The 72,089-nt window shown below is 37.0% G+C and overlaps 1 long non-coding RNA gene across 1 annotated transcript; it reads left to right on the top strand.

Moving 5' to 3' along the window:
* Positions 1-27,625: 27,625 nt before the first annotated feature.
* LOC143662608 (uncharacterized) lies at positions 27,626-65,420 on the top strand. Its single transcript, XR_013165465.1, has 3 exons — positions 27,626-27,778; positions 40,295-40,384; positions 65,190-65,420. It is a non-coding gene; the product is annotated as an uncharacterized LOC143662608 (long non-coding RNA).
* Positions 65,421-72,089: the final 6,669 nt, after the last annotated feature.

Here is a 72,089-nt window from a genome sequence, read left to right as displayed (position 1 = left end):
ACCTTGTAGGCACTAAGGCTTCAGACTAGAGATGAAGACGACTTCCTATTGAGACAAATGGCCTTTAAATTTCTTCTGCAGAAATGTCTTTATTGGTCCTGTAATCTGTGAATGGGGCTGTGAGTGGGCATGCAAATTACTGCAGATGTTGGTTAGTGAAGAAAAGGAAGACAGATCCTGAAACTCACTGGCAGTACCTAACAGTATAAATGACAAGGCAGAGACCATAGAATAGTTTAATTGGTGTCACATCCTTTCATTTTTATCAAACAATAGATGGAGAAACTATGAGAAATTTAGTATTTGTTTGTCTTTTTTAATCTAAAGATGGAATTTCTACCAAGAATACATCAGTACAAAGGTTCTCTAATTCTACAGAGTGTCTCTGGGTAAAGCCACTGTGATTCTGAAAGGAACTGAATGATTATCACAGATCTGAACTTCAGAAGCTATATTTTCTGAAAACAAAAGCTGTAAGAAGAAGAAAAAAGTAAACCTAGCAGAGTATCTCTAAACGGCTTCTCAGCAGGTTTTAGCCTGCTTACCTAGCCAAGCATTCCTTGGAACAGGCCCCCTATTGGTTTTATTTAACAAGAGATGTACTTCATTCACATTGGCATACCTTTAGTGATTGTTTGTTTATGGGGAATTCAATAGAACCAGCAGGACAAACTGCACACCTTTCTGATTCAATATCTCTAGATAAAGGGTTAACAGTGAAGATACAACCTCAGTAAAAATCCATAGTGTCACTATCCAAATTGATACATGTACATAGATTCCATTTATTAAATTTCTTCATTGAAAGGAAAAATTTTATTGACATTATTGAAGATTTTCTTTGTATTTTTAATTTTATAATAAAAGCATGCAATTTACAGGAAAGATTTGTTTTTTCAGCTGGGCCAATATTTAACTTAGAATTAACAATCTTTTTTATCCAATTAAAAGGAGTAGTTACTTTTTAAATCTAGTTTCCCTAAAGTTATCCTTTAATATGTTCCATTTCTTTTCCAGATTCATTCTCCTTCCTTGTAAATACTCCATGACTACATGTGTTCACAGCTCCCATGGAACTATATACTGTAATCTTATCCTTCCAAGAGATAAGCTTCCAAGAGAATGCCTTACGCCCTGGGAGCAAAGATTTGCCAGTTATATAACCAAATTCTCCCTCATTTTCAGGAGGAACTACTTAAACCGTAATTCTCATAAAGGCAATATTTCTCTGCCTTAGCTGCATGCTCCGTCTGAGAACCACTTAAGATGCTTTAAAAAATACACTTGCTCTGGCATTACAACTGAGAAATTCTGATTAGTAGGTTTGAGGTAGTACATGTAGAGTGGCCTCAAAAAAAGACAAAACAAAACCAAAAACCTCTCCTTCTGTAATTGATAATCTAGCAGGCAGAAAATCAGTTAGGATATAGCCAAGAGTAGGAGGCTAGAAAGGAAAAGTATAGCTGTTTTTGTTTGCAGATGATATCACTGTCTGTGTAGAAAATCCCATAAAATTAACCCCCAAAATAAATAAATAACACCTCCTGGAACTAATTGGTGATTATATTAAGGTTTCAGGACAAGGTGATATACAAAATTGCTTTCCTATATACCAGCAATGAATAAATGAAATTTGAAATACTATTTACATGAACACAAAAAAGAAGAAAGAAATATTTAGGTATAAATTTGACAAAATATCTAGAGGATCTATAGGCCTAAAACTACAAAACTCTATATAAAGAAAATCTAAATAGACATGTTCCATGTTCCTGGATGGGAAGACTCAATACTGTTAAGAGTTCAATTCTTCTCAACTTGATCTCTACAGGCAATGCAACTTCAATCAAAATCAAAGTTTATATGTAACTTTGATACTTCCATATCAAAGTTTATGCGGAAAGGTAAAAGACCCAGAATATTGAACACAATATTGAAGAAGAACAAAGTTGGAGAACTGACACTACCTAGCATTGATTTACCATAGCTTTCTACTATAATCAAGACAGCATGGTCTAGATACAAAAATATGCACACACATCAATGAAATAGAAGAGAGAGACCAGAAATAGACTCACAAAAATATTAACTGATCTTTGACATAGGAGCAAAGGCAAATCAATGAAGAAAGGATAGACTTCTCAACAAATGGTGCTGAAACAATTGAACATCCATATGCAAAAAAGAAAAAAAAATCTAGATTAATATCGACACTTTTATACCCCCTGCAGAAGTTAATTGAAAATGGAAAATAGACTTAAGTGTAAAATATGACACTATAAAATTTCTGGAATATAGTATAGGAGAAAATCTAGGTGACCCTGAGTTTGGCAATAAATTTTAAGATGGAACACCAAACATGATCCGTTAGAAAGAATTGATCATTTGGACTTTACTAAAATTAAAATCTTCTGGTCTGTTAAAAATGCTAAGAGAATGAAAAGATATGCCACATATGGGGAAAAATATTTGCAAACACATATCTGATAAAGGACTTGTATCCAAAACATACAAAGAACTGTTAAAACTCTATAAGAAAACAAAAACCCAATTAAAAACGCTCAGAAGATCTGAACAGATACCTCACGAAAGAAGAAAGGTAGATGGCAAATAAGCTTATGAAAAAGTGCTCAACATAATTTGTCATTGGTGAATTTCAAGCTAAAATAAAAATGAGATACCACTACTCCTCTATTAGAATGGCTAAAATTGAAAACAAAATGTTACTGTTCTAGTTTGCTAGCTGCTGGAATGCAACCCACCAGAGACGGATTAGCTTTTAATAAAAGGGATTTATTTTGTTGGTTCTTCAGAGGAAAGGCAGCTAACTTTCCACTGAGGTTCTTTCTTATGTGGAAGGCACAGGATGGTCTCTGCTGGTCTTCTCTCCAGGCCCCTGGGTTCCAACAACTTTCCCCGGGGTGACTTCTTTCTGCATCTCCAAAGGCCTGGGCTGAGCTGCAAGTGCTGAGATGAGGAATGAATGACGAGCTGCTTCGGCTGTGCTATCTTGCGCTCTCTCATTTAAGCACCAGCCAATTAAGTCAAACATCACTCATTGCAGCAGACACGCCTCCTAGCTGACTGCAGATGTAATTGGCAACAGATGAGGTTCATGTATCATTGGCTTATGTCTGCAGCAACAAGACTAGGTATGCTCACCTGGCCAAGTTGACAACTGATTCTAACTAACACAGTTACAAAACGAAACTCTGTCAAAGATGGAAAGCAACAGGTGCTCTCATTCATTGCTGATGAAAATGCAAAAAAGAAAAGCCCTATTGTAAGACAGTTTGGCAGGTCCTTACAAAGCTAAACATAGTCTCCCCATGGAATCCAGCAACTGCACACCTAGGTTTTTACACAATTGAATTGGAAATTTAAGTCTATGTAAAAATACGCACACAAATGTTTACAAGATATTTATTCATAACTGCCCCAAACTGGAAACAATCAAGATATCCTTCAGTAGATGAATTGCTGAACTGTGGTATATCCATATAATGGAAGCTTATTCAGTGATAAAAAGAAATGAGCTATTAAGTTATAAAAAGACATGGAGAAAACTTATATGCATGTTGCTAAGTTAAGGAAACAAGTCTGAAATGGCTGCATACAGTTTGATTCCAACTATATGACATTCCAGAGAAGGCAAAACTATAGAGATAATAAAAATGTCAGTGGGTGCCAAGTTGTTAGAAGAATACATGAAACCCAATAGATTCTTAGGATGTTAAAACTGTTCTGTATATTACATGTATTAGTGGATACAGGATGATATACATTTGTCAAAAACCCAAAGGAAATGTACAACACAGAGTGAGACTTAATGTTGACATTTGACTGTTATGTACCTATGTTGTGGTTTGCTTCATGTTTACCCTTCTTATGGATCTCTGACATTATTTATATTTGGTAATTTTATGGTTTATACCCATTTGGAAAATTTTCTGTCATTAATTCTTCAAATATTTTTGTACTACATTCTACCTCCTTTTTACTGGGTTTCCAATTATACATTTGCTAGGCCACTTATTTTAGTATTCTATGGCTGCACAACAAATGACTATGAATTTGCTTAGAACAAAACCCATTTATTATTTCACAGTTCTTTAGGTCAGAAGTCAGGACAAACTCATCTGAGTTCTCTGTTAAGACTCTCTCAAGGCTAAATCAAATGCCACTAGGTTGAGTTGTTATCTGGAGACCTGGGGTAAGAATCTATTTCTAAACTCATTCAAGCTGTTGGCACAATTAGGTTCTGTAGGACAAAGGTCCCCATTGTCAGCCAGTTGCTGCACTTAACTTCTAGAAGCTGTTCCCTAGTATTTGCCTATCTTCCATTTTAGTCACAATTTCCCCCATGTCAAACCCTCCTCACACTTCAGATCTTTCTCATTTACTCTTTCACAATTTGCTAGAGAAAACTCTGCTTTACGAGGGTTAATAGGATTAAATTAGGCCCACCCAGATAATTTCTCTAATTTACAGTGACTATAATAGACCTTAATGACATCTAAAAAATCCTTTTGCCATGTAACATAATCATGGGAGTAGTATCAGGATGTGGAGATCATGGGAGGCTGTTTCAGAATTCTGCCTACCACACCTCTTGAAAATGTCCCACAGTTCCTAAGTCTCTGTGGTTTCTCTCAAATGTTTTCCCACTTTGTTCTTTATATTGAATGGTTTCTATGGAACAATTTTCAGGTTCACTGACTCTTCTCCCATCAGCTGTTAAATCTACCAGTGAATTTTTATTTGGCTCTTTAATATATTTCTGTTTCACTGTTAAAAATTTCAGTATTTCGCCCATAATAAACATGTTTTCTCTTATATTCTTGAGCATCATCCAAATCTTTGTTTGCTCATTCAAAAATCAGTGTTATCTTAGTTTTGGTTTCTACGTAATGTCTTTTTTTGTTTTTTTTTTTTGCATACGGGTCACTTTGTACTCTTTCTTTATAATGCAATAAGGTTGGGTTGTTCCCTGGAATGTTGTAACTACTACTCTGCTACTCTGATTCTGTTGTTTTCCCTGAAGAACAAAATGTTCTTTTGGGGGGCGGGCCGCGGTGGCTCAGTGGGCAAGAGTGCTTGCCTGCCATGCCGGAGGACCCCGGTTCGATTCCCGGCCCCAGCCCATGTAACAAAAAACGGACAAACAAACAAAATATAATAAAAAATAAGAAAATGTTTCCCTTTCTTCCATCCTTCCTTCCTTCTCTGTCTTTCTTTCCTTCCTCTCTCTAAAAAAAAAAAAAAAAAAAAAAATGTTCTTTTGGGTATTTAAGTAGAAAGTTAACTTACATGCAATTAAACTGTAAATTTTGTTTCACCTACAGGAGTGACAGCTGAAATCAAAATTGACTTCTTATAATTTTAACTAGAGTTCTTTGAGTCTCTCTTGTGTGCATATTGTGCAGGTGTCTGATAGATAATTGAGCAGTTCACATGCAGAATGATCTCTCTCTTGGATTACTCTCTTTCACTTCTTGCTGTTTCTAGCCCCAAACTCTGTCCTCTGGATTGTAAAGCCAGTAGAACTTCAGGTTTTTTGAGTTTTAGCCACCCTACATGTTATAGCATGGAGCCTGCTCCCAGGTTTAAAGCTTTGAAAACAGAAAACAGTGCAAAACTCCCTTTTTCCAATTGTCTACAAGCCTTCAGTATCTGCTGCTTTTTGCCACTCTCCAATATTTTCCAATACTTGTTTTTCATATTTTGTTCAGAATTTATGGTTGTTATTTAGGGGAGCATTGGATCAATAGCTGTTATGTGGAGTTTATTGCATGCTCTGATACTATAATCACAATGTAGCATTCTCTAGTAAGGTCAAGCCATTTGCAGCAGAGAATTATACACTATTTGCAAAACAGCTCTCACTATGATACTGCACATTGGTAGATGCTGACCTTAGCAAATTAGGGGACCATGTAGTCAAACTTTCCATCAAGAGCTAGTTTCTATCAGACCCATTGTATTATTCAGGGTTCTCCTTGGAAACAGAACCAAGGAGATGTTAGTTATGTAAATACTATGAGATTTATTACAGGAATTGGTTCAGGTGACTGTGGGGTTGAGCAAGAGTGAATTCTGTAGGGCAGGCTGCAAGCTGGGAATTCTGATGAAGGTTTTCAATGAATTTCCTGGGAGAAGCTGGGGGAAGTAGAAATAGAAATTCTCCCTTCTGATTGCAGAAATCATCACTTCTCCCTTTAAGGCCTTCAATTGATTGGCAAGAAATTATTTCATTGCTGAAGGTAATCTCAGTTGATTGTAGATGTAATCAGCCATAGATGCAATCAACTTACTGATTTTTTAAATTCACGAAATATCCTTACAGTAATAATTAGGCCAGGGCTTCCTTGACCAAAAACTGGGCACATGAATCTAATCATCATATCCATCAAATCATTGTGGTTGCTGGTCTGTCTGACAGACCCAGCAACAATGCATTGCATGATAGAAGTGGTATATGCAATAATGAACATGAGCAGAACCAGAAGCTCAATTAAGGTGCATAAACAGGTAGCCCCCTGTCATCTTCCATGGTTGCCCTGATATCTCCCCACTCAAATTACAACTATAGCCACATGGGGATTCTTCTGTGATCATCTCATGAAGAAGGAAAAAATAAGTTTGATTCAGAAATGGACCACTTTTATATGTATATGCATGCTGAAATTGACTGTTTCTCCACTCACTGGTGGTCCTGAAAAATCAGTGCTGAAGGGAAAATTCTCCCAATCAGTAGATCTCTAGGCATTTCACCTGATCATCCTCTTTTTTTTTTATTAATTAAAAAAAAATTAACTAACACAACATTTAGAAATCATTCCATTCTACATATACAATCAGTAATTCTTAATATCATCACATAGATGTATGATCGTCATTTCTTAGTACATTTGTATCGATTTAGAAAAAGAAATAGCAAGACAACAGAAAAAGAAATAAAATGATAATAGAGAGAAAAAATAAAAAAAAATAAAAAAATATAAAACAAACAAACAAAAAAACAACAAAAAAAACTATAGCTCAGATGCAGCTTCATTCAGTGTTTTAACATAATTACATTACAATTAGGTAGTATTGTGCTGTCCATTTTTGAGTTTTTGTATCCAGTCCTGTTGCACAGTCTGTATCCCTTCAGTTCCAATTACCCATTATCTTACCCTATTTCTAACTCCTGATGGTCTCTGTTACCAATGACATATTCCAAGTTTATTCTCTAATGTCGGTTCATGTCAGTGGGACCATACAGTATTTGTCCTTTAGTTTTTGGCTAGTCTCACTCAGCATAATGCTCTCTAGGTCCATCCATGTTATTACATGCTTCATAAGTTTATTCTGTCGTAAAGCTGCATAATATTCCATCGTTTGTATATACCACAGTTTGTTTAGCCACTCGTCTGTTGATGGACATTTTGACTGTTTCCATCTCTTTGCAATTGTAAATAATGCTGCTATAAACATTGGTGTGCAAATGTCCATTTGTGTCTTTGCCCTTAAGTCCTTTGAGTAGATACCTAGCAATGGTATTGCTGGATCATATGGCAATTCTATATTCAGCTTTTTGAGGTACCACCAAACTGCCTTCCACAGTGGTTGCACCATTTGACATTCCCACCAACAGTGGATAAGTGTGCCTCTTTTTCCGCATCCTCTCCAGCACTTGTCATTTTCTGTTTTGTTGATAATGGCCATTCTGGTGGATGTGAGGTGATATCTCATTGTGGTTTTGATTTGCATTTCTCTGATGGCCAGGGACATTGAGCATCTCTCCATGTGCCTTTTGGCTATTTGTATTTCCTCTTCTGAGAGGTGTCTGTTCAAGTCTTTTTCCCATTTTGTAATTGGGTTGGCTGTCTTTTTGTTGTTGAGTTGAACAATCTCTTTATAAATTCTGGATACTAGACCTTTATCTGATATGTCGTTTCCAAATATTGTCTCCCATTGTGTAGACTGTCTTTCTACTTTCTTGATGAAGTTCTTTGATGCACAAAAGTGTTTAATTTTGAGGAGCTCCCATTTATTTATTTCTTTCTTCAGTGCTCTTGCTTTAGGTTTAAGGTCCATAAAACCGCCTCCAATTGTAAGATTCATAAGATATCTCCCTACATTTTCCTCTAACTGTTTTATGGTCTTAGACCTAATGTTTAGATCTTTGATCCATTTTGAGTTAACTTTTGTATAGCGTGTGAGATACGGGTCCTCTTTCATTCTTTTGCATATGGATATCCAGTTCTCTAGGCACCATTTATTGAAGAGACTGTTCTGTCCCAGGTGAGTTGGCTTGACTGCCTTATCAAAGATCAAATGTCCATAGATGAGAGGGTCTATATCTGAGCACTCTATTCAATTCCATTGGTCGATATATCTATCTTTATGCCAATACCATGCTGTTTTGACCCCTGTGGCTTCATAATATGCCTTAAAGTCAGGGAGCATGAGACCTCCAGCTTTGTTTTTTTTCCTCAAGATACTTTTAGCAATTCGGGGCACCCTGCCCTTCCAGATAAATTTGCTTATTGGTTTTTCTATTTCCGAAAAATAAGTTGTTCGGATTTTGATTGGTATTGCATTGAATCTGTAAATCAATTTAGGTAGGATTGACATCTTAACTATATTAGTCTTCCAATCCATGAACATGGTATGCCCTTCCATCTATTTAGGTCTTCTGTGATTTCTTTTAACAGTTTTTTGTAGTTTTCTTTGTATAGGTCTTTTGTCTCTTTAGTTAAATTTATTCCTAAGTATTTTATTCTTTTAGTTGCAATTGTAAATGGAATTCGTTTCTTGATTTCCCCCTCAGCTTGTTCATTGCTAGTGTATAGAAACACTACAGATTTTTGTATGTTGATCTTGTAACCTGCTACTTTGCTGTACTCATTTATTAGCTCTACTAGTATTGTTGTGGATTTCTCCGGGTTTTCGATGTATAGTATCATATCGTCTGCAAACAGTGATAGTTTTACTTCTTCCTTTCCAATTTTGATGCCTTGTATTTCTTTTTCTTGTCTAATTGCTCTGGCTAGAAACTCCAACATGATGTTGAATAATAGTGGTGATAATGGATATCCTTGTCTTGTTCCTGATCTTAGGGGGAAAGTTTTCAATTTTTCCCCATTGAGGATGATATTAGCTGTGGGTTTTTCATATATTCCCTCTATCATTTTAAGGACGTTCCCTTGTATTCCTATGCTTTGAAGTGTTTTCAACAGGAAAGGATGTTGAATCTTTTTCAAATGCCTTCTCTGCATCAATTGAGATGATCATGTGTTTTTTCTGCTTTGATTTGTTGATATGGTGTATTACGTTAATTGATATTCTTATGTTGAACCATCCTTGCATACCTGGGATGAATCCTACTTGGTCATGATGTATAATTCTTTTAGTGTGTTGCTGGATTCGATTTGCTAGAATTTTGTTGAGGATTTTTGCATCTATATTCATTAGAGAGATTGGTCTGTAGTTTTCTTTTTTTGTAATACCTTTGCCTGGTTTTGGTATGAGGGTGATGTTGGCTTCATAGAATGAATTAGGTAGCTTTCCCTCCACTTCAATTTTTTGAAGAATTTGAGCAGAGTTGGTACTAATTCTTTCTGGAATGTTTGGTAGAATTCACATGTGAAGCCGTCTGGTCCTGGACTTTTCTTTTTGGGAAGCTTTTGAATGACTGATTCAATTTCTTTACTTGTGATTGGTTTGTTGAGGTCATCTATTTCTTCTTGAGTCAAAGTTGGTTGTTCATGCCTTTCTAGGAACTTGTCCATTTCATCTACATTGTTGTATTTATTAGCGTAAGGTTGTTCATAATATCCTGTTATTACCTCCTTTATTTCTGTGAGGTCAGTGATTATGTCTCCTCTTCCATTTCTGATCTTATTTATTTGCATCCTCTCTCTTCTTCTTTTTGTCAATCTTGCTAAGGGCCCATCAATCTTGTTGATTTTCTCATAGAACCAACTTCTGGTCTTATTGATTTTCTCTATTGTTTTCATGTTGATCATCCTCTTAGTTTCAAAAGAAATGTGGTTCAAAATAAGAATATATGTGACTCATGGGCAGTGGTCAATGACTTGACTGTTAGGAGAAATATTGGAAGATTGGGAATTTAAAAAAAAAAAGGTTTGCTGGAAGAGAAGTGTGAATGGACCTATGAAAGTGGGAATAAGCATGAAAATCTTTGTATCCCATGTAAATGGCCATTAGAAAGCATTTACTACAATGGAAGCATTGACAGACTGACTTAGTCAATTGACATCAATCAGCATTTGTCATCAGCCAACATATCATTGTCACAATGTACTCAGGGATGAAATGATAATGTTGGCTGAGATAAAGTTATTCTATGAGCCCCAGAGGCAAGGAATCCCTCTAACAAAGGCAGATTTTACTTCTGCTTCACTAAGTGTCCAATTAGACAGCAACAGACACCAAAGCTGTTACAACACCATCTCTTGAGGATACCAACCAGTCACTTGATGGTAAGGTGATTCCAGTGGAACATGGAACCCTGGAAAGGGTAGTAAATCACCTGGACTAGAGTTAACAAACATTCTGTGCACAGTTTGCCTTTACCTCCCAGAGTCTCAGCCAAAATCATTATGTGAGGGCTTAAAGAGGGTTTTTTTTTTTCACTGACACAGGATATTGCATAATATCACATCAGACCAAGGAACTCATTATACAGCAAAGATGATGGGGTTTTGGAATCTACTGGTCCTATTACACAGAAGGAGCTGTTCTGATAAATTCCTGGAATATCTTTTTAGAGATTTAGCTAAGGTACCAGCTTGGAAAGGATAAAACACTCTCCTCCAGAATATAATTAAATCCCTAAATCAATGGATTTTATAGGCTGCTTTATACCTAGTAGGTAGAATGTGTGAGTCCTGGAAACCAAGGGGTCAAAGTAAGAGTAGTCATTTATTCTCACTCCCATAGCCCTTTGGGAGAAATTGTGCTTCCTATCTCTATAATTCTGCACTGTGTGTATCTAGATTTCTTAGTTCCTAGATAGAAATAATTCTGTCAGGAACACAGCAAGATTGCTGCAACTGTCTCCTGAACATTCAGATTCCTTGATGTCCTCCTGGATATCAGGAAATAAAAGGAATCACCATCCATGCATTTATCATTGCCCCTCATCATCAAGGGAGAAATCTGTGTTTATACAGTTAGGATAAGGCTGATCTCTAAGTTTGCCAAAATTGCTTTCACAAATATCACAAACTGCTTTTGACTTAATGACAGAAATTTATTGGCTCACGGTTTTAAGACTAGAAGAAGCCCAAAGTCAAGATTCTGGCAAGGTTTGCTTTCTCCTTTACCCTGTAGCATTCTGGCCCTTGCTGCCAACAATCCTTGGGGTTCCTTGGCTTGTATCTCTGCCTCTTGTCACAGGTGATGACCTCTCTGCTCATCTGCTCTTCTAGTTTCTGTTCGCTTCTGGCTTCTTCCAGTCCCCTTCTCCAACTTCTGCCTTCTGTTTTCTTCTCTTTATAAGGCCTCCAGTAATATAGAATAAGACCCATCCTCATGCAGTTGGGCCAGAATATCTTCAAGTCCTATTTTCAAAGAGTTTACACCCATGGAAATGTGAATTAAGATTAAGAACATATTTATGTTGGGGTATATAATTCAATCTACCATAGAAGAATATGTTTGGCATCCAGATGATCCACTGGGGCATCTCTCAGTAATTCCCTGCTCGATATTGATGGTAAATGGACAAGTTTTGTGGCCATGAGCTGAGAAGAGTGTTGTGATCAGGTACTCAGATGCCTAGGACTGAGGGTCTGGGCAAACGACCTTGACCAAAGGAGATGCTAGACAAAGATGTAGGGGACCTAGAATGAGTAGTAGAGGAAGGAGACAAATGCCACTTACAGGCTTCAGATCATTTGCAGAGGCAGAGACCATCATTTCCTATAAATCATTCTCTTATAAATTCTCTCAGGAAACAAAACCCAGGATCCCGAAGGAGCTATTTCCAGATGAGATAAATTTAGAACAAAAAGTAAGTGTATCAGAGTGTGTAAGATGCGGACTGTAGTGGATGACTACCATGGGCTACCCTGCTGATCAGGGCCCCTTTGAGGGCTGAGCACTCATTCCTCAGCTACTAGGGGGATGGCTGCTAATGGCTCTCAGTTGCAGCCCTTTCTAGAAATTGCCCTCAGCCAAATGGAGCTGCTTCTACTAAGGTTACAGCCTTTCACCAAGGGCAGACTGTAACTTGTGATTGTTTTATGCACAGGTACATAGACCCAGCCCCCTCACCTTAATTCAGCCCATCTCAGAGTGTCATCTCCATGAGATCAACTAATGTTGCTGTCGTCACTCCAACACAATTCAGCTCCTTCCTCTGAGCAGTCCTGGTTCTCTCACTCTCATGGAGGTGTTGCTCCCTACGGCATACCTCGATAACTTATCTGCACACAATTGTGTAGAGTTGTAGGATTTATGGGGAACCTGACTTGTGATGATAAATTATACTTGAATAAGGATCTAAACTAAAAAAAAGAAAAAAAAAAGGGTAATGAAATGAATTGAAAACTGTAATGAAAGAGTAGCTCATGTCATGCTAATTCTTTTACCAAGAACAATCACATTGGTTCATAAAAATAGCAAAAAATATCAAAAGATAGACTATGGGATCCTATCCACAGGTACCAAAGGTCATGACCTAGAGGTGTGAACTAAAGACTCTTCATTGACAGATGCATTAAAAGTTTATTAGTATGTACTGCGTGGGTTAGAAACACTGTTGGAGTCACTGTTATAAATTCATCAGCAAAGGTGAATAAAAGACCTATTCTGATCAAGCCTCCCATCTGGTTGGCCAGAGGTAAACTTGGACAACCACAAATTTTTCTTTAATTACCTCTCATTTTTGCTTTTGCACAGCTGCTTCTTTTGCAGAGCTACCTTCTTTCCAAGACACTAATTATTTTTTATGATTTCTTCTTTTCCTCCAGGATCCCTCACCAATATTCTGGACCTATCTTTTCCCTCTCTGCTTTCCTCCTAAGTGCTAATTCAACTTAAGTTATTACAATTATTTGTACCACTTATAATAGAATCAGTGTGTTTGGGATCCGAAGGTAGAAATTTGACTTGATTGTTAACCATATATTTTGTGAGTGCAACAAATCTATAATCCCTCTCTTCATCACCCTTGTTTCAGAGGGAGATTTGAAAGCAAAGGGTGTAAAGGACCTGACACTGTGAATTTTGGGTAGCAAAGAGCAGTCATTTGTAGGTAGAATGGTTTCCCTTGAAACTGAAGGTAAGCCTTATGGGGGCAGGAAAGAGCCATGAACATCTAAATACCATATTGAGGAAAGAAGTGGAGGGGAATGCAGGAAAGAGAGGTCTATTGTTCTGAAAGGACAGAGATGTACAAATATTAGTTCCCCCATAAGGACTATCCATGAGTAATCAATGTTTATTTCTATGTAGAGCACTTAGTTTTGTGTGACAGAGTTCTCACTAGGGAACTTATTAGAGGGTTGTTTGAACTGGAATGAGAAGGCCCTGTCATGGATTGACTCATGTCACCCACAAACACATGTATGAGTCCTGACCCTTTGTCCTGTGACAAATGTAATTAGGACCTTTGAAGATGTTCTTAGGTAAGGCGAGGTCAAATTTAATCAGGGTGGACTTTAATCCAAGATGACTGAAGCCCTTTTATCAGGGGAGATTTGGACATGATAGTAGGAAACAAATAGTGAAAGGATGGCCATGTGACAGAGACAGAAACTGAGTCATGGATTGCTGACAAGCCAGCCCCTGAACACTACAGAGTTTGGAGAAAGCATGACCTGCCAACACCTTAGTTTTGGACTTCAAGCCTCCCAAAACTAAGAGACAATAAAGTCCTGTGGTTTAAGCCATCCAGTCTGTGGTATTTATTATGGCAGCCCTAGCAAACCAAGACAGACCCACATTCAAATTGATTCATGGGTCTTGAGCTATTTACCTCTGGATCCTGCGGTAATTACTTTAAGGCTAATTAAAGGCAGTTTTGTTTGTTTCTTCATGAAACCTAGAAATGTACCAATGGGACAAACCTCATAATTGTGAGGCTGGGAGTTAGAGGGTGATTTATCTTCTTGATACTTTCACTATCATGACTTCAGAGATGTGTGTGTACATCTCCTAAAGCACACCATACATAGATGGCTTGGCCTGAAATGTCCAGTCTGTCCAAATCTACCATATATTTTTGCTGGCTTCAGAAGAAAAAAAAGTGTGGCACATTCAGGTAGATAATGCTAAGGAATTATCCTTGGGTTATTTATCAGAGACCAAGTTTCTTACCTCCTTGAGAAACCCTAAAGAAGACCCTTGATATGAGAAGCAGCACCTATTTGCTCTGCTTAATTCAGAAAAAAAATTCCCTACTCATTCAGGTCCAGGATAACAAGTTTATAAAACTGGTATGTAGGATATGATTCCAAATGTATATTTCATATAATATATGCATAGGGAAACACACTAGGAGATTTATGAATGTATCTTCTCAAGCTTAAAATATCTAAAGTTGAGTTCCTGGAATTCCTTGCTCAAATATACATAATCATAATTACACAGCTATTAAAAGTATAGTAATTTTAAGGCATAACATATAGTAAACATTATTAAATAGTAGTATCTTATGTGGAATAATACATTATATAAATTATATGAAAATATAATCTATGCTCCCACAATATTCCCATTTAAATTAACTCCTTCATTTAAGTTTTAAGGCCCCCAAAACTTGGAGTTATCATGCCTCAGCTCTCTTTTTTATTCCCTACATGCAAACCACCAAAGGAATATTGTCATTGCATGCAAAATATTGCTTGGATCTGATCTCTATCTATACTTCCACTATTTCTAGCTACTGAATGAACTGCAAAACTGCTCTCCCAGATTAAATTCTTATGTTCTTGCCCATTCTGATTAAAGCAGGCAGAGGAATCCTTTTTTGAAGCCTGACTACTTAGAGGACCATAAATCGAAAGCCTAGGCTAATCTTAAAGTGACCTTAGAACCTCATTTAAACATTTTGAGATACAGAACACACTGTCTGTGATTTGGGGGCCTCTACTGAGTGCCATCCTGGTGTTCTGTCAATGGCCCATCACTCTGATATTTCAATGGGTCAGCAAGTAGCTCCATTTTTTACCAATTTTATATATTGGGCATTGCATAGCTTCAAAAACAGTTTGAAAGCCACCACTCTGATCTAACCCTTTCACTCGCTGTATTAGAAAACAAAGGCCAGAAAATCATGCCACTTAGTAAAGTGACAGCTCCGTGTGGTGTAGGAAATTTTCTTGTGATCTTGTCTAGAAGGTTTTGTAACAGATGGTCAGATCCCTGGAATAAAGGGCTGCAATATAAAATGCCTTGATTTATCCCACTTGGCATGTCTCGGCTCTCAGTGTCCAGTTAATATCTGCCTGAGAAGTCTCTTGGGAATCAGCATCACTCACCAGCATAAAATAACAAGTATTTTCACAACATCCATTTTTTAAGACTGCCTACCCCTTTGTGTGGAGACCATTGTGGGGACTTCAATAGGTTGCAGCTGGCCTTGGAATTCCTGTGGAATTAAGAAGAATAGTCTGCACTTGTCAACCATTATTATAGGGAAAAAAAAGCATAGGCTCTTTTAAAAACATTTAAAATGCCTGTGCAGGGCTGTGTGCTGCTCAGGAGGAAGGATGGGGACCCATATACAAAATGTCAATAAAATACTTAAAGGAAGATTCTACTCTGATCTTACTTCCTAGATTCATTTCAGTACATTTACTTCTGAGAAGATAAGGTTTCTCTAATTTAGATCTGAAAGTTTCCTTTCAAATCATTTGGTCCAATGTTCTCACTTTATGGATGAGATATATGAAGCTCAGGAGGGCAAGTTACTTTTTCAAGTTCATTCCGTTAGAGATTGAACAGAGACTGGAACCAAACACTTATAATTCAGATTTTAATGTTTTTTCCTACTGCCCAAAATAGTGATACATGGAAGGAATTTAGTTATGAGTGGAGTTTTACAATGGATTTCTACAAATTCCTTTGAGTTCCAATTATAATTTCATATTTTAGTCCCTACTTATTATTTTGTGACCCCTTAAATAATAGTATTCAGATAAAATAGATTCATAATTTAATCAATTTTTTTCCTGGAAATGTCTCCCTTTAAATGAATACTTTCTTGTTATCTGCATTTTATATGTATTTATTTCCCACATAACTAGGCACACAATAAGCATACAATTTTAAATATTTCTTCCTTCTTTGTACTTCTAGTTCCTCTCCAATTATCTTAAACCCTTGTTTCCAAATCCATTTAGTCAGGTTTTCTCATATATGCAACTGATATGCTTCAACTTTTTTTCAGGTTAAAGTCATTTTTACTCCTTTTCCCAACCTATCCCAGAATGACCTTTCTCTAAAATCATAGGCCTCAGTGCTATACACAAGCTGGAACTCTGGATATGCTTTGGGTTGAGTTCAAGGGTGATGTGTTATGGGCTACACACAGTGGTGCCTCCAGGTGTTCAGTCAGACAAATCCAGAAGAAGAGAATTCTAGTGACACTCCAAACATTTCCTGAAAGAACACGGAAGCTAGGAAGGAGAAAGCTGGGTCATAAAAATGAATAGTAGAATATGGACCAAGAACTTGAGGTGGTCTATACAACCTATGAGTGATAGGGGGGTAGATCACAGGGAAGCTGCGATGGTCATTAGCTCTGTTTACAAAATGTTTCCACCTTTCCTCTCCTACCCTCTTGGAAGTGAGCTGAGTATCACTTCTTGGGAAAGAAATTGTGCACTTTGCTATGGCTCCATTTCTTGCCTCAGAGGTCACACAAGCATTAAGTTGGGTTTGAGCCTCTGTTAGCCTGAGTGACTGTAATGAGCAGAGCCCTATACCCATCCCCACCTGATAACTTTCACTGGACAGGTAGTATTTTATTTTCAAAAGCCACCAAACTGTGATATACCAGAATTGGAATGTCTTTTATAAAGGGAAACTTATTAAGTTCCAAGTTTACAGTTTTAAGACTGTGAAAATGTCCAAATTAAGGCAAGGCTATGAAAATGTCCAAATTAAAGTATCCAGAGAAAGAGATGTTGGTTCAAGAAGGGTTTCTCTCTCAACTGGAAAGGCACATGGTAACATATGCCAACTTTCTCTCCAGGCTTCTCCAACGGCTTCCCCTAGAGCATTTTCTTTCTTCATCTCCAATGGCCTCTGGCTGTGTGGGCTCTGTTGGTCTTATTGTCTCTCTCAGCTCTGGTGACTCTAAAGCTCTTTCCAAAATGTTTTCCTTTTAAAGTGCTCCAGTGAGCAACCTCACCTTGAATGGGTGGAGTCACATCTCCATGGAAACCATCTAATCAAAAGTTACCACCCACAATTAGTTGGGTCATATCTCCATGGAAACAATAAAAGAATTCTGCCTAGCAATATCGAATGAGGATTAAAGGACATGGTTTTTCTGGGGTATGTAATAGTTTCAAACTGACACAGGTAGCACAAAGGAAAAATAAACTTTTGTTGTTTCAAACCACTTAGTTCCCAAGTCATTTGTTATATCATTATAAACTATCCTATCTTGACTGATGCAGATATCTAGATGATTTGGATACAACTTGTACCCTCAGATTTTTCATAGGTAGAGATGAATGATGCTTTCTCTAAGTTCACCTGGAAGCAAGTTATCTATGTATTGCAGTTGTTTATTCAGGCCTTTTCAGTAACATTTAGTAGACCAGGATATAAAGTAGAAGGTGAGGAATCCATGGTCAGGTTGAATAGGCTGTGATAAAATACGGCTGATTCACATGGTGGGAGTTCATTAGTTTGGAAAGTTGCTGGAGTAGACACTTCTATCTCCATGAATAGATTTAGATGATCCTTCAGGAGGGTTATCTCCAGAGGAAGCCTCCCAGCAATTACTCTTCCCTAGGGCCAGTGTTGGCCAATGAGAGAGCATGTGAAATATATTACCATGTGGAACATATTTAGGGCCCTTCCTCCCAGACGTTTTATTCATCTGAGTAGCCACGCTTTCAGGGAATAAACTGGGAAAACAAAATTATTAAAACAAAGAAACATAAGAAAAATTTCCAACAAATTGACCCTCAGGTCCTAATCCCGAGGTTATTAAGACTCCATTTTAATCCTAACATTCTGTGATTCTGAGCTATTTTGCTACTCATTATGCTTAGTAGTCAAGTCAGTAATTTTATGTATTTGTAAAGACTCCCTAGAATAATTTCAACTCTAAATTTGAACAATTAAAAAAAAAAAACTACATGTCAAAAATTGTTTATGTTTGGAATAAATCTAAAATGAAAACCTCAATGAGCATAAAAGCCACTCTAGTACTTTTAATTGTGCTGTTCTCCTGAGCCTTCTTTACATAGTGGTTTAGATTGCCCCCTAAGGAACTATAATTGACAAAAGGCGAACTATGTTTAGAATAATGATTAGAGTTACTAATATGAATGTGAGTCCATCAAGCTCTATCTTTGTGAATTGGAAAGGAAAGAGGATTAAATTCAGTTCTGCTTTAACTCATTTAAAAATTTCAAATATAAATGATATAGCCTAAACCATCCTGTTGAGTGCATCATCTAATCACCAACTTTGTAGGACCATCACACCTGTGCTTGAATTTGTGATTCATTATGCATGAAATGGAACCACAGAACAAAACTTCTCAAATACTTTCACCTGATGGAGACTTTTTTTCATAGTGCACAGTTACCGTCAATATGACATTTTTGGCATTTTAGAGAGTCCAAGAGATAGGATCACCCTGAACTCCACAGATTTGATGACGGCTAGACAGAATGATCAAACATTCATTGTAATCCTGAGTGTAATGTGAATGTTCTTTCTGGTTTACCGAGTCTGAATCCTCCCCTACCCCCCACCCCCCCAAAAAAAACAGAACCTAAGACAGAAAGTTTATACACAGAAAACAGAAATGATGAATGGTTGAGTCAAGCATTCAGAAAAAAGAAAAAGTCAATCCAAGGTTATATGCAGTGCTAGCCACTATGAATAACTAGCATTTCATCCCATAGAATCTCAGAGAACTAAGAAATAGTTCTCATATCTTTCTACCCAGAGAAAGAAATGAAGAAGCATTCATCATTTTCCATTCTCCATAGTTCAAAACTTGCCTTTATGTGATATTTACAACTTTGTACCTTTCGGTTGTTCATTCATGAGTTCAGGGGAGATTCCAATGGTCATCTTATGGTGCAGCATAAGAAAAGTTCTGAACTACGAAACAAAATAACTGAGATGCTTTCAGATTTCACTTGCATGAAGCTCATTGAAGACTGTGTGGAATATGTTACCAACACAAACCCTGGAATAAGAGGTAAAGCTAAAAATATTTGAAGTAGTGCACCAAAGAGGCCCAATAAAGTCTGACCCTTGCCCTACTCAGACATGATAATGCCCTATACTAAATTAAATCCATCAGTGTCCCATTCACAAGGCGGTCATCAGTCACAAACTCTGCAAATAATTAATTCAAGAGCGTTACTAGAACAAGCTACAGTCTTCACAGGAACAGCGTAGTCATGAAGTTGTTTCAATTTTTGTCGTCTTCCTTCTCCACCAATTATTCTAGATTTCCCTCACCCTTGACCATCTCTCATCTGATCTATAGTGCTTACTTGGAATGTGATCCCAAATTTCATCCATAGCCCTTAATTGCCTTGCTCTATTGAACCTTGGTAGCTACAACTTCCCATTCACCAATATCACTGAGAAAAGAAAACATGACAATGAGTTCTTTCTGCACCCCCATCATGTATAGTTGAAATACCAACAATTCATAGTAATTGGACTTGATTACTGCCAACAGAATATAACTTTTTTTGTTCTGATTTCCACTAGTATGAGAAGCCCAATGCCACCAGATAATAGTCCTAGTTTTAAGTTCTTTGAAAACCTTACTGTATCCTCTAGCAAAAGAAAGAAGCCCCTAAGAAAAATTAAGACCCCTAATTTGGCAAAGAATAAATTTAAAGTAATTGGATGAAAAAGTTCCACAAATAAGTAACTGGAAATGAGAGTGACAGGGGCCAATCCTTAATTCTGTCTCTTGGTTCCCAGACTTGTGCATTTTATTTATCAGAGACCTGGCTCCATGTATCTGCTTTATGCATATTATGTACTACATCCTCAAGGACCAAACCTCAACCTTACAGGGTGTTGTTTCTAAGCAGCCACTTTAGCTGCTAGTTTGGAATCTACTGATAACCATTTTGAGAATCCCAGTCCATGGCAGCATTTTCCAAGGTCACTTCTGGCCTCTAGACAATAGCTACCAAGTTTTTCAGAGACACCAATTCTTCCAGTTATCAGTGACCTCCTTACTGCTTAAACAAAAGGAATGTCCTTTGAAACCAACCATTCAGGGTATTAAGTCAGGGGGTGGATTCTCCAATCTCACATAATTAATTTATGACAGCAATCTCACTTCCCTGGGCCTTCTGACAACTTCCACAGTGCTAGGCCTAGTGATTTCTGCATCACCTCTATTTCATTTATCACATAAACAGAATCATCATGACCCAACTTCAAAGAGCCAGCCCAGTAATGTACTAAGACCAAGGTAATCTTGCCAGGATATTGAATCTCAAGACAGTAGATTACATGTTAAGCCTTATAGTTATCACGTTATCCAACAATCCAAGACCCAGAGCTCTGTTCCCATGCATATTTTCCTAATTAGCTAAGATTTAAAATTTATTTGTCATGAAAACTCTGTCCTCCAAGTGCAGGGACTGTATTTACTGCTTGACTTGAGGACTAAACCTGGCATTTAGCATGAAGGCAATGAATGATGGTGGGGATAGGGCACATTTGGTAGTGTGCAGGCATCAACTTGAGAGGCACCTGCCTTAGATGAGTATTTAGAGAATCAACAAGCAAAAAAGAAAAAAAAAATCTGCTCCTGTATCAAGGAAAAGTTGCTGCTTCTACTTGCATGGAAGTTTCAAGGGGAAATTAAATAATTCAAGATTCTCAAACTCAACCATCAACTGTCTTTATCCTAAGTTTCAGATCCCATTATTTTTCCTTTAGGTTTCTGATACTGACATAAGAAATCTGTTAGAGTTGCACACAGTGTTTCCTTTATAGCCCTGTCTCACTTACAATTAGACACAGGGACTCATTTCTAGTGCCATCTCACCAGAGGCTATAAGTAGAAAGTTTAACCTTAACTCTGCAAGAGGCACTCTGGTTTCAGTTTTCTTTTAGTTAATAGTTGGTTGACCAAGCCTGTCATTTTCTTTCTCCATGAGTTCCAAAGCAGTTAACAAATTGCATTCTATTTCATAATCCTTACAATTATTTAATTATAATTGCCCATATACATTCAAAAGGCCAAAGAGCAAATAATCTGATGCTTCACACATCATGTGCCCATTATCCCAATTAACCACAGGCAATATTATGATTTTGCATGTGAGGTGTTAACCTCTACTCCCACTCCTGGCTAATGATATCAACTTGGGTTCCTTCAAAAGCAGATATTAAAGAAAGATCCATGAACGAGGAGATTATTTGGGAATGTCATCCCAGTAAGCAGCAGTAAGGGGCAGAGAAAATAAAATCAGAAAAGAAACAAAATCAATGGAACAAAATACGAGAATGTATAATCAAGTTGGCCAACACTAAAGGCAAGTGTTTGCTAAATCTTGTGAGATGTTCCAATAAGCCTTATAATATATTTTGTAAGGAAGTGAGGGGTAAACATTTACCCACTGATCCTATTTTCCATTGTTTAAAGATGACTCATAAGGCTTTAACATTTAAACGTTCCATTCTTCTTTGTTGCTAATATGTTGAACGCCAAGGAGTTCTCAAGGGTGTCTATACTGTGGCATCAGAGAAGCCCTGGGATAGCAAAAGTTGTGTGCCAGAGTGTTCACAGTTTGCACCTACATGATGCTGTTTGAAGCCTGCATGAGATAGGTCACTGAAGCAATGGTGAAATAAAAGATGGGGTTGAAAGGATTTGAAGCATTGTCCAGGAGGTTTAGCATACACCATTTCTTTTTCAGACAAAACAAAAAATAGCACTTATTTCTCCCTTCAGTTTTCTAATATGCTTAATTGCTTCTGTTGACTTCTTTTGGCAGTAGTTACACATTGGAATTTTCTTGCATTCTTTGTCTCTACCAGAATCTGTAGGTAGAATAGGTTGTTTCTGGACAGGCTGGACAACTAGAATTATTTTCACCACAGCAGAAAATTCATAAAGGTGTTTATCATTAGAAGAGAATGTTGTCTCTGATTCAAGGCCTTTTCATATCTGGTACCTTCTCTCAGTTCTTCTGCCTGCCTTCCCTGACTTTTTGCTTCATGTGGCTCTCCTAAGTCGGTGTTTGATTTTTGATGTCAGGATCCTGGATATCCCCTGATTACTTTCCAGTCTATTCACTGTGTTGCTTTATCAACATGAATGCTCCAGTTCTAGACTGTTTAAGATTAGCAGTTCTGCCTGCACTGCAAACATCATGGCATTTCAGTGATTGAGCTTGCAATGAGGCTAGGTTGGTCTCTTCTATTTCCCAGCTATATTCTGATTTCCTCAGGTGGTATTTTCCAGGAAGTCTTCAATACGAATAGCTACCTATGTCTGTGCTTACACACTTCCTTTGTCAATAAAAGGATAGAAGGAATGAAATACAATATTATTTATTAGGCTTCTATTATAAGCCAGGTATTACAACACACAGTATGGACATTCATTGCTAAGCACAGTAGGACTTGTTAGAAATGGAAATTCTCCATCCCCATGCCAGATTGAGGAAGTAAGAAGCCCCGGGTGTGATGCACAGGGATCTGTGTATTCACAGGACCTCAGGTGATTCTAACGTATAGTAACATTTGAGGATCACTTTATAATGTAGGATTCCTAAACTAATCCAGGTGGTCTCCTGCTTTAAAAACAATTTTTTAATGCAGTTTTATTGAGATATATTCACATACCATACAAACCAACTGAGGTATACAATCACTGACTCACAGTATCATCAAATGGTTGTGCATACATACCATGTGCAAATGTCTGCTCGTGTTCCTGCTTTCAGATCTTCTGGGTATAACTTGAGTAGTGGGATTGCTGGGTCATAAGGTGACTCTATACTTAGCTTCCTGAGGAACCACCAAACTTTCTTCCACAGTGGCTGCACCATTTTACATTCCTACTAGCCAGGTTCTAATTTCTTCATATCCTCTCCAATACTTGAAATTTACTGTTTGTTTAATAGCAGCCATTCTAGCAGGTGTGATATATCTCATTGTGGTTTTGATTTTTTCTTGCCTAATAGCTAATGAAAACAGTTCAGAAGCTGAACATCTTTTCATATACCTCTTAGCCATCAGTATTTCCCCTTTGGAGAAATGTCTATTCATGTCTTTTAACCATTTTTTTAAATTGGTTTGTTTATCCTTGTATTGTTGAGTTGTAGAATTTCTTTATATATTTTATATATCGAACCCTTATGAGATACGCATTTCCAAATATTTCTCCCATTGAGTCAGTTGCCTTTTCACCATTTTGACAAAGTCCTTTGAAGCACTGATGTATTCAGTTTTGAGAAGTTCCCATTTATCTATTTTTTTCTTTCATTGTTCGTGCTTTGTGTGTATAGTCTAAGAATCTACCACCTATCACTAGATCTTGGAGATGTTCCCCTACATTTTCTAGGAGTTTTAAAGTACTGGTTCTTATATTTAGGTCTTTGATACACTTTGAGTTATATTTTATATAGGTATGAGAGTGGCTTCTTTCATTCTGTTGTTTATGGATATCCAATTCTCCCAACACCTTTATTGAAGAGACTATTCTGTCCCAGTTGAGTGAACTTTGGAGACTTGTCAAAAGTCAATTGACCATTAATAGATCTAAGGATCTATTTCTGAACTCTCATTTTGATTCCATTGATCAATATGTCTATCTTTATGCCAGTACCATGCTCTTTGGTCTCTTCCTTTTGTGAATAAAGTTTTATTGAAACACAGCCACAATCATTTGTTTTCTGATTGTCTATAGCTGTTTTCACTAAAACAGCTAGTTTATTGGTTACATATGGCCCACAATCCCTAACATATATACTGTCTGGCTCTTTATGGAAAAAATTCATTTACCCCTGACACATAGAATCCAAACAAAGGGAGGTATGTTGGCAAAGGCTAAGGGCCAGCTGATAATCATATATAGAAAATACAGGCCTAGAAATTAAAAGGGGAAGAAATGAGTGTAGGTTAAAAAGCAAACTACTCAGGGAAAGGTTCATCTGGAGCTGGAAGTATGAGAGCATGGATAAGTGGAGAAGAGGAGAGAAAAGTGTTTGTTCCAATAGTGTAAGAGAAGTAGGGATCTATGTAATTCCCCAGGAATAGCTGAGTTTTGTTAGGCAGCGATAAGGTAAAACCTGATGGAAAGTTTTTTCATCCGTTCTCATTCTAGAACTCATCAAAGTTCTTCCTTTTATATTCCAATATAAACTACACGTTAAAACTGAACCTCACGTGCCATAGGATTAGAAAGAGCACACCTCAGTTCCTCTAGGTGGGTGATCCTTAGTGAATTATTGAACCTGAGATTCACTGTAAAACAGCTCGGTATAATAGGATGCCTGTAAGGAAAACAAAACCATGTTGAATATGGAAATTAATTAGTGGAATCCCTACAACATAGTTAGGGGCTGACTTAGACAGCATTTTTAATTAAAATATCATAACCTACTTTAACCGGTTTAATCAGAAAATAAACTTAGCGATATTTACTACTACAGAAAGGTCAGAATTTGGAATCCATGCAGTTAGGAGCAACACTGAACTTCGCTGTGGACTGACTCCTGCAAAAGTCGCTACAACCAGTGCTGGTAGTTAGGAACCTCACAGCTGACATGGAGGAAGGTGTCAACAGAATTGTGCTGCTGTTGTCCCCAGAAATCACTGGTCTCTATAGCTGCTCTCGCCAAAAAACTGGTTCTGCAAAGTACCTGCTTCCTTAGATTACTTAGTTGCTAAATCAAGGTCTTGTGAGACTACATCCACCTCGCAGAGTGTCATTCAAACTCTGCATCCCAGATTTAAAGGAAGCTGGCAAAGTTAATTTTAAGGTTTCTTCTGTGGGCAGGTGTGACGACTAAAAGAGAAAATTCTTAACCAACCTGAAATTGTTCTTGAAGGTGAAACAACTAGACAACAAGACAAATTTCCAGCACCAGACTCATTATTATATTTCCTTCCTTGTATTAAAAACAGAATCTCCCACAGCACTGGGAGTTTCAGGGATTCATTGTTATTTACTTGCAACCCATCATAGCTTTCATCTTTCTTTGTTGAAACTGTAGGGCATTATGAGAAATAAACACTCGTAATATAGGAAAAAATCAAACCACACTGCATATGTTTGAATTTTAAAAGTAATAGGAGATTTTCTCATTCATTTCGTTTGTCAGTGTTACTCAGGAAGGTAGCAAGTTTAAAGCTAGTGTTGATTTCCTCCAGCTATAACCTCTTAATGGTACTTTCCTTCCATATACAAATGCCCCATCTTTTGGCTAGTTTGTTGTAGAAGCACACATTAATCGGAATTTTACAACCCCTCTTCCAATAAAGGCTAATAGGAAGGACCACTGCCTAAAGAACTTTGTGTAAATACCTCAATGTCAAATAAGAGCACTGAAGATCTCAAATTTCCATTCACTCATCATTTACAAACTGCTTTTATGATCATCAGATGGCAGATCTGGAGACTTTGTTTCCATTTTGGCTGGTTCATCCCCAGGTAACTGTAAGACTCTTGGGCAAATTGTTTACAACTCCATTTATGAAACTGAAGAAAAAGTGTTTTCCAAACTTCCAGTTTTAATCCCACAGCCTCTAAGATGATTGTGCACATAATTGATGTGGTCTCTTTTTCTATCTGCTGCAAGTAAATAGCTTGGGAAGTATAAAATAAAAGTAGCACATCAAATAATTCATGAACCAAAGACCTAGAAATAATTCAGTAGGCCGTGCAGTTGAAGTGGTTGACTTGAGTCAAATCTAAGATAATCTGTTTCTTACAATACTGGAAAGTACTAACAGTGCACCATTTTGAGTACAAAGTATGGACAGTTTCCCTCAAACATCTGGCTTTAACACTTTCCTTTACAAATGGCCATAGTTTGGACTAGCGAAAGTAAGAATAAGAGATGGAACCAAGCATCTGCTCTGTGGATAAGTAAATGGAAATGAGGATAATTGGCCTCTTTCCCACAATTCATTTGCAGTCTAAGACCTTAGAAATTTAGGGAAAAGCAGAGACCTTTAGTAATTCCAGAGTAGAGATGAACCTTATCCTGTATTTTTCAATGTGCACTTTCCCTCTTCCAAGAATTTGAGATTCTCTAGGGGTAAAGATAGGTTTGTGTGGGGTTTTTTGTTTGTTTATATTCTTTTTGGAATCACTGTTGTTCATCTTAGCAGGAAAAGATACTTGTTGAGCACCTTCCTCCAAACTGACCATCCTATTGTACACTGCAAATAGTTAACCTTTTCTCCCTTCTAGAAGTCACCATTCTCTCCTTTTTGACCACCCAGGATAACTTTCCATGTTGTTACCTGTTATTCCACCACATAGAGAAGCAGAATAGGCAAGCCTATGCTTTTAATTCATTCACAAATTTGTATGTGGTTTAATATATACTTTCATTTTCTATCCCCAAATAAATACTTGATTGGTCTGCTAGATATTGAAACTCAGTAAAATAACCTCCGGAGCTTTCTGCCCTGAATCTCACCTCCCAAATAATTATATATATATATATTTACACATATATACACACATATATTTCTGTCTGGGAGGTGATTTTTCTCTTCAACAGAAAATGTAACCAGAGATGAAACCAAGTCTGCTCTGCAGGGTTTTATGTGCATGTGGTTTCCAGGGAAACCTCACCCTGATATTTCTAAATGTTAGGATAGTAACTGGTACCCCTCAGATTCTGGCTTTGAGTGCATTAAGAATGAATGTTCATGGCATCAAGTAAAGATGGGAAAGAGCTATTGAAAAAGACAAAAGTTTATATTTAAATATAATTCCATTTTTTGGAGGAGATATATCCTAAATTATGTTTAAAAAGGGCTACAGAAACTGCAAAAATATGTCTAAAATTTAAGTGAGTGGAAGAGAGAAAGATTCTTTTGTTTGGTTCAGCAAACAAAAAAAATCTTCATTTTAGAGTGGCTTTTCAGACTTCAAAGTAGTGGGAATATATTAGGAATAATGTTTCTTCTAGAATGTTTCCATTATCTGCATTGTTCTACTCCAGATGAAGGTGGGTCGTAGGAGAAGAGGATGGCAGGTATATGACCCTATTATAGAAGTATATTTAGTGAGATATACAAAAAAAGTCTGCTGCTATGAACAAAATTTAACTTAACTCTTCAATTTGCATGAATGTGTTTATCTACTAATGGTGATGATTGTGAAATCATAATGACAAAAGTGATTACCCTAAAGTAACTTGGGTCATCATTTGAATAAAGAATACAACTATCCCCCAACCCCCCCCCTCCAAATTATAACTGTATCTCTTGTTATCATTGCCCTAAATTTTTTTTATTTCCTTTCTACTTCTTCAAAAATCTACCTTTTTCATATCCAGGTCTGCTGGATGGGTTTCCTTTATCTGTCTCTTCTCAAATTCACCTACAACTGGTAAGATATTTTGTACTAATTTTATATCTGAAAATAAAAACTTAGGAAATACTACTATATCTTCACATTGCAAGTAAAATGTTATCATTGAATAATATTCCTTCTGAATAACTAAACTTTTCTGTGATCTTAAACTTCTATTGTTAAAAGGTTGATTTAAAATCAACTTAACTCTAAAAATGGCAGGGATGGGAATATGGAAACAAGCTTCCAAGGCAGGGGGAGAGAGAGAGAGAAAGAGAAGATTAAGAATGAGCAACTTTCGTGTTAACACCTCAAGTGGCTCTGATCAAGAATTAGAGCAGGGCAAGTTCCTGCTGGATAAGTGGCTTTGCCTCCTCCCTTTATACAGAAAGTAAAGGGTAGAGAACAGAAATACATTTCATCCTGCTTATTGGTGAAAATTTTTACTGCATGCCTCAAGGTCCAATTTGGAGAGATATAAATTGTCATTCTACAACCATTTAGCATGGATCTTTAAAAATCTGTCTGTCCTGGATTGAAGGATCATATTTTACTTTATATTTGGGTTCCAAACACTTAGCACATTCCTTGACATAAACTATAAAGTCCATTGCATGTTTGTTTGATGAATAAAAGGATGAGAGAGTGCAGATGATAGGGTGTCCAGATTCTAGCTGAGGATCCTAGCCCTGAAGGAGATGGGATTTAACCCAGACATAAAATGATGGACGGAAGTGAGGAGAGAAGTGATTCTAGTCTGGGCAATCGAAGTGTACATGAAGAAGAAAATACCTGAAATCTCCTGAAGATATCATTTAGATATATTTTAAATGGATCTTTTCCAATTCTGGCAACTTTTTTACATAATCCAAACTTGAAGTAAAATATTAGACCTGAATTGTCTGGCTCAGACATATTCTTCATGAACTAACTGGATAACTACAATCTTTTTTTTTCTCATGCTGTGAAAATGCCAACCTTTCAATTCTTCCAAGCATCCTGGTGCAGATGGTCTCTAATTGCACAGCCAACAACCGTCACTTTATTTTACCAATATCTAAGAGACAGAATGATTACATCTACATCAATCATCTTGAATAATAGAGACAAAATCACTACATTATTGCAAAATAAATGTCTCCCACTTTATAGAGAAGTGTCTGTGATTTGCAACATTTATTTTGTGATAATGTAGTTGAGAATCAGTCATGTGACAACATTTTATTCTGTTGAGTCAGAGGTGGGAAATGAAAAACTCTTCAAAGGGGACAAGCTAAAAAGCAACTCATGACTCCAAAGAGCTTCAGCCTTCTTTTGCAGACAAGAGAGTGTTCCCATAAGGGTCAGGCAGAATTTCTCAATTATCTGACTATGACAACGTCTTCATGTACCAAATGGCTTCGATGTATTGATGTACAGGGCAAGAAAACAAAATGCTTACTCAAGCATCTTGTTCTGAGTGTTCTGACAAACTTTAGTACCTAACTGGTATGTGGTTTCACCTAAAATCATGCCTTCAGGCTGATATGATAAATTTTTGATATCTTAGCAATTATGTCAGATCTAATTAGCAAGTCTGAAATCAGCTATTCTGTCAGAAACTTGAAAAAGAAACTGATAGCAAAGAGGACAAATTATTTATTAACTTCTTTCTCTACACAGCCAGATGGGTTATGTAGGAACACAAATACTGGCTTGAGTTTCTAAAGCCACTTAAGAAACAGCAATAAATTGGAATTAATGGGTATTTTATTTGTCCCTTACTTCCTAGCATACATAGATAATGGCTTTACATGTTTGATAAAAAAGATATAGCTGCTTGTATGTTTTAGCTTTCTGATTTAAAATGTCTTACTCCAGGATATAATTATACTAATTAGTAGACTGAGTGTTCCCCGAAGGCATGGGGATATCTTCCTATGTTGTTTCCTAAATAGCACCAAACATTGGCTAGTTATGTTCTGGATACACAGCAAATAATTTTTGATTGTTTGAGGAGCAATCATCTTTTGCTTGATATAAGTACGTTATTTTTCCAAAGGCAAAATCTATTTATCAAATTATTCATACACTAGTTGTGTTGTGTTGTGTTTTTCCTTTCTTTACTTTTTCATGTAGCACAGCCCATGCTATTTTTTTTGGAATTATAGGCCAATGGAAAAAATATCATTTTCCATCTTATTAAAATTAAGACCTCTCTCAGCAGTAAGTTAAAAACAGCCGAACAAAAACACTTCAGACTTGGCAGGTGGCTAGGACTCCTGAGGAATCATGTCACAGCTAAGTTTCAAAGAAATATTTGAAATTAAAGTTTAGAGCTTTTTAAAGGTCCCTTCTGAGTCCAAGCTTTTGGCATATGTCAAGATTTTAGGAAAGCATTTTGGAAGGAAGCAAAACAACCCAGCTCTGTTTTTCATTCCTGCTAAAAAAAAAATCAGGCAAGAACTATATCAGCAATGGATTAAGAAAAAAGAGGAATCCTACCATAATAATTTAGAAATATCTTTATCCTTGTGGCCAGATGATTTTTGAGATGTCAGAGGTGGCATGGTGCAATTGGAATCACCTCGGCCAGAAGTTCTAATCCTTACTGTTCTAATAATTAGCTGCGTAAGTTTAGGAAACTCCCTTATTTTCTCTGGGATACAATTTCTCCATCTGGCAGATGCTGACCACAGTGATGGCAAATGGGTTTTAATTGTAATAATATGTTGAAAGACACTTTGAAAAGATAAAAGGACATTAAAATTATTAGACATGGATTTGCTGTTTTATTTTTCTCTCTCTCCCCAGTCCAGCCTTCTACGCAGAATTATTGAATTGTCTCAAATGTCTTGTTTGGTTTTGTTAATATAGACTTGTGTGGTAAAAGAAAGTCAGCATCATTTCCAAACCCAGCAGTTGTGATTATGTTTATTCAGAGTCCCAGGATGACTCAATTTCAAAGTCTGATTTTGTCAAGATGATGAAATTCGTCATGTAGCCAACCTGATTTGAATAATCAGATGAACAAAATACCTGATCCAACTAAACTGAATTCTAATGATTTCCATTTTCAACTTTGTCAGAAATTTCTGTATTTTAGCTACAATTATGCAATCCATGTCACACTGGTTTTCAGGAAAGAGTAGGGGAGAAATAAAGCCACAGGCAGCGATTATATGAACCAGGGTACTAGAGGTAAGCTTTGAGAGTAGAGGCAGAATTTTAGAAGTTTTAAGGAGAAAACCACAATATTCATCATCATCATCATCAACACATTTATTGCATATAAAATGAACAAGGTATTACAAAGTATTATATGACACAAAAAGAATGATGAAGCATGGGAACTTGCAATTTAGAAGTAATAATATAGAAGTCATAGACCACATACCACAAAGATTACTACTACTAAAAGGAGCATTTGTTGGGTTTGAAATGAATGATGTGGACAGTTAATGTTAACAGAGTCCAGGGAAGGAAATAATCTTGAGGAAATGGTCAATCAGAGAAGGTCTCAGAACAGATTTTGACTATGAACAAACAGGTATAATAATTTCCCAGCAATAATTTGAGATACGTTATTTCTAATACGTGCTTCAAACCAAGGGATCTTGAAATCAAAAGGGTGAGTTGACTGGGAAAGGGGAGTGGATTTTAAAAAACAACATAAGATTAAAGTATCTTACACAGAAATTGGGTGGAAATCACAAAAATAATTTTGCTATGCCCACGGTCATATGATTGCTTTGAGACTGAGCAAAATGGCGTCAGTATCCAAACTAACTAGGCTTATATCCAAAACCTAGCAGAAGATGTTCCCCTAATTAAGCAACAGGGTTGTGGTTCCAGGATGGGATTTTCAGTTAGGAGAAGAATCCTGGATAGCAGAAATCCAGGCCTCAGGGAAAGATTGGATTGCAATCCTGTGGGGACTGCAGAGAAGAAAGTGGGCAGCCTTCAGTCAAACAGACCTGACTTTTATGGGTCCCATGAGATTATACAGAATCTCATCCTATGCTCATAATGAAAGGATGTTGTATATTTCACTAACCCACAAGTAGTGACTGGGACCTCTAACATGTTTCCAGGTTTGGCTTCTATTCGTACAAGAAATCAGTCATTCCTTTAACCTGACATTTTGCTAGTCTTTTTTATATTTAGGAAAGTAGGCAAGGACTGACTTTGCAAGTGCCTTCCAGTCAGGGCTACTATTCATTCATTCTGAGTTGTCACTGAGATTCCAAGCCAATGTTAAGTAGCAGGTAGGGGGTGAGAACAGAAATGTGAGACTTTGCCCTTTTATTGCTGGAAGTGACTTTTTAGTTTGTGACCATATAATCTCATAGTTAATCTCAAAGAGCAGTTGCAGTATAGTTCAAGACCTTACCCTAAAAATTATGTTGATTCTGCAGGACAGATGTCAATTTTAGGGATTAATCCCACCAGTAGTACTTCAATTTAATTGGCAGATTATAAAAGACAGTGCTAATTAAACCCTCATATATTTACATTGAGAATGGATCATAGCATTGCTACTAATGGGCAAGACGACATTTCTAAGACACCTCCAAAGAGAATAACCTTCTCACTTCCCAACTGTTTTCTACCCAGCCTATGAATAGAGATCTGTGCTGCCAAGGTTTTTGTTAGATGCCTGTTAGACAACTGATAGAATAGAATGGAACAGCAATTCTTAGCCCACAGAGCTCAAGAGCCACTTAATCAATGAATAGTGCACAGGGAGTGCTATGGATGCCTTTGAAATAGCTATGCTACAACCCAGGCCAACTGCTGAGTGACAAGATGGTATGCATAACCCAGGAGAAAAAAAGCTGGCTGTTCTTGCCATCAAATATGTGCCTTCCAGAGTAGTTATTAATCTTCTATGCTGGCATGGAACTTTTAATTCTCTTCACCTCGTATCCTATTTTCATCAGTCATGTGGTAGTTTGGGACTTCTTTATTGCACAAGTGAAGAAACTGAGACCAAGAGATAAAGGGATATGCTCTACAGTTCACCTTGACAGTGAGAAAACAGAAAATACAACCCAATTTCCAAACTGCCCAGTCCCAAGCTTTTTCTGTTGCCAAGTTGTCCAAAATGTGCTGGGATTAAAATTCATTGCTTAGACGCCATGCCAGGTTTTACTGTTTCTTATCTCCTAAATCAAAGAGCACATAAGAACATTTATTTTTCTTATATTATAACCCTTACACAGCAAACTCCTTTTTTTCCTATTCAAGGCAATTTTAATATTTATCTAAATGAAATTCATTTAGAGAAATACACCTTGGAACTCATAACTTTGAGAGCAGATCTCTCACACACAAAACATTCTAAGTCATCTGGGCTTATATACTAGCCAATGTAGGAATCTCTCCAGAAGGAACTATAGGAGTCAGTGTGCTGGATTCTGGAGTAGGAATAAATAGTGTTTGGAAATATACATGAAACTCAATACTTTTCCTCAAGAAACTTGCAATCAAGTTAAATTGACTACCATGAACCAAGTAGGGAACATTATAAAATACATAACAAAAATGTAAATATAGACTGAAAATTTAAGCATTGATGGGATAAGAAATATCAGAATGATCAAAATAATATGTGATGAGTTAATAAGAAGAAATTTAGGAAGAAATTGACCAGCAATATCTCAAAGTAAATGCAAGATTTATGTTTCTAGACTGATGTACATGTGTGTGCATTTTATACCAATAGAAGAAATGAGAAGAAGCTTGGAGACTACATTTAGAAAATCCTGTACCCAACTCAATAGTTGATATTTAATAATGGTCACTCTGAAGCACAGCAAACCAAATAACACAACTTATAATCAGTAACATTAGTGACATCTAACTGTATCTGAGGAAGTGACTAAAAGTTTTTTAGCCTCAGTTTTCTCATCTATAACTTGGGAATAATTTTGCCTACTTATCACACTGTTTCAGAGTAGAGGAATTAATGTATGTACATGAAGTACTTAGCATAGAACTGGGGACCATGGTTTCATGCCACTGTCGTAGAAGCAGACCTCGTACATCTGTCTAGGTAGAGATGGCAGTGAAACTTTTTATTCCTTTCCAACAAGACACTTAAAATGCAAGACTGGAACTCACTTGAACTTTGCAAATGACCAACATTTTGAAGACATGCAAACAGAAGACAAGACAGGTCACAGGGTGTTAATGCTACAATCTGCCTCATATCACTGTCAAGAATTTTCTTCTCTAAGCTCAAATTCTATAGTTTTCTTTTACAATGTGCTATATCATGTGACACTTAGCCTAAATGAATATCATTTTCCACCAATTCACTTCCCACTAGTTGGCTTTTTTCATGCTTTGCATGGGCCAACAACTTGTGTATGTATATTTCGTTGACAGGCATCTCAAAGACTTCTGGAATGAGACACAGTATATAAGAATGATTGGATATTTCAGTATATATAGAGAGAGTATTTTGTCATCCTCTCCTTTCCATTATTTCTCCAAAGAATGGGAAACAATTTGTCCATATAACTTCTTTGAAGCCTCCAAGACTTGTCCTTGACTCCTTGTAAGGCCACCAGAAGCAAAATCCTAGCATTAGCATAAGCGACAAGTTCCTAAGTCTGCCAGTGGCCCTGCCTCCATGCACTGAACCCAACTTTCAAAAACTGACCCACTGAGCATGGACTCTGACAAACAGCTCTCATGGCAAGGAACCAGTTGTGACCTCGTTATTGCCACCATACTACCTTGATGGGAGATGTCGTGAGAATTGAGAGGATGTAGGTGAATCATTTCTTGGAAGGAGACTCTGTGTGAATGTGAATCCTGCTGTTATATTACTTTTAGTTGGGATGAATCATAGTGCTTTGCTTTGTGGTCCTCTCTGGATCATAGATTCCCAACCATTTAGTTTCATAGTATTGGCCTTTCTAATTTCCTTCTCTTCCAGCTCCATCTGGCCTCCTCATAATTAAAGTATTAGAGAAAAAGAGTTTCTTCTTACTACAAAAAAAGTCATTTTCCATAGAGAATTTTCAGTCATTTTGAAGCTAAAGACTTTAAGATTGGGTTTGAGACTATTTGAAATTTTCCTTTACAGTGATGTAATTCCAGCTGCAAATTCATTTGAGAACAAGAATGTTGGGTATTGGAGGATGACAAAAACTTGGCTTGGCTAGCCTGGAGAGTTTCTTGTATTTCTTCAATATTGGTGAGGTTTGGCTTTTCCCTTCAGCTCTTTCTGCCTAGCTAGAGTGATTAGAGAATCTGAGGAAGCAGCAAAGGCCAAGGTTTGGACTTCAGCCTCTAAACTTGCAGAATCCTAGAATTGGAAGGGCTGTTAAAGGCTGCCGCTAACCATCACATTCAGCCAACTGCAGCAGGAGAAACCCATTTAAAATGGCAACTTTCAAAGACTGTGGAGAAGTGAATAGGGCACAGAGTGAGGAACAAGATAAAGAGCTGATGACTGTGAGTTAACTAATTAAAACTCATTTTCACCTGAATTATTCAGGAACTCAACAGAGCTTTTTTATGGCTAATTACCCTAGTTCTGATTCTTGCTGGCCTCTTATGAGACTGTATCCCATTTCCTGTTTGTTCAGCAGGAACTAACTAAATTTATACCATGTCCAACATGGCTGTACTTCCATCAGCGCATATCATCTATCACAATATGCTGTGAATGGACTTAAGCCACAGTCACTCAAGTTCCTTTCGGGGCATTGATGTCTTCATGCTGATCTGCTTTGTAGTATCTGACTTCATCCTGTGTTCCACGGCCTTTTCTTGTAAGCTTTCATCCTGAGGGGCTACAAACAGTCTGCTAAGGCCTAGCACAGGATGGGGCTGTGAGCTGACAAGGTTTAAAAAAAATGTGTCCACACTAGTGTTACTCAGTCGCTCCATTCACAGAGAGATGCTCTGTGGTAGCAGCTGCAAGAGCTGCTCCCTGGGATACTATAGAGCTGTGGAGAAAAGACCATAGTTGATTCTTACTATAGAAAGTTTCCCAGGTTTTCAGAAGATTCTGACCTGCAAGGTAACGATGCATTTTGAGTAGATGCTTATATTAGGTATCTATTATAGCATACAAAGTTGCCAGAAACTTAATGGCTTAAAACAACTCACATTTACTTTTTCATGGTTTTTTGGATCAGGGGTCCCTGCACAGTTTAGCTGGGTCCTCTGCTTCAGGTTTTCTCACAAACTGTGATCAAGTTGTTGGCCAGGGCTGGGGTCTAATTTGAAGGCTCGGATAGGGAAGGATCCATTCCTCAAGGTTATGTTATTGAGAATTTAAGTCACTCAAAGGTTATGGGGCTGAGGGACTCAGTATACTGACTTTTAGAGGCTTCCCTTAGATCCATGCCACATGGGCCACCCCAACAAGGCCATTGCTTCATCAAAGCCAATAAGGGAGTGAATCACAACCTTAGGTAGTCTTAAAAGTCCAATTTTAGGCATCAAGAGGAAGATACCTACTCTAAAGAAAGGCTGCTGGCTTCTGGGATTCTTCTGTCACGTGGGAAGGCATATGGCCATTGCCTGCTTGTCCCCCTCTCCCAGGTTTCATTACCTTCAGGTTATGGCTTTCTAGTGGCTCTTTCTCTCAGCTCCTGTGGGTCCTTCTTGCTTCTCTGGGCATTTCTCTCTCTCCAGGCTCTCCTGGCTTTTCTGTCTTTTGTCCTCTCATAAAGGACTCCAGTAAAGGATTAAGACCTACCTTGAATGGGTCTTGAAACAACCTAACCAAAAGATTTCACCCACAATAGGCCTGCCACCACAGGGATGGAGTAAATGAATACAGCCTTTTCTGCGGTACATAACAGCTTCGACCAGCATGGACCGCATCACCTTTGCCATATTCTATTGGTTCAAAGGAAGTTACTAGGCCAGTCCATACTCAAGGGAGGGTAATTCATAAGGGGATGAGTACTAAGAGGCAGGGATCAATGAATCATTGGATAGATCTTAGAATCTGTCTGCCACAATGCTCAAGTCAGAGGGATAAAAGAAGGTATTGGATAAAAGGGAAGTATTACAAAGTGACTAGGCATGCTGATGTTGAAATCACAGATCTGGACAAATCTCAGCTCTGACAAAATACTTTCCCAACTGGTGTCCCTGCATTCCTCTTTATTCCCTCCCCAATCTATTCGATATAGAGTCATCACCTTGATCTTTTGAAAATGCAAATGCCCTCCAATCTTACCATATCCCAACTGCTGGAGAAGGAAGGAACGTTGGTTCAAAGAAGAGACTACTTCCCTCTGTTAAGACAGTGTGCTCCCTGCATTGACCACTAGGTAGTGCCATTGCTCTTTCCCGGTTAAAGCAAATTGTAAGTTTAGGGAAGGCTAGTCACAGCGTGTGGTGATTTTGAAGGTAGCATCTCTAAATGGGGAACTAGAACCCAGTGATTATATGCAGTAATCATTTTTCATTCAGCTGTTACCTATCCATCCAGCCAACTAATAATTTCCTTAGTGTTAAGTGCATTCCATATTCCAGGTTCTGTAGACAACATAGCAGAAAAAGAAGACCCTCTTTCCAAGGAGCTCACAGTCTCATGAGGGAGAAAGTAAATGAATGATTATGGTAGAATTATGCTTGGAGGATTATGGAGTATTAGGGAGTGGTACCTAACTCAGCTTGGAGGATTTGGGCAGACTCCTCAGAGAAGGCAATACCATTTCATATCTCTGAAACCTGGATGCTTCTAACAGTCAATGGCATGCCATAATTTAATTGGCACCTTCTTTTTCTTTGATACAGAAATTAACAGTGTGTTCTACAATTCACAGCATCTTGATGAAATATGGCATTTTGAAAGTACATTCATCTGCCATCTTATCTTGTTAACTTGTAAGATGTTGGGGGACGAGAGAGGAAAGAATCATAGATAATGCTTGAGTTTCTGGGTTGAAAGAATGTGTGAATAGTAGAGAACCACTCAACAAAATACAAAAGAGGAAGACATCCCAAGTTCACTAGGTGTGGATAACGGTAATTGTAGCTCCTTTTGTCCACCCTAGGTCTGGATGGAGGGAAGAATCACTTGCTATTGTCAGTCAGTCCGGAAACATTGAGTATATTAGTGTTGAAAGATTAAAAATATTGTTTATTGAGTTTTTATTCTGCCAAGCACATACATTATCTCATTTAACCTTCACACAACCCACCATCTATGTGGTATATAGAATGCCTATTTTACAGAGTGGCAGCATCTGTTCAGATAGATTAAGCAACCAGCCCATGGTTATACAGATAGAAAGTAGAAGAAGTAGGATTCAAACACAAGCCTGTTTGAGTCTTACCATAACCATAACCCTGTTGTGGCTGATTAGCATAGTCCTAAGGGGCCCTAATCTAGAGGGCATATATATAAAGAAATTAAAATACAAAAGGGATAGATTAAGATGTTTGTATGGGAATTATTGGAGTAATTCATTTGAATGTTAACTGATGCCATCTCAGCTAAACATGCAGAGATTTGGGGTCCATTTTACTCTGTGCTGTGTATTTTCTTATCAACTTCTCACAAAGTTAGACTGTAAATCAAGGCCCAGAGAACTTAAGTAACTCACCCAAGTTTACACGATGCAGATGCAGTTGAGCCCACAACTACCTGGCACTAAAGCCCTTGGGCAAAACCCCCATGCAAGATACTGTTCATTCCTTCCCTTAGGTAGCTGGAGCTTGGAGAGAGGAGCTCCCTAACTAAATGCCTGTATTTAGTTAAATTAAGCAGACTTCTATAGTTTAAAGCAGCATTTGATTAAGTGGGCTACTCCCTACTTGGAAGCTTTTTCTTCATTTTGATATCTCATTCCCTACTTTTTTCCAACTTCACTGCTTTCCCTGACTCCTCTTCCTGACACTGACAGTTTGCACTGAGGCCAAGCCTTCAGTCTTTTCTTCCTTCTCCTTTCTCTCTGTTCAGTGATGCAGTCTATTCCTGTGCCTTTATATACCATCCACATGCTTCCGACTCTCATGCACATCGCTAGTCCCAATCACTCCCCACGTTTCACACAGACTTGTTTACCCGATGTCTTCCTTGACATCTCCACTTGGCTTACAGTCATTACAAGTTTAATGTGTCTAAAACTACACTCTTGAGTTCTCCCCATAAACCTGTTTCATCACCACTCCTCTCCCTATTTTCATCAGCACCTATCTCACCTTGTTGCTAAGGCCAAAAACCTAAGTCATCCTTGATTTTATTTGCTTTCCATACACCAGTCAGCAAGTCTTCTCAGGTCTGCCTTCAAAATTCATCCCAGGTATGACTGCTCCTCACTCCCTCCACCCCTTCTACCTTGGTCCAAAATACTAACATCTCTGGCCTGGACTAATGCAAAAATAGCCTCCTAAACTTGCCGCCCTGCTTCCACTCTTACCCTCCGTCAATCTGTCTCCATAAGGCCTGTCAAAATCATCTTTTAAAAATAAAAACTGGATCACAACACTATTTTAAATGTTCCAAGAATTTCTCATTACACTTAGAAATCCAAACTTCTTGCCAAGGTTCTAGCACTTCCTTTACTCACCATGTCCTGCTACACTGGCCCTGCTGTTCTTCTAACACACCAAGCATGTTCTTACTTTAGGGCCTTGGCATTTGCTTTCTATATTTCTGAGACATTTCCCCCAAAATCTCTATGTGTCCTCTCATCATAGATATTCCTGCTCAAATATTACTGCTCTGATCACCCTCTCAGAAACACCAACTCTTCTCACGTCAAAGTAACTTTTGATCCTGTTTCTCTCTTTTTTTTCATTAGTATTTATACTTATTGCTGGAGACCTAGGTTTGATGCCAGAGACCCAGGTTCAATTCCTGGTACCTATTCATGCAAAGAAAAAAAAAAAAAAACCAGCCAAGGATATACTTATCACAACCAGAAATTATTTATTGACCACACACACACACACACACATTTAAGTGTAAGCTCTGTGAGGACAAACTGCATCTGTCTTGTTTACTGCTGTATCCCTAGCACCTAAAATAGTAACTGGCAGATAATAAACAAATCAATGGATAGGTGGATGGAAAAAAAAAAGCATTTGTTGATCCTTCAGTACTGACCACATTTTGCACCAAATGAGCTTTATCTGGTGATGAGAGTACAATTTGTAATGTTCGAAAGATGCTGAGCTGGAAGAATACTTTGTTGTTTTTTGAATGACAGGTTGCATTTTATTACTAAATTTTACTTCCATTCAATAAATAATTTGAGTGTTTCTGTGCCAGGAAATATGCTCAGCACATTCTGGAAGTTAATGAGGATCCATTTATAGATACAGATATAGATGTAGATATATAGATGAGTAAAACAACAAAGAGGAGTGTTCTTTGCTTGTTTTGTAATTAAGCTTGGATTAATTATAGAAAGTAAAAGGTTTCTTCATAGCACAACATTGAACAGAATAATTTGAGGCCTTCATGAAAGGCAGTAGGTGGTCATTCATATCTGTTCCTTAATTCAAAACCTTTATAAACCCCAGAGTCATTGCCTGCAAAGGTTTCTTGCCATTAATATGGCATATTTCTCCTTTGTTATAAAGGTTAAAAAGGCTGTATCATTTCAGGATGGATTCTCCAGAAACGGACTCTACAACTTCACACTTGATGGCAGTGTTCTGCAGCAAATCCAGGTAAAATGCTCAGACACATCTCAACAGCCTGAACTCAGATTTATTGGGAAGCCAGGCTCCATTTGAATGTGCACATTATTCTTGTTGAAAGTCATCAATGCTTTGTCAAATTCTACAAATGTCTCTTAAATGACCATTAAGTAAAAAGACAGTGAAATGCAGGAGCTAAACTTTAATGGGTCATAATAATTTTCACCCCTTAATCTGAGTTCCCAAATCATCCTACCATAGGAAGAACACTGTCAGAATGCAAAATAGAAAGCAATGAGAATGGCCATGGGGTCTTCCTTTGGATCCTGAATCAATCTTGGGGTGTCTGTTCCCAAGCTAAGCTGGCAGGCTGAGTGCAGGGAATGAGAGGTGAGAGATAACCTTAGATTCACTTTGTCTTTGCAATTGTCTCACGGTAGAAACCCGAACTTTTTGAAGAGCAGGGTTTTCAAGTAGAAAAAGCATACAACGATAGAAAGGTGTATTGTCTAAGGTATATGGAAATATTTAAGTAAAAACAGATGTGAGCTTGCTATCTATAGACACAGCCATGTGAGTATTGGCTTGTGTGTGAATATGTCTGTATATGTGTACAGAAAGGCATTAATTTAACTCACCAGGATATTTATTTCTGAATAGGATGGTTGGAACTACATCATACAACCATCCAAATTTCTATCACAAGTGCTGTTCAAGAGTGTAGATAATTCAACATTTGTAGTTACATCAGGAAAGCAGAATCCATAGCAGGTTTTCTAGTTAAAAGTTTGTGACTGTTGATAGTTTTGTCATTTGTTAGCTGCAAAGAGAATTACTGCATATCTAATTTATTACATGTTTTACTCACATGCATGAAGAATTTAAATTTGGCTATCATTTATGCAAACCAATGCCTCAGCTAGCCATATGCTCTTCAGGCAGGACAGAGGCTACAAAGTCCATACAGGATATGGTACCATGTTAATTTCCCAAAGATCAGTACAACTTGATTCATATAACCACCAGCCTACTCAGTAAATACAGCCAGGCAATAACAATGGGATTAGTCCCTCATAAACCAGCTATCTCCCAGAGCCACTCTCAACTTCAGCCAATCATTTGATCCGTGTGGGCCACTGATCATAAGAAGAGCCAAGAAAACAGTGTATGGAGCAAAATAATCACTATTTCAGATATAGTTAATGATAATATTGACTGCTAATATTTGTGCAAAGCCTTGCACTTTCCAAAGCATATTTACCAGCTTTTCTCTCTCTCTCTCTCTCTCTCTCTCTCTCTCTCTCTCTCTCTCTCTCTCTCTCTCTCTCTCTCTCTCTCTTTCTCTCTCTTTCTCTCTCTCTCTCTCTCTCTCTCTTTCTCTCTCTCTCTCCAGGAACCCTGTGAAAAAAATATGGCAGCTTTTGTTATATAAACCTTCTTTGGCTGAGGGGAAATGAAAATACCAAGAAGTAAAGTAATTTGCCTTAACTAAGATTGCAAAACTGGTAAATTGGGAGTGGCTTAGTTTCCAGGCTGCTATGACAAATATAACACAATGTGTTGACTTAAACAATGGGAATTTATTGACTCATGGTTTCAGAGGCCAGAAAAGCAAATCCAGTGTTGGTAGGCAGGCTTGCTTCCTCACAGGGTTGGTAGTGTTCTGGCTGGGGAGTCTTTGGGTTCCTTGGCTTTCTTATCTCATGGTAATGACTTCTCCTTTGTCTTTACTATCAATCCATTCAATCCAGTCAATCATCCCAACTGCTAAACAATTTACCTTTGACTGTTTATATGGGTTGAGGAAGGGAGGGAGTATGGTTCTCTGGGGAAGACATTCTGATAATGGTATCCAGGCTGGTCCTAGAGATGGACTCATGGTCTAGAAGAGGGCATGCAGGCTCCAGGAGAAATCTCTTGGCCCTAAGGGATTCTCACTCCATGGGAAGAATCATGAGCAGAGAAAGGCCAGATGGAGGCCTTCTAAATTATAAACCCAGAGCAGAGGTCCCCAGGTCTAAGGATGGTATTGCTCTAGCCATGCCTGAGCAAAATTAAAATTAGACATTTATTCCTAGTCTTCACACTTGCTTTTTGTTTATTGTTCTCATTTGTTTTTTACTCTGTCCTTCAGGATTTTGGGATCCAGAAAATTAATGCCCTGAAGGACCCCATCCAGGACTGCTTCTCTCTAGGAATTTCTTTCTGTTTCTGTGCTTACCTTTCCATCTCTCTTGAGTCTCATCAGGCTATATAGGTCACATAATAACGTGCTACTCAGTGTATCTGTAAATGTGCCTCAAAGGCATCACCTGGGAAATACAAAATCTCAGCTCTCACCCCTGACCTACTAAATCAAAATCTGCATTTAGCAAGATTTCCAGATCATCTGTAATACATTAATGTTTAAGCAGCACTGATTTAAAGTGCCTATTTTACAATGAGTTATAAATGATGTGTAGTAACTTCATGCAATCCTTTTTCTCAAGATAAATACCAGATAATGTCTAATAGCTGAAAATGAGGTCAACCTCAATTATTGTGTTATTCAAAGAGTTTGTGCCTCTTCTTGCCTTGGGCATAATATACACACAAAAACCCTTGGTAAAGGAATGGATATTTTAACTTAGCCAATTTTGGTGAATCACAACATTTTGGCCACTTCCTGATTTGGCTTCAAGGCTAGTCAGTGCTCCACAGCTGACATCACCCTTACTGCCATGCATCTTCTGGTGCAAGGAATTGAGAGTTACTTGCATTCCTTCTAATAATTGGATCCTAAGGTCCTGAAAGGAGCCTCGTTGGGAATGTAGATACATGATAGTTGAACTAATATTAGGAAGAAACATTGACAAATGTAGTCTCAGCATCATGTTACTTAATGCAAATACTTATATAGTTTTGCAACACAGTAAAATATACAAAGTAGAAATACAAGCACTTTTCTTAAATGTTGTTGGATTTCTTTCCTCCCATAATGTTCTCTTGCCCGTATTATTTTTAATTTTCTCTAACTTTTATAATCTAAGTTTGTTTCTACTTAACTGTTGGTTACAGTAGAGAGGTTAAAATCCTCACTAACATATCTTTACCTTTCTGTGTGAGCATTAAAAGCCCTCACATGCCTTTTAGTTTGCCTAGCTATTCTGAGTTCACTATCTTTGCTAACTCAACCTTCAACTCTCTGGCATCTGGGTCTGAGCTTAGGCATCTGCTTGCGATATTTATTCTTTACTCTAGTGGCATCAAGTGGTCCTTAAATTTGTATGAGTGGGTGTTGACTGAATATATCTTCACTGTAGAACCTCAGCTGTTCCTACATCTTGCTCTGTGGACACATTTTATGTTCCTATGCCCTAGATTCTTTTTAAGAGCTAAATTTTATCATTATCTGAAGTTTTCCTGACTTGAGTCTTCCCTGTTAAAGAACTTCATAAAAAAAAAAAAATAAAGGTTTTCAAATGCCAAAACCTTTTCTTTCTTGAAGCAATACCAAGGTTAAAAACAAAAGAAGTAAAAATACACTTTTATTGGCCCGGATTTTAAAACTCTAGATAATATCTACAGAGAAAACTGTGGGGTTAGGAAAGCACCAAGAAATATGGGAATATCCCATTGTTTCTGTTAGATTACTGGAAGACACAGATATCAAACTTTATAATGAAAGAATAGATTATAAAAGAAAATAGAATAAGGGCGACTAATTGAGGTAAAAATTTGCAATGGTAGGAAAAGTTCAAAAAATAAAAAATTGCAAAGAGTATAAATGGAATAAACTTACCAATTAAAGGAAAAAAAAATGGTGGATTGGATTGCAAAAAAAAATCCAGCTTTTAAATACTGCATACTGAAAGAACAAAAGTAAAAAGATAAAAATAAAAAGATAACAACAAATGCAATATCAGGTGAGTACTATCTCAAATAAACTCAATATACCTATATTAATATAAAATATTATATTAAAATTAGGGAGAGAGTATAAGTACAGGATTGAAAAAGTTTCAATTAATTAAGGTATTTAAAAATGTAAATATGCAAAACCAACTCAGACCAGTCTCGTGGACAGGAGAAGGAAAAGGTCTCTGATGTAAGTCCAAAATTGTCATCCAATCCTTTTGTAGATAAAAACAAGTCTAAACAAATAATGACCAGGGTCACCAGGATGTAAAACATAATAAAAAATGGGAACTGCTGGTGAAAAATTTAAATTAGACTACATGAATAAGCTGCAACCTTTGGAATATCCAATAAGTGGAGAAACAAGGAAAGAACCTGTATGCTAGGCTTAAGGAATAAATGCCACTGTTGTTCAGCATGCTGACCATCACGTTTTGGTTGTGCACCTACTCTTGCACAATCATGAATAGACTCTTTTCTTCTCCACAATTGTGTGAGTATTTATTCTCTTTCAAGTAAAGCTTTCTTTCTAATAACTTTGGGGTCTTGTCCGGGATTGGAGGCTTCAGAGAAGGACCCCTGATGAGGATGAAAGGAAGATGCCCCCTGCTAATTAAGTGGTCCTGGCCTCCACCATTGGGGTCCACTTCCAACAACCAAAAGGATCTGAGACTGGATGCTTAGATCCGCCAATTGTGAGAAAGAAATCTGCATCACGGTGACCAGGCAACTCTGTGCACAAACCAAGTTAAGGGGGACTATTAAGTGTGCCTTGGTAGTCGGGCAATTCTAAGGAGTCTAAAGTTAAGTGTAGGAGTATGAGATGTGTGACATTCTGTGTGACGTGCATGTGAAATTCCCAATTCATGTTTCCCTTCTCCCAGAAGGGAAAGGGCAGAGATGGAGTAAGTGAAATAGGACTGACAGAAAGGAACCATAGCAAGACTCAAAATGGATAATAGAGGTAGTCAGCTAGTCAGAGGAAAAGGGAAGGGGGTACCTATACATCCCCTGGGAACATTCCCCTGGATAGTCCATTAATGTTAAAACATTGGACCAATAGTAGTTGGATCAAGGGAAAGGACAAAAAAGAATGATTATACATTGTTGTCACACTTGGACAAAAAAAAGCATTTTGCTCCCTAGTATATTTTGGCCAAAATAGGGGTCAGATGAGGATTAGATTTGTGCCAACCTCATGTTTTATGCTAATAAAATAAAGCCCTTCTCCAAAAAAGAGTCTAATTTTGTTATTTGTTGGCTAAAGGAAAGGCAGAGCAGTCTTTATCCTGTACCAATTAAAACCTCAGAACCAAAATCAAAATCTTTAGAAACTAAAGCCTGGGATCCCTTATTAAGCCTTCCCCCATCCTATGTTTCTCCCCCAGGGCAGGGACTACTGGACCCTAAAACCCTAATGAAATTAACCCATATTCCCCCCAGGGAACTGGAACAACCCACCTGTTACAACCCACCGACAATTGATGGAGTTGAAGTATAAGAAAGATATAAAAAATTTTTCATTTCCAGAGGCTTCTAGGAAAAGAAAGATAAGAGAACATAGGCTCACTGGTCTTTCTACCCTCTAAAAAATGCCTATTGAACCGGGAGAAATCGGTTACATAAATGCACCAATGACAAATTCAAAAGTAAAGAATTTCAAGAAAAAAATAAAATCACTAATGAATGCCCCAGCAGGGCTAGCTAAACAACTAGATCAATTTTTAAGCCCCATTTTATATGCCTGGTCTGAATTTATGTCCATTCCTGGATGCCCTCTTTATGGGGAGGAAAAGGGAATGATAAGGGAGGCAGCTATGAAAGAATGGGAGAGACAGCACCTGTCCAGACAAAGGGTAATGGCAGCAGAGAAAAAAATTCCCCAATGTAGACCCTAATTAGGTACTAATGATCAAGAAGGCAGAGCAAAAATGAAGGATCTTAGAAACCTCATTATACAATGGATAAAGTTGGCTGTGCCCAAATCACAAACCTAAATAGGGCCTTTGAGGTGACTCAAGAGAAAAATGAGACACCCTATAAAAGTCAAGGGGCCGAGTGCATGGGTGGTGATTCAATGGTAGAATGCTTGCCTTCTGTACGGCAAACCCAGATTTGATTCCTGGACCATGCACCTAAAAAAAAAATTAAAAATTAAGGGGCCAAAGGGCCCTGCTCCCTAGACCAGCACACATCAGGGCCCTGCACCCAGACCCATGCACCTGCACAACCACGTCCTCCCCCAAAGCTGGTCGCCCATGCTTATAGGCACAAGCAAAGCATCTACAACCTGTGCCTATACCTGTGTTGCAACACATCACTGCACTGTTGTGTCCCGCCCTGTGCCCTGCATCCTGTTGCACATCAATCCCAAAGATACAAGGCTTTAGACTACTAAAGGAAATCAACTACCAAAGTAAACCAATCAAGATATTTACATTCCATGAAGCCAGCAGAAGATCACTAAACATATCATGATGCTTCTCTGCTATGTACATAAGCTCACAAGAGTAAGCCTCAAGATTAAGGGCTTGACCTATTGATGTGGTTATCCCTAATGTTTAGCACAGTATTAGGGGATTCTCTGATGATAAAATTTAATAGTTCCATACTTTTTCTACCATCCCTCAAGGAACCTTGCCAATACTTTATGATTGACTGCTAAATGTATTCTATGATGTATCTAGGCATTACATTAAGCTGTACAGGATTAAAGGCCCTCATTGTTATTTTGGGCTCCCTGTGTTTCAATTGTTCACATGAGCTATCCAGACAGGTTGAGTTAGATTATGCGCTACAGAAAATTTAGGTTCTGGACAAAATAAACCTTTCTTCCTTTGGTCTCAAAGAGTAGGCATGATTCTAAAATATAGACAATGTCTTCCTTATCCCCATGCTCTGAATTACTTTAATCCTGACCTGATTTGCTTCATTCTTATCTTTAAATACCAGGTTATAGATATACAAAATAGCCTCTCAAAATCCAGAAATAATAATTCCCACTCTATATTAAATGTATCTGCTATAAGAGCTTATAATTTAGGTAATGGAGAAACTTAGCCTACTCTTAGGTATGCCTAAGAGTTACTTTGGAAGGACCTCTTTTGTTGTTCAAATATGGCCTCACTCTCTCTAAGCCCAACTCTGAAAGTGAAATCATTACCTTCCCTACATAGGACATGACATCCAGGGGTGAAAGTCTCCCTGGTGGCATGAGAGATGATTCCCAGGGATGAGTCTGGCCCTGGCACCATGGGATCAACAATGTCATCCTGACCAAAAGGGGGGAAAGAAGTGTAACAGATAAGGTATCAGTGGCTGGGAGAGTTCAAATAGAGTCGAGAGACTACTCTCGAGGACACTCTTATACAAGCTTCAGTTAGACATTGCTATCTATCATAACTTGCCAAACCCCAACCAAAACCATTCCAGCCAATAATAAGGAATACCTAGGGCAACATATAAGATTCTTCAAAGATTCCATGCACTAAGGTAACTTTCCAGAAACCTACAACCTCTAGATGGGTCCCTGGACCAAAAACTCCTGAAACATAGAGGGCCCAGCCTCTCCAGAATATTAACTAGTTCCATCTCCATACTCTATATTACTGACAGCCCCTTCCAACCTGAAAAAGTTAGAATGGGAACAGCCCAAATACCCATAAACAGTGGGATAGAAAGATCAAAAGTGTTGGTGGAGTTACACAGAGAAGGTAGGATTTAACAAATGAATATGATTGTTGAATCATTAAATTGATATTTCTTTTAGTCTTCAATATCTTAGAGCAGCTAGAAGTAAAAACTTAAAATTGTGGAACTGTAACCCAAGTCAAACTCCGAAATCTGTTGTACAATTAATTGTTGTGCTGTGCTTATAAATTTATTGCTTTTTTGTATACATGTTGTTTTTCACAAAAAGGAAAAATAAGTCCATTATGATGATAAAAAAAAAAAATTATTCCTTTTACACTCCTATCATCTGGAGCAGTTAGAAGGAAAAGTCTGAGAGGACCATATGCTTGCCCATGACAAACTCTGGTATCTGTCATGTAACTACTTGTTGAAGAGTGCTTTGAAAATTATTGCTTTTGTCTTTCTTTGTTTTGTTACATATATTATATTATACAATTTTAAAAAGTGAAAAAAAAAAATTAAGGAACCAAATAAGAAAATACTCAAAAATAGTCCCTGATAGTCCTGTGGCCCAAGGAAGGCTAAAAGTCAGTTACATAAAAGAATCTTGGCCTGACATTCAAAAATAGATTCAAAAAATAGATGGGTGGATGGATAAACCACTAGAAGAGTTATTGAGAGAGTCTCATAAACTGTTGTGAGGAAAGAAGAGGTAAAACAGGAGCAAAAACATAAAGTCATAATAAGCACAGTTGACCACATGGTCAAGAAGAAATTAGAAGCAGAGCAAAGAGGAAGCAGGCAGAAGTGAAATAAAAAAGCAGTCTAAACCAGACAAGATAACTCTACAATGTGCTACTACTGAACGAAACCTAGTCTTTTCAAAAGGAAATGCTCAAGCCTAAAAAAAGAAGATCAAATAATACCCCTAATAAATTTTGAGGTCTAAGAAAGTCAAGAGCTCCTTTTCTCAAATGCCCACCAGGAACCTTTAATAAACCCAAGGATGGGCCCATATTGAGAAGAAAATTACATTTTTAATAGACATTGGGGCAACTCAATCTTCTATAAACCAATCCCAAAGGGGATCAGATTTTCCAATAATTCCCTTATAGTTTAGGGGGTAAAAACGGAGGGATTTAAAGTTCCTATTTTCCAACCTACTAACATCTGTTGGGAGGACAGCCAAATTATTTGCTCCCTATTGTACATCCCCAAAGCTAAGAATAACTTATTGGAAAGGGACCTAATAATACCCATAAAACTAGAACTGAGATAAGGGAGCAAAAGAACAGTTGTCTTGGCCTTGCTTACTAAGGAAACCCCCCCCCCCCACAAAAAAAATATATGGGTGAAGGAGGGAAATGGTGGTGGGAGTGGGATTGCAAGTTTCCCCTACTGAAGTTAAAATAAAAAGGAAGGGGAGATAGTTTATCAAAAATAATATCCCATCATGTTGAAGGTGAGATAAAAACAGCCCTTCCAACATGAAAGACCATCCTTAAAGGTCTCCTTTGAGAAGAGCTCTTAGAAACCTGTATGTCTCCTTTCAACACTCCAATCCTTCCCATCCGGAAAGTGGATGGTAGTTAAAAGATAACACAGGACCTAAGGGCCATCAACTAAATTGTTAGACATTCTGTGGTCCCTAACCTTATACTCTCCTTAGTAGGATCCCCTACCATCATAAATAGCTCAATATGATAAATCTGAAGGATGCCTTTTTGGCCTGCCTTCTTGATCCAGAAAATGCGGATTTGTTCACCTTTAAATGAGAAAATCCCTTCATTCAGAGGAAGCAACAATATAAGTGAATGGTCCTACCTCAAAGCTTCACAAAATCCCACAGTCTCTTTGGGCAAGAATTGGAGAGAGTGTTAGAAAAACTTTCAATCCCATCTGGAATCACCTTTTTACAGTACATGGATAAACTATTAATATCAAGTAAAGAAAGAGAGGCAGTTACACAAACTACAAAGGACTTGTTAATCTTCCCTGGAGATCAAGGGCTAAGGGTATAAAAAATAAATTATAGTTTGTGGAAAAAGAAGTTAGATACTTAGGCCATCTCATAAGTGAAAAAAGAAAATAAATAAATCCAGAAAAAAACCAGGCCATAATTGAATTGTCTCTCCCCTGAACAAAGAAGGAACTAAAGAAGTTCTTAGGATCAGTAGGGTATTATAGTAGGGTATTATAAGTCAAATTTTTCCAGTTTAATCATACCCCAAGCAGACCTTTAGTAGTATTATGGAAAGGGCATCCTCTAACCAATATTGCCTAAAAAATGGAAAAAGACCTACGCTCTAATTCAATTGGCCATCACATTCATCCTAGCATTTGCAAAAGAAGAAAAAGTTCAAACCCAAGGGGAAAAAAGCTTAATTGGTTTCTTCTATGACCAAATCTGTTTAGACAATATAGGGGTGACATGGAAATCCTGAATGAGTTTAAGACTAAAAATCAAATAACTGTGGAATTTGAGACATTCCTATATTAATAGGTCACAATAAAAATGTAGACAAATTAATTATATATATTATAATCAGCAAAAATTCATCAATTACACCAAAAATGTAAGTTAAGGGAATAGCAGAACAATTGGGTGCTAGTAGCCAAGTGACATAGGAAAATAGAATGGCCCTTGACATGATGCTAGCTGAAAAGGGAGGCATCTATGTAAGGGTTGGGAGTAATTGTTGTACATTTATCCCCAATAATACAGCCCCAAATGGATCTACCACCAAAGCTTTACAAGACCTAAAAGCCTTATCTGAAGAATGAGGAAGAATTCAAGCATCAGTAACCCACTCACGGAATGATTGGAAAGTTAGTTTGGGGAATGAAAAGGGGTACACTGTCCATTTTAAGTTCTTTAATCATCATAGCCAAGGTATTCACAGTAAATTAGGTATTGCATCTTCCCATGTGCCTGTGGGTTGATTCAAAGACTCATTAAGACTGCCCTAACCAAGCAAATGCCTGTTCTATACAAGCAAAGTAATTTATCTCTGCTCTCAATTATTTCCTTTCTTCTAACTTGGCGTTTACTTTGCTTCTGTTTCCCTAGTTCCCCAAGATATAGAGTGATGTTATTAACCTGATGTCTCCCTTCTTTTTAAACATAGGCACTCATAGCTATAAATCTACCTCTGATTGTTTCTTTTGCTTAAACCCATACATTTTGGTAGGTTGTGTCTTTGTTTCACTTGTCTCTAAGTATTTTCTAATGAAATGACAAATAGAAAAGTGATTGAGATAATAAAAAAAAGTTTCTTTGGAAAATAATCAATAAAATTGACAGAACTTTACTTAGCATGAGAAGGAAATAAAGAGAAATGAGGCAAATTACTAAAATCAGAAAGGAAAATGGTAATATAATTACTGGCGTTACAGAAATAAAAAGGGTTATAAAAGAACATTATGGGGTGGTGTGATGGTGGCTCAGTAGCAGAATTCTTGCCTGCCATGCTAGAGACCTGGATTTGATTCCCGGTGCCTGCCCATGAAAAAAAAAAAGAGAATATAATGAGCAATTGTACACCAGTAAGTTAGATAATCTAGAAGACTAAAAGGAATGGAAAAATCACCAGTCAATTAACTAAATCAATTCATGAAGAAATAGAAAACATCAATAAACCTATAAAAATTATAGCAATTGACTCAATAATCAAAAACTTTCTACCAATAAATAGTCCAGAAACAGGCAGCTAAATTGGTGAATTCTACCAAACACTGAAAGAATTCAAGAGGAGGTAATACTTCCTAATCCATTTTATGAGTCCAGCATCACTCTGATATCAAAAGATATAGCAAAAAAAGAAAATTTCCTTATGGATATAGATATCAAAAATCCTTAAGAGAACATTTGCAAATGAAATCCAATGATATATTAAGAAAACTATATGCTATGACTAAGTCAGATTCAGAAATGCAAGTGTGGTTCAACACATGAAAATTAATCAATGAAATAAATTACATACATAGAAGTAAGGGGTGAAAACAATGATCATCTCAATAGATACAGAAAAATAAATTAACAAAATCCAGTTCCCTTTCTTGATAAAAGCAGTCAGTAAAGTGTGGATACAGAGGAATTTTCTCAATAGAATAAAGGCCACTTATGAAAAGCCCACAGTTAACATCCTACTCAATTGTGAAAAATGTAAAGTTTTCCTCCTAAGATCAGGAATAAGACAAGGATGCCTGCTTTCACCAGTCCTATTCAGAATTATACTAAAAGTTCTTGTCAGAGCAATTGGCAAAAAGAGAAGAAGAAGGAAAGGAGAAAAAGAAGGAAGTGAGGGAGGGGGTTAAGAAAAATATCCAAATTGGAAAAGAAATTAAATTTCCTCTACTTGCAGACTACACAATCTTATATATAGAAAGCCCAAAGAAATCGAGAAGAAAGCTATTAGAGCTAATTAATGAACTCAACAGTGTCAATATATGAGATCAACACACAAAACAAGAATTGTTTTACTATACCCTGGCAATGAACAAACAGAAGAGGAAATTTAAAAATAATTCCATTTATAATTGTATCTAAAAGAATAAAATATCTAGGAAAAAACTTAACTAAGGGTTTAAAAATTTTATACTGAAAACTACAAAACAATGCTCAAAGAAACTAAAAAGGCCCAACAAATGGAAAGACCTCCCATGTTCATAGATTGGAATAATTAACATTGTTAATATGTCAACTTTACTCAAAGCAATAAACATATTCGATGCAAACTGTATCAAAATTCCAGTAATCTTTTGGAAGACATGGAAAAACTATCCTCAAATTTATATGGAACTTCAAGGAACCCCAAATAGGCAAAACAATTTTGAAAAAAAGACCTGGGTTAGAGAACTCACACTTCTTGATTTCAAATTGTATTACAATGTAACAATAATCAAAATAGTATGGTACTGACCCAAAGATCAACAAGTAGATTGGTGGAACAGAATTGGAAGTTCAGAGATAGTTCTACACATCTACACATCTAGGGCTGGTTGATTTTTTTCTTTTTTTTGCATAGACAGACACTGGGAACTGAACCCAGGTCTCCGACATGGCAGGTGAGAATTCTGCCACTGAGCCACCATCACATTACCTGGGCTGATTGATTTTTGACAAGAGTGACAAACAAATGTAGGGTGAAAAAACAGTATTTGCAAAAAATGGTATTGGGAAAGTTGAATATGCACATGCAGAAGAATGAAGGTGTACCTAACCATACACCATGTACAAAAATTGACCTAAAATAGATCAAGGACTTAAATATAAGAGGTAGAACTGTAAAACTCTTAGAGGATAACATGTGGGTGGAGCCTGAAGTTATCTTTCTTACAGAAGAAGGTGTAGTCCTGGTTGTTGTCCTACTGCTCTTTGGTGAAATTCAACATATGAAAATTAATCAATGTAATAAATTACATACATAGAAGTAAGAGGGAAAACAATGATCATCTCAGTAGATACAGAAAAATAAATTAACAAAATCCAGTTCCCTTTCTTGATAAAAGTACTCAGTAATCCAGTGCACCCCATGGTGAACACTGCTCCATTGCTCACCCACTTTGGCTCTGCCTCCCATTTGTGCCCAAGGACCCCCTGCACCCCACATCTAACCACAGCAGGACCCACCACCCTGCCATGTTCCACCCTGCAGCTCTCCAAGAGGGGAATGTTCTTTAAGGTTTAATTCTTTTCCACAGAAGAGATGAAAATCACCTGAATGAAACCAATAACATCTGTGATGAGAAAAGTTTCATAAATACTTTACTTAAAGTAAGAGAAGCAGAATTGAAGATGATTCCCAAGTTACTATCTCAGTGACTATTTCAGCATGGATGTCTATAAACCAAGATGGATGTTGAGAGATGTTTCAGAGATGGGGAAGATCTTTTTCTTCTTCATCATATAATCAACATTTATTGAACAATTCCTATATGCTAAGCATTGATCTGAGGCCTTTACATGGTTTAATTCAATTTGCCCTTAATTAAGGAAAGAAACTGTTTGTTTGTTACTATTATTATCTTCATCGTTGGGATGAGGAAACTAAGTTGTAAAGAGATCATGTAACTTGGCTAAAGTTATTCAGTTAGTAAATGGAAGAGACAGAGCAAGGACTAAGGCCTCTCAATCAAAAGGCCAAGAGCCAAAATTTTCAAACCAAGGAAAATTAATTTATTTGAAGCGTGTTGAATTTGATGTTTCTATGAGATCTACAGTGAAAACATTCAAATAGTGTATTAGTTAGGATTCTCTAGAGAAACAGAATCAACAGGAAACCCTTGCAAATATAAAATTTATAAAAGTGTCTCACGTAACCATGGGAATGAAGAGTCCAAAATCCACAGGGCAGGCTGTGAAGCTGAAGATTCCAGTGGAGGGTCTGGATGAGCGACTCAAGAGAGACTCACCAGCCAAAGCAGGAAGAAAGATGGTCTCTTCTGAATCCTCCTTAAAAGTCTTCCAGTGATTAGATTAAGCATCACTCACTGCCGAAGACACTCCCCTTGGCTGATTACAAATGGAATCAGCTGTGGCTGCAGCTGACGTGATCATGATCTAATTCTATGAAATGCCCTCATCGCAACAGACAGGTCAGCACTTGCCCAACCAGACAAGCAGGTACCACCACTTGGCCAAGTTGACACGTGAACCTGACCATGATAGTCTATGAGTAAATGAAACTATACTATAGTTAGAAACATGGGTGAACACTCCACTTCTATTAGAATGGCTTATAGAAAGCAAACATGAACCTCAAGAGGATTGGTAAATCTGTACCTATAATGAAAAGATACATGTTAAGGAAGAAGTATTATTAAACCCAAAGAAGGATATTTCATAGTAGTAAAAGGGTAAATCCACAATAAAGATGTAACAGTTCTAACTTAGTATTTACCTAAGGACACAGTTTCAAATATAAAATTGACATAACCAAGAGGAGAAATAGACACATCCACAATCACAATGATTTTTTTTCAATAAATTCAAGCAGACAAAAATGTCAAAATCTAAAGGAGATAGTAAACATGTACAATTCAATCTACGAACTTGGGGCCTTCTTTATCAGTATAGAACATTGCACTCAACAATGTTAAAACAGACTTTCTTTCTAAATATAGAATGAACATTGATTGGTTCAATCATTTGGAGAGCCACAAAACAAGTCTCCACAAAATTTGAAGAGCTAAAATCATTCCAGATATGTTATTTTACAACAAAATTAAGTCAAGAGTCAGAAACAAATGAGTAACTACAAATCTCCCTAAGGTGTGGAAATTAAGCAATATAATTTCAAACAACCCACTGGCCAAAGAAAAATATCATGATGTAGATTAGAAAATAATTCATGATAGTAAGAATATGACATATCAAAATCTTAGGATGCAGTTAATGTCCAATATTAAACTTTCAACTCCAAATCTAGCCACATTGCCTTGCTTGACCCTGAAGTATTTCTCTTTTGTCAGCTAACACTATGGTAAATTTGTCAGTAGAGGGTGCAGGAAGGACACAGCAGAAAGTAGAGGCCCCTGCCTTGTTACATGTGTTTCCATTCCTGAAATAAAGCAGCAGCCTGGGACCTCCACAGCCTCAGACCTCCCCCAGATGGCTTTCTCTAGCATCCTCATAAAGCACTTCTCAGCACACTATTCCTGCATATTCCTGCATATTCCAGCACACATTCCATATTGGCAGGTTTCCTTGGCATTACAGAAGGCAGCTTTCCAGTAAATTCCATCATTCTTTCACCCCAGCATACTGTCATCTAATGGGCCATGTCTGTCTCTTCTCTAATGAGGCCTGGATTACAGCAAGGGCCAGCAAGTGGGGGTTCCTCCTCCGGATTTTTCCCTTCCTTGGATATTCTGCCTTAGCTTTAGAGGTAGTGATTTCAGCATATGTCTGATATTTATGTATTTATAAGTATTTTTGATAATTAATAACTTTTATATTAAGCTTGTATTCAAATTAATGTGCAATTTTTATTTCCTGATTGGATGCTGACTGACAAAACAGTGCTTTGAGGAAAATGTATGCCCTAAACTGCATAAATTAGAAAAGTAGAAAGCACCAGATCTCAAAAAGAGATTTAAAGAAACAGTAATTAAATCCAAGGAACATAGAGGACAGAATAATGATGATGACAGCAGAAATTCTAATTTCTTATAGAAAAAAGTAGATCTTGAACTCTATATAAAACCATACAGTTAAATCCATTTCAGATTATTTGTAGATTTAAATGTGAATTGAAATACATGCAGTTTCTACAAGCTAATAAGGAATGGCTTTATGACCCTGGAATTGGCAATTGCTTTTTCTTTTTTTGCATGGGCTGATACTGGGAATTGAATTAAGTGTTCAGAAATAGATTCTCTTATCTATGGACAGTTGATCTTTGATAAGGCAGTCAAGCCAACCCACCTGGGATAGAGCAGCCTCTTCAATAAATGGTGCTTCAGAAATGGATATCCATATGCAGAAGAATGAAAAAGGATCCACATCTCATACTATACAAAAATTAACCCAAAATGTATCAAAGACCTAAACATTAGAGCTAAACCATGAAACTTTTAGAAGAAATTGTGGGGAAATATCTTATAAATATTATAACAAGAAATGGTTTCCTAGACCTTATTCCTAAAGCACAAGCATTGAAGAAAGAAATAGATAAATGGGATCTCCTCAAAATTAAACACTTTTTTGCATCAAAGAACTTTGTCAGAAAAGTAAAAAGTCAGCCTATGCAATGGGAGACAATATTTGGAAACCACATATCAAATAAGAGTTTAGGATCCAGAATATATAAGGAGATTTTTCAACTCAACAGAAAAAGTTAACCCAATTTTAAATATGGGCAAAAGCCATGAACAGACACTTTTTAGAAGTGGAAATACAAATGGCTAAAAGGCACATGAAAAGATGCTCAACTTTACTGGCCATTAGGGAAATTCAAATCAAAACCACAATGAGATACCATCTAATACTCACTAGAATGGTCATTATACAAAAAAAAAAAAAAACAGAAAACAACAAGTGCTGGAGAGGATATGGAGAAAGAGGCACACTTATTCACTGTTGGTGGGGATACAAAATGGTACAAATATTCTGGAAGGCAGTTTGGCCATTCCTCAGGAAGCTAAGTATAGAATTGCCATATGATCCAGCAATCCCATTACTAGGTATATATTCAGAGGAATTGAAGGCAAAGACATAAACAGACATTTGTACATCAATGTTTATAGCCACATTATTTACAATTGCCAAAAGATGCAAACAGCCCGAATGTCCATCAATGGATGAGTGGCTGAACAAGCTGTGATATTTACATGCAATGGAATATTACAGAGCTATGAGACAGAGTCAAGTCATGAAGTATGTAACAAAGTAGATAAAACTTGAGGACATTATGCTGAGTGAAATTAGCCAGAAACAAAATGACAAATACTCTATGATCTCACTAATATGAACTAACATTAATGAGTGAATTTTGAGAGTTGAAGAACACAGATTATCAGGAGGTAGAAATAGGGTAGAGATTGGGCATTTGGTGCTGAAGGAATACTGATTGTGAAACAGACTGATTGTAAATATTCAGGGATGGATAGCACAATACTACCTGAATGTTGCACAATAATATAAGTAAACTGAATGATGGTGAATGTGAGTATGATTGAGGGAGAAGGGCTAGGGGTACTTACGAAAACAGAAGGAAAGATAGAGAATAAATACTGAGGTGTTAAAACTTACTCCTAGAGTGGACAATGATGGTAATTAAATATAAAAATATGAAAACATTTTTGCCTGAGGGAGAAGAAATGAATGTCAACATTGCAAGGTGTTGAAATGAATGGTTTACGGGAAAAAGTATAATCAACGCAAGTTAGGGTCTATAGTCAACAGTAACATTGCATTATGCTTCCACTGAACGTAACAAAGGCATTATGCCAAAACTGATTGTCAGTAGGTGAAGGGCAAGGTGGGGGTGCATGTGAATTCATGATTTCTGTGTGGAAGAAAAGGAAATGTCTTCATATAGATTATGGTCACAAAATTATGTCTATTCACTTAAGTTGGATTGCATTATATGTGAATAAAACTGTTTAAAAATGAACAGAGAGAAACAAATGCTAGACAAAATGCAGAGAAAGAGATGTCCCTATTCACTGTCAGTGAGGACTCCGAGAGGTGTAGCTCCTTGGAGGGCAATGTGGTGGTTCCACAAGAGGCTAGGGGTGGGGTTGCCATATAATCCTGCCACATGGTAACTCAGTATATATCTGGAGGAACTAAGACTGGGGACACAATGGACATTTTCACACCAGTGTTTCTGGTGGCAGTATTACTGATTTACAATGGATGGAGGTGACCTAAGGGTACAATGACTGAAGAATGGAAGGGGGAACTGTGGGAATATATACAATGGACTACTGAGTGGCCACAAGAAGGAAGTTGTGAGGTATGCAACTAGGTACATGAACCTTAGGGACAGTGAATGTTTTGAATGAAATGTCAGAAACAAAAGGCAAGTATTATCATGCCTCACTCATATGGACTAACTATACTATAAAAACTTGGTGAATTGAAGTTGAGAGAATGCGTTATCAGATTGGGCCTATTGTAAAGAATCCTAGATTGTAAGCTCTTACAGCAGTCACATATATTCAGAGGTTTTAACTGTTATTTCTAAATTCTGAGATACTGAGTTATTTGTATATAACCTGCTCATTCCCAGAGACTTCAGGTATTCATGTGACACCTGGGGTTCAGAGTTAGAACTCTGAAAATGTGAAAGTCGGCAGTGATCCATACAGGAACTATTTAAAAAATTGAAAAAATGATCAGACTTAAACTAGAGATATTAGTAATATGTTCACTAAAAAATCCAAAAGTGGTAAGATTCTCCAAATACTACTTATAGACAAGAGCAGAAGGCCTAATGTAAAGGTATTTCATAAAGGATACTGGGACTTAACTCTCAGAGAAAAATAAAAAGTGTGAGGAAAGTGAGTCCCAGAAGTTAAGAAAAGAGGGAATCTTAGGGTGAAGTGACCACTGATGTCATATGCAGCAGAGAGTTACGAGTAAATAAGGGATTGCCTAATTAGGCAAATAGGAAGTTACTGGCTGCTTCAGTGAACATAGTTTCTCTACAACAGTGGGGTTTGAAATTAGATTACTGGGAAAAAGAGGTGAGGAGGGAACAGCAGCTGAAGAAACAGAGATAGGAAATATTAATTGGTCTTTCAGGAAGGACAGTCAAAAAGGCAAACAGAGAAATGTGAAAGTGGTTAGAGGGAGACTCTGGGTCTTGGGAAAGAATTTTCGGGATTGGAGCAGATTAAGAAGTAAGAGCACTGATAAAATGGGAGAGGGGAGAACTTATGGAGTAAGGTATCGGAAACATGTGAAGGACTGATTTATGGGCAAGAGTGGAAGTGTTGGCTATGAATAGGAGGAGTTGTACCTAAATTTCTCATAGGGAGGAAATGATTCCACTGTGTGTGTAAAAATATAGATGATTATGGAATTTTGGGTAAGAGTTACTGAGAATTGAGGAAGATCATATTTGATAACTTCAATTTTCTGGGAAATATAAGAGACACTTTCTTTTAATTAAAGCAAGGGAGGAGGTATTGTCATAGGGCTCAGTGAGTTAATCTGAGACACTGAATTAATCACTTCTTCCTGAAGTTCTCCTGATTAAATGCACTGGAATCTTCTAACCTACTGCTTCTTTGGATCTTTAGTTCTCACCTGGATTGTGTTTACCCTTTATTTCACCTGGCTTCTCCTTCTAATTTAATGTTACCTGCTGAGTAGCATCTCAACAGTAAACCTTTGCTGATCTGTGTCCTTCATAACTTCGGTTAACTCCTAAGCATCTTATTCCTACAAACTTCATTAGCTTTCATTTGATTAACTGTCTATTCTTTACCTTTGCTGCAATTCATTTGTGTTTTAGATTGCTTTCAGTATACTTACAACCTATATTGGTAGGCTAGATAATCAACTAATTTAGCTTAGTTCTAGAAGCATAGTCAGTGTGTGGGAGAAGTAGTCTTATACAAATTTTCAAATAAAAGGCTTGTAGGGAATTTGTAAGGCTAACTATATATATATAAGGGAAAAACAGTAAAACGTATTTATTTGAATCAAGCAATGATAGGTTGGTGCATTCCTTCTTATATATATAAAAGTTAACCATCATTAAGAAATCTACTTTGGGCTTCTAATGCACATGGAAGAATAGGGAATTGCAGGAAATTTAGATATTAAGGGGGCCTTTAGTACAAATGAAAACATGATCTTGGCTTAAATTTTTAAAAATGAGAGAGATGGTGTGTGCTGGTTTGGAATTATTATGTGCCCCAGAACAAGCCATGTTAACTCTAATCCACCCTCGTGGGGCCATACCTTTTATTGAAGGTGGAAACCTTTGATTAAATTGTTTCCATGAAATTGACCCACCAACTGTGGGTGTGGCCTTTTGATTAGATGGACATGTAACTCCACCCATTCAAAATGGCCTTGATTAGTTTACTGGAGTCCTTTAAAAAAGGGAGACATTTTAGAAGAGCGCAGTTGCTTCAGAACTGACAGAGACAGTTTGGAGATGCTTAGAGTGCTGACAGATGCTTAGAGTGCTGACATTTGGAGATGTTTAGAGTGCTGACATAGACATTTGGAGATACTTAGAGTGCAGATGCCTAGACATAGCTGTTGGGAGATGCAGAACCCAGCAGACATCACTGTGTACCTTAACATGGGTATCTAAGCAACCAGAATCCAGTGTTTTGCCCCAAAGGAGCTGAGTGAAGGCTCACAGATGCTTAGATAGGAAAATAGTGGAATCAGAAGCTGGATGCAATGGAGCCAATAACAAGGACCTGCAGATGCTAGCCACATGCCTTCCCATGTGACAGACATTAGCCTTTCTTGAGTTAAGGTATTTTTATCTGGATGCCTTAGTTTGGACATTTTTATGGCCTTAGAATTGTAAACTTGTAATATAGTAAATTCCCTTTTTAAAAGCTATTCCATTTCTGGTATATTGCATTCTGGCAGCATTTAACAAACTAAAACATGGTTTCACAAAATGTTATTCTAATCAAATGTAATGTATACAGTTTGGACAAGTCTAAGTTGAATATCATCAAAGATTACTTAGAAAGTTAACAAGTTATAGTTCACTAGAAGAAACCCATGCTTATGCCAGCCAATTATAAAACTAAATAAATCCTGGCCCAGTTTTAAAAACCTATTATAAAGCCCTATTTTGGGGGAATAATCCTCACTGTAAACAAAATACTCCTTTCATAACCACCCCAACCTCTTTAAGAAATTGCAAAGGCTAATTGTAGCTCATCACATAAATCCAGTTTTTTCCTTGTTTTAGAGTGTGCATGATAATCTGACTTGAATTTTCCTATTGGTGAACATACAAGTCAGATCGTCCTTCTTTCATATGCTATATCCATTTCCATTTCTTTGTTTTTGATCATGTCTTTCCTATTCTCTGGAATGTCTTCCTCAACACTATCCTTACCCAAATCTTTTCATCCTTACAGGGTAAACTAAAAGTATAACCTCATTAAGGATTTCTTAAGTTAACTCAAAACTTAATCTACAACCTCTATGAACTCAGCTACATGTGGAGATTATAAATACGGAATTTGTTCTTATCAAGACTTAGTTTGCAAATAATTTATTTAGCCTTTCACGTGTATTAAGTGGTGGGGTAGTCTCTTGGGAGACCAAATAATATGATACAATTCCTGCTTTCATTTTAGTTACTTAACCTTTTACTATTTTCCACCTACATTAATATCTTTTTTCTGAAATAGAATTGTAATTTCTTTAAAACTCAGAATCATTATTGTGCCTAGAATTTTAGCGTACCCAGGACAATTCTGTGCATTAAGGAAATGCTCAGCAGATGCTTCTTGGTTGGCTGATGGATTGTTTCATTAAGTTCAATGTCAGATTTTGATTGGAGGAGCTGCTTTTGTTCACATTTTTTAAGAACAGCAGGCAGCAAGTTAACAAAAATATCCATGCTGGCTTTTCATGATTTAGAGAGGTTTTGTTCACCTGAACGTAAATACTTTCAGTGCTCACACCCGTTCGTTTTACTTTGCCAAGTGTTCAAAGATAAAATTAAATCAATTAAGAGTGTTATTATATGGGGCGACTTTTCTGAATTGCAGAACATCTCTAGAAATATTTTCTTCACATTTCATCCGTCTTCATTTTCATAGTCTTATGAGAATATGCTCAACAGCAAGTTATTCATTTTAATTTCATGAGAATCATAAAAAGAGTTCCTCACGAAGTATTAGACTTTAAAAGCATCGTGTTGAAGTAAGATTGACTCATTTAAGAGCCAGAATAGAGGAGAGAAAAAACCCATGAACATAACAAAGCAGGAAGTATAGGCCAGCAAAATCCAATTTCCTCCAGTAAATTACTGTGTGCAGATAACAGCAAACAGGTCATTTAAGCAGACTAGGTGATTCATTTATCCATTGTTCAAAGTTAGCAAAATTTATTGCACTTATAGGAACATCCTAGTTATTGACGCAATTTAGTATATGTGTCATTTATCAAGAAGTAACTAGTTTAAGAGAACTAGTTTAGGGAGTTCATTCCAAATCAGGAATGAGAAGACATCTTAGCTCCCAGGAAGTAGAACTGAAAGAGCCACCTGCCTAAACATGGCTTTACATGGCCTCAATCCTTTAGCTGACATATTTCAATGAGGTCTGTTATCGGAATTGTGGGAAAGATACTGAGTGTCATATATAGTTTGCAAGTGCTTTGAGAATATGCATTACCTTATTAACAATCAATTAAATGTTGTGGTCGTGTTTTATTTGTGTTAATACTATAGCTCCCTGACTTAATGATAAATATTTTTGAAGCTACATATCATATATATTATACCTCAATTTTATCTCCAAGAATGCTGAAATTAGAATAGAAGCTCAGTAAAAGCATTTGTGTTGGTTGATGTAGATCAGCAAATTGCCTTAGTGAAATTTCCTTTTCCACTGGCTTTGTGGGAAATAAGGCATCACCCTAGATCGAGTATAAATATTTCAGGGTTTGTGGGTCAGACACTCAATCCTGCCACTGTAGTATAAAAGCAGCCATAGATGATATGTAAATGGATGGGAATGGCTGTTTTCCAATAAAATTTTATTTACCTAAACAGACCCACTTTAGGCTATATTAGTGTGCCTGTCTCTGCCTTAGACCATCAGTTGGCGATCTTTAAATTCCATTTAAATCCTCTGTTATGGAAAACATAAGAATTAAGAATTATATAGTCAATTATTTTTAAAAGGTGGAACAAGTCAGTGACTGTCTTACACAAAGTCACTAGCTAGCTGCTGGACAAATTCTACAATTTGACTGAAGAAAGGAGACATGTGCTGAGACCTGAAATATCTATTATGTCAATTTGTCATATTATTCAAAATTTCTATCTTTGGAATTACACATAAAGTCAGAGAACTATCTATATGAATGGACATTTTTGCTAACCAACAAACAGGAATCAGTTATATAATTAACCTATTGGTGTCCATTATTACAGAAAGGAAGAATCAAAGCTGTTTTGTGACTAAGCCTTAAGAATAGACACCTTTAAAAAATATGCATTGTTGCTTTTTAAGAAGCAAAACGTAGGGAAAATAATTCAGTCACTTAAGGAACACATCAAAAAAGCATGACAATTCAGACACTGGGAGACAAGTAGTAACATGATATTATAGTCATATTTATTGAGATTACATTCATGAGCAGTAAGTAAAAAATGTTATAAAATGGCATGAAAATATCCAATATTTTAACATCATATAGTAGTTAATGTTTACAAAAATTTGTGAGGTTGTATAACCTATATGTTATTGTGGCAGCGTAATAGCTCATTTTGCTTTTTATTCTATTTGCTTCTCTGATATTGTTTTTCCACAAAGAACATGTTACTTCAGAAAACATCATTTAAAAACAAATTTACCTTAAAGATCGCTTCTGGCTGTCTTAGTTTAGTAGGGTGTGCAGGGGAAAAGAGCTCAATGGAACCAAGAAGAGAGAGTTCTGCTTCCTGCAGTGCCCTCCCACACTCTCTATTAACAATGCTTGACATTGTGCCCATTCACAACAGAGATCCAGTGTGATGGAAGGAATATTCTTTTCTGGAGTTGGCAGAGGAGAGAATGGAAGGCGAGTTAGAGGAACCTGCAGGTGCACATAGCTCTTTGATAGATACAACTGAGGTTGTAGCTAAAGGAAGATATGGGATCAAAAAAAAATTTTTTTTAATGATAGAAATAGTCCAGGAAGGAAGGAAAATTTGACAACTCAGGAGAGAGAATAAATGTGGGAGGAAATCCTTAAGTACAAGAAAGTATGGGATCAAATGCCCTCCCTGGTAGAATGATGGGCTAAGACTAGGAGGGGCATCATCCTTAGAAACCAGAGGCAAGGTGAAGTACCAAAGTTTAGATGCAGGTAGGCTATATAGACTTCAGTGCAGGGAGACAAGGGATTTGGAGAGAAGGATTGATTTTAAGATCCTCAATTAGCCCCTTGAAATCTATTCCTAGAGATGATCTTTGCAAAGAAAGCCAGAGAATTCTCCAAAGAGGCTTTTCAATGCATCAGGCTATTCTTCCTTTTCCACAGCTAGGTTTACCAGATAAAATACAGGATGTCCAGTTAAATATCAATCTCAGATAAACAGTGAGTGATTTTTTTTATTATAAGTATATCCTATATATTACATGAGACATAATTTTTTAGTTTACGTAAATTTGGGATCATGCAATATTTTTAGTATAATGCAGTATTTGGGATGTACTTATACTAAAAAAAAATTGTTTGCAATTCAAATTTAACTGGGCATCTTGTATTTTTGTTTGCTAAATCTGGCAACCATACCCACAGTCCAAGTAGAAAGCAAGCTAGCAAACCCTGTAAAGTAGAAATATGTGCCTTTTAGAAGACACTCACTTATTCTCCCAATCTCTTTTTGGAAGTGAGAAAATGAAAGAGTTCAAAGACTTTTCTGTGTAGGAAAGGTGGTACAAACAGGCAGAGCATGTGACAGTAATGTGTATGAATATATGAATATATTGTGTTCTGTTCTGGTGCCAGCAAGTGTCTAATATTAAGGTAATTTAGAAAGGTAAATATCAATAATAAATATGTTTTTGAAAATGTTTTGCCAGATAGTTATTAGTAAAAAGAAGAAACTTAATTCAGCTCATTGTGTAAATGCCTTCTACTTTTCAGATGAGGAAACAGAGCATCCAGATAGAAGGCAACTTGCCCAAGAAGCAAAGGTGGTGTGTTTACTGCAAGTGCCAGTCCCTGCGCCCCCCCACCCCCGCTCCCGCCAACCACAGCACACTGCCCCTGAGAAGGTGATGGTGTTGGTAAAAAGGTAACCAACCTATTGGAGCAGAGAGACCTGCTGGGGATGGGGGAGGGGGTGGAGTAGATGAGGAGAAGGACTAGAATCCTCAAGAGCATTTTTATCTGGGAGTCAGATTGAGAGAACTGAAGTCATAGAATGGAGAAAAGGCAGCAAGTACACACTCCGAAAGCAATAAAATTTCACAGATAAACAGGTCTAAATTTTATTTTTAATTTCTTATTTACCTTCTTACCTAATTAACAAGCATCTGTTGAGTCTTTCTAAATGTAGGGGATTATGTTAGAAGGGTTATGTGATGAATAAAACTTACACCAAAGGGAACTATACTTGATTTGGTGCACTGCTTAATAATATTTGGAAATAGATGATGTGTCAGGGGTAGTATAATATATATTAGTGACAAATTATGTAGGTAGAGCCTACAGGAAGATGGCAGATATGGGTTTAGATAGAATTTAAGTTTTCATGGAGGTTAAACATTGTCTTAGTTTCCAGGCTGCTAAAACAAATACCATATAATGGTTGACTTGAATTATTGGCTCAAAGTTTCACAGTGGTTAGAAGGTTTGCTTCTTCCCAGAGTTGGGAGAATTCTATCTGGCCAGCATTTCTTAGGTTCCTGGGCTTTCCAATCACACTGGAATATCTTCTCCTTTCTTTTCCAATTCCATTGACTTCCATCTCCTGATTCTCCCCATAGCTTAGACTTTATAAGTTCCCTAGTAATAGGATTAAGACCCATCCTGATTTAGTAGGCCAAACCTTAACTAAACACAACATCTTCAAAGCATCCTATTTACAATGGTTTCACACCCACAAAATAGGATTAAGATTAAGAACATTTTTTTTTGGGGGGGGGCAAAAATCAATCTACTATAGACATTCACTCATCCATTCATTTTACAAATATTGAATAATTACCTATTAAGTGCTAGGAGCAGAAGTTAAAAATATGTGTAGGCCATTATCCCTTGCAAATTCAGATGTACGCAAAGTATAAATAATAGCAACAAAAAGAGATACCATTTACAAATAGCTTCAAAGAACACCAAATGACTCTTTAAAAATATCTATGCAGTATTCCTCCAAAGAATTTTATAATTATTGAAAAATATTAAGAAGGTATAAATAAATGAGAGATATACACTGTAAACACTATGGAATGGAAGACTCAGTATAAAGATATCATTTCTTCAGAAACTGATCTATATATCCATTGCAATCCCAAATAAAATCCCAGGCAATTTTTCTTGAAACTGAAATTTGATCCAAAAATCCATATGGAAATTCAAAGGACAAAGAATATTTTAGGCAATCAAAGAAGAAGAAGGAGGAGGAAGAATAAGAGGAAGAGAAGGAGGGAGAGAAGAAGAGGAAAAGACATTGGAGAATTTGTGCTATCAGAGGTCATAATTATTGTCCTATAGTAATTAAGACATAGTGGACTTGTGCTAAGATATTTAGATAAACAAATGCAACAGAATAGAGAATTCAGAAATACACATATGCAGGCACTTGATGAATGATAAAGAAAATACCCTGATGCAGTGAGGAGATAGATGCCCCTTTCAATATATGGCCTTATGTCAATTTGATATCCATATGGGAAAAAAATGAATATTGAAATTCTGCCTCCCATCATGCATTTAATTCAATTTCAGGTGGGTTGTAAATATAAATATAAATGGTAAGACCAAAACATAAAAACTACTAAATATCTATCAACTGCTATTCGAATAGATAAACAAAATGTAGTATATCTATGCAAAGAATATTATTAGGTGATAAAAAGGAATGAAGTCCTAATACATTCTACAGCATTGATGAACCATGAAAACATTATGCAAAGTGAGCAAAGACAGTCACGGAAGACCACATATTATACAATTTCATTTTCCTTAAATGTTCAGAATAGACAAATGTATATATAGAGAAAGTAGATTAGTGGTTGTTTTGGGCTATGTAGGATGGACGGTTAGGAGGGTGATAGCTAAAGGGTTCAGCGTTTCTTTTTGAGAGTAATGAAAATGTTCTAAAATTGACTGTGATGATAGGTGCACATGTCTTGTATATTCATATCTATGAATATACAAAGAAATCATTGAATTGACCATTTTAAATGGACAAATTGTATGGCATGTGGATTATATCTCAAAAAAGCTATTGTTAACAAAAAGTAAAGACTTCTAAAGAGCAGTAAACAAGATGAAAAGCTTCATGGCTTGGGGCTGTAGACAATAATTTTATAAATTGGATGTAAAGCACACTAGGTATAAAGAAAAAAATTTGATAAATTGAACTACTTTAAAATTAAACCCTTGTTTAACTCAATATATTCCATTTAGAAAGAGAAAATCAAACCACAGAGTGCGAGAATATATTTGTAAGACACATATTGATAAAATAATCATATCTGTAATATACAAAGCACTCTCAATATCAATAACCAAAAGGCAGATAAGCTAACAAAAAAAATGGCAAAGGGATTAAACTTCACACACAAAAAAGGTTATCAAAATAGCCAATAAGGCTATGAATAAGTGGCCATCCTCATTAGTAATAAAGGAAATGCAAATTAAAGCTATAATACCAGTATGTATCTATCAGAGTAGGTAAAATGAAAAATGTAGAAAATATTAAGTGTCTGTGAGAATGTGAAGCAATCAGAATGCTCATATATTGTAACTGGAAGAATAAATTTCTGTATGACTTTAGAAATCCACTAAAGTTGATTATACTTGGACCTTATGACACAGCAATTCCACTTCTGGGTATATAACTATCAGAAACACGTACATACTTAACCAATGATGTATGCCACAATCCTTATAACAGCCTCAATTATTTTTTCCCAATACTGGAAACCACCTAATTTCCATTAAATGTAGACTGGATAATTGGGTGAGGTATCTTATTATATAGTCTACTCTAAGCCACAAGAATGGATGAACTACAACTAAACCCACCAACACGGATGAATATCACAAACAGAATATTGAGAGAAAAATACAGTCACAAAAGGGCATATATTTTATGTTTCCATTTATTTAACTTCCAAAAGCAGTTGAAGTAAAACTGCAGTGATTGAAGTCAGACTGTCTATGGGAGAAGGCAGCAAAGAGGCTGCTAGTAACTGGAAGGGGGCACCAGGGGTTTCTGGGGCTCTTAAGTGATCTGTTTCTTGATTTGGGAAATAGTGTAACATGGGAGTGCTCATTTAAAATTCATGGAACAGCATACTTTATGTATGGTTTACTTCAGCAAAAGCATAGTTAAAAAAATAAAAGAAAGAAAGAAACAATGAGGGACTTCCAGTAGGAAATAGTAAAGGAAAGGCAAAGGGGCAAAAGGGCCCCAGAAATAACCAGAAGCAGTGAGAATAGCTGACCGAACTGGATGATTTGCAATCTCAATTGTTAACAGAGAAGAAAAATTGGAAAAGGTTATTTAAACAGTTATTATATAGCTTTGCTAAGAAATTGCCTAGAGGAAGCTCTACTGAGCTTTTGGACAATTTGTGGTTTATTCCCTGTGGTTTACTCTCAGTGGCAGAATGGAAACAGGAAAGTAGAAATATACTCACAATATCTATCTCTGTACGCTCTACCCACCAGCCCCAAGTACCTGAATCTTTCCTTTGGAACTTGAGGTGTAAATAGGTAGTAGTATTTCTGTATTCTACTACCACAGACCTTTGTATAATAGGAAAAAAATATCCCATTGAGCTTAATCTAAAGCAGAAATGTTGAAATGGTGAAATTTCAGGTTTCATCAAGTGATAAATGGTAGATATTATGGTTGGGGTTTGGGGACAGGAGGCGGTTAAAGAGCCTTTCCGTAGTTATCAAATGTGCCAAATTTCAGCAAACCTTTTAATGACAGGAATGTGTACCAACCAGACCAGGAATGCGACATCTGGGGCAGAAGGCACTGGGGAGATGCTGTGTTGTGTTTGACGTATAAATGTAAGTGCAGCTGTATGCATTCTGAGGGTAAAAGCTTGTGAGTGACTTTGACATCGTACGTTTAAACGTTTCTGAGTGAATTGTGTATATGCATGTATGTATATCTGTATGTTTTTATGTACGTATGCATATTTATATCTGACAGTGAAATATACACTAGATAGGGAAGGTGGTGGGATGACAGGGTTTTCTACTTTCCTCTGTCATATTTCTCAGGTCTATGTGGCAATTGATAAAGTCATCATCATTATTCCTGAAATTTTTTTCAATGTTAAGTTGAGACTGTAAGGAGTGGCCTCATCATAGGACCAAGAGCATTCAGGAGAATTCTGTTTAGGACTTCCATTTAGGAATTCTTGTAAGATGCTATTCACATCTTTCCTTATATGAAAGTATGACTCCCCAAAGCAACTTCCTGAGAAAATAAATAATTGTTCCACTTCATCAAATTTAAATATTTACCCTCAATGATTCTCTTTGCACTAACTCCATTCCTTTCTGTGCCTGAAATCTAGGTGCCTCAATTACATCTTACTCATAAATGTGTTTCTGAAAATTGCCAGTAAATTTAATGGCTTTAAACTGAATGTTATTTTAAGTGTGCTAAGGGAGTTCACTATATAGAGAAATCCTGAGGTAAATTCACTTATAATTTGAACAAACATTTGATAAAGAAACAATCACCTTTTCATTGTGCTTGGCCTGTTGGTACTCTGTCCCTCAAGTGGGAGTTCCACTGAATTGAGGATTTCGCTTAAACCGAGCTCAATGTGTCCTGCAGATTTCTCCAGGCCTATCTTTTCAACAGACTTGTCTGTATTGTGCACACCAAGTTCTTACCAGGAATATTAATTTACAGTGCTTTCTGCCCACTGTCATGCCCAGATGGGTTTTTATACAGTACGTGGCAGGTTTCAGACCTATAATACACTATGTGCTTCTTAGACTCATTTCCTCCAGCTGTCCCTTCAATGTTTATTTTCTCCAGGAATCCAATTGATACCTTTATTTTAGTTTCATAAACTTTACATTTTCCTTGGTATGTCTCTTGTAGTAAAAACTGCCAGTCCTGTCTCAATATCTATTCTTCACTCCCTCCTTAGTAATGGAATCCCAAGGTCTCAGATGAGCAATAACCTCCCAAAAAACTGCAGTTCCCAGATTCCTTTAAAGTTAAGCATGGCATGCTACCAGGTAAGCAGAAAAGTTGTGTCCAACTTCCAGGGAGTGTATTTAAGTAAGGTGGTGTATTTTAGTTCTTCCTGCAGCCTTTCTGAGGTTGGAATGCAGGCATGATGACTTGTGAGAAGGAAGCCATATGTGAAGTATTGTAGAGAAATAAACTAGAAGGAAACTGGGTCTTTCAAGACTTTTTTGCAGTGAAAGGGAAATAAATTCATTTTTTATTTATTATATTATTATATTGAGGGTTCTTTCACGCTAGGAACCTAATAGTAGCCGTCACATTCTTATTCCCTGCTTGTTAGCTGGGTGACCTTTGGCAAGGTACTTAAACTTTAAAAGACACACTCCTTATCTTTGACATCAAAACATACAGAACCTGTCTTATGGGAGAGTTGTGTATAATATGTGGAATTATTAATGCAAAAAGGCTTAGTTCAGGTCCTAGTATATAGTAAACACTCAAAAAATTTCAGTTTTATGACCTCAAACTATCTATGGATTAACTATCATAAACCAACAATGACCCAATCTGTATTTCAAGGTGCCCATTGAATGAACATTTAAAGCCTGGCTTCAGTTTATAGTTGCCCACCTTGATAGGCCATAATTACCTTAAGCTCATCATGTCTGAAAACCACCTCATCTTATCGCTTTCCAAATTGCTCCTCTCCCTGAATTTTTAATTTCTATGAATGCCATTATTGCCCATCTTATTATGCAGAATAAAGTATACCAATTATTTTAGGCTATTTGTTGTCCAAAATACAGTCCCCAAATGCCTTAGATTTTGTCTTTGTAATCTTACATATCCATTTATACTCCTGCTTCACTCCTCTTACCTCTAATTTAAGTACTCATCTTATTTGCATTACTGTAGGAACCTCATAATTGGTCTTCCTGCCTATATATCACCATCAAAGATTCTTTTTATAGATTTAATCAGATGAGCATCCTGCTTAAAATCCTCTCCATGGCATGCTTTTTGATACAGATAAAATCCAAACCTCATACCACGGTCTACAAAGTTTATGCTCCACTCCTGCCTAACTTTCAATTTCATTCCTGGCCTCTTTTCCAATCAGACCCTTAACTTCAGCTATAAAAATAGCTACCATTTATGGAGTCAGGCACTTCTCTAAGCACTTGACATGAACTATCTTCTTTAATCCTCTGAACAACCTTATGAGGTAGATATCATTATTATAGCTGATGCTATGGCAGGCTGAGGAAAGTGAGACATAGAGTGGACAGAGGCTTGTTCCAGGCCCCACAGTGAGCAAGTGGCACAACTGGGATTCAAGCCTCAATGAAGTCTGCACTCTCCACCACGGGTCTTTAGTCTCTTGTCATACTAAATCCCAAATATGCTGTGCACTCTCCTTTGTCTGTTTCATTGGTCACAGTGTTCTGCTTATTTGGAATGTGGCTCCCAACCTGGGACATTCCTTAAAATTTTATTTAATTGCATATGTAGAATGGTATGATTTCTAAATGTTGGGTTAATTTCTTTTTTTCCGTTAATTAATAATAAAAAAATTTATTTAGTAGCCACTTCACTGACCATTCCAGGAAGAGTTAGGCAGCTCCTCCTTTGCACCCCCATAG

Source organism: Tamandua tetradactyla, chromosome 18 (assembly GCF_023851605.1).
Source record: "Tamandua tetradactyla isolate mTamTet1 chromosome 18, mTamTet1.pri, whole genome shotgun sequence".
Classification (NCBI taxonomy): domain Eukaryota; kingdom Metazoa; phylum Chordata; class Mammalia; order Pilosa; family Myrmecophagidae; genus Tamandua; species Tamandua tetradactyla.
Note: the sequence above shows the minus strand (reverse complement) of the source record. Positions and strands in the feature narration are given on the sequence as shown.